The sequence below is a fragment of the Oryctolagus cuniculus genome, chromosome 10 (genome assembly GCF_051225735.1).
Source record: "Oryctolagus cuniculus isolate XC-2025 breed Fujian yellow rabbit chromosome 10, ASM5122573v1, whole genome shotgun sequence".
In the NCBI taxonomy this organism is placed as follows: Eukaryota; Metazoa; Chordata; class Mammalia; order Lagomorpha; family Leporidae; genus Oryctolagus; species Oryctolagus cuniculus.
Genome location: NC_142876.1, coordinates 36,042,931 through 36,115,019, shown reverse-complemented (window position 1 = coordinate 36,115,019; position 72,089 = coordinate 36,042,931).

The following is a 72,089-nucleotide window of genomic DNA, read 5'->3' as shown; positions in this document are numbered from 1 at the left end:
CCGGGACTAGAACCCGGCGTGCTGGCGCCGCAAGGCGGAGGATTAGCCTAGTGAGCCACGGTTGCCGGCCATGGAATTTCAATTCAAGATTCCTGAGATCATGCCACACAAGAATGACATGAAATCCTTGGTTAAATTCTTATTCTTAAACATGTTTCCTTGCGTTATAGAAAATCCAACTTGTCTCTTGGCCCATTAGTCACTGTCCCAAAGTATTAAATCTGAGAAACAGTTTTTCTAAAGATAAAAGGAAACTGTTTTTTTATGTTCTCCATCTTGAGTCACCTTATCCATGCTAGGAGCAGGTGTCTGTATTGAGATGAGCTGCACCAAATGCTTAAACCTCTGTTTTTATGCTGCTTGGCTTCCTTACTTCTCAGTTCATGTCCATGACCCATATCCATAGCTGTGTGTACTATATTTTTTCTACAATGATTTTTTTTTCACAGCAAGCTTGATTCTGGCAGTCAGCTGCATTACCTCGGACTGGCTACACACCAAGCCCTTGGAACTTTTTTCTGCACCCAGGAAGATCACTCTGGGGATCACAATGCTGACTCAACAAATTGACCTTGTCACCAAGAAAATAGAGAAAACAGCATCAAGTTCATAACTTTGAGGATTGAATGGGATAATCCAGTATAAGTAGCTTTTTATAGTGTCTAATATATATTATTTTTTGAGTTTTGTGTGTTGATTTTATTTTATTTTTTAACTTTTATTTAATAAATATAAATGTCCAAAGTACAGCTTTTGGAGTTTCCCACCCCCCCATAACTTCCCTTCCACCCACAACCCTCCCATCTCCTGCTCCCTCTCCCCTTCCATTCACATCGATTCATTTCAATTATCTTTATATACAGAAGATCAATTTAGTATATACTAAGTAGAGATTTCAACAGTTTGCACCCACACAGAAACACAAACTGTAAAGTACTGTTTGAGTACTAGCATTAATTCACATTGCACAAGACATTAAGGACAGAGATCCTACACGGGGAGTAAGTGCACAGTGACTCCCGTTGTTGACTTAACAATTGACACTTTCGTTTATGCTGTCAGTAATCACCCTAGGCTCTTGGCATGAGCTGCCAAGGCTATGGAAGCCTTTTGAGTTCTCAACTTCAATCTTATTTAGACAAGGTCACAGTCAAAGAGGAAGTTCTCTCCTCCCTTCAGAGAAAGCACCTCCTTCTTCAATGGCCTGTTCTTTCCACTGGGATCTCATTTGCAGAGATCTTTCATTTAGTTCTTTTTTTTTTCCAGAGTGCCATGGTTTTCCATGCCTGAGAAACTCTCAGGTGCTTTTTACCCAGATCCAAATGCCTTAAGGACTGATTCTGAGGCCAGAGTGCTGTTTAGGACATCTGCCATTCTATGAGTCTACTATATATCCCGCTTCCCATGTTGGATCATTCTCTCCTTTTTAATTCTATCAGTTAGTATTAGCAGACACTAGTCTTGTTTATGTGATCCATTTGACTCTTAATCCTATTATTATGATCAATTGTGAACTGAAACTGATCACTTTGACTAGTGACATGGCATTGGTACATGCCACCTTGATGGGATTGAATTGGAATCCCCTGGCACATTTCTAACTCTACCATTTGGGGCAAGTCCGATTGAGCATGTCCCAAATTGCACATCTCCTCCCTCTCTTATTCCCACTCATATTTAACAGAGATAACTATTCAGTTACAATTAAACACTTAAGAATAATTGTGTGTTAAAGAATTCAACCAATAGTATTAAGTAGAACAAAAAAAGAATACTAAAAGGGATAAAGTATTAAGTTGTTCATCAACAGTCAGGACCAGGGCTGATCAAGCCACTGTTTCTCATAGTGTCCCTTTCACTTTAACAGGTTTCCTTTTTGGTGCTCAGTTAGTTGTCACTGATCAGGGAGAACCTATGATATTTGTCCCTTTGGGACTGGCTTAATTCACTCAGCATGATGTTTTCCAGATTCCTCCATTTTGTTGCAAATGACCGGATTTCATTGTTTTTACTGCTGTATAGTATTCTATAGAGTACATGTCCCATAATTTCTTTATCCAGTGTACTATTGATTGGCATTTGGGTTGATTCCAGATCTTAGCTATTGTGAATTGAGCTGCAATAAACATTAAGGTGCAGACAGCTTTTTTATTTGCCAATTTAATTTCCTTTGTGTAAATTCCAAGGAGTAGAATGGCTGGGTTGTATGGTACGGTTATATTCAGGTTACTGAGGAATCTCCAAACTGACTTCCATAGTGGCTTAACCAGTTTGCATTCTCACCAATAGTGGGTTAGTGTCCCTTCTTCCCCACATATTCTCCAGCATCTGTTGTTGGTAGATTTCTGTATGTGAGCCATTCTAACCGGGATGAGGTGAAACCTCATTGTGGTTTTGATTTGCATTTCCCTGATTGTTAGTGATCCTGAACATTTTTTCATGTGTCTGTTGGCCCTTTGGATTTCCTCTTTTGAAAAATGTCTGTTGAGGCACTTGGCCCATCTCTCAAGTGGGTTGTTTGTTTTGTTTTTGTGGAGTGTCTTGATCTCTTTGTAGATTCTGGTTATTAATCCTTTTTCTGTTACATTGCTTGCAAATATTTTTTCCCATTCTGTTGGTTGCCTCTTCAGTTTCCTGACTGTTTTTTGCAGTACAGAAACTTCTCAATTTGATGCAATCCCAAATGTTAATTTTCCTTTGACTGCCTGTGCCTCCAGGGTCTTTTCCAAGAAGTCTTTGCCTGTGCCTATATCTTGCAGGGTTTCTCCAATGATCTCTAAGAATTTGATGGTGTCAGGACATAGATTTAGAACTTTAATCCATCTTGAATGGATTTTTGTGTAAAGTGTAAGGTAGGGAGGGGTCTTGCTTCATGCTTCTGCATGTGGAAATCCAGTTTTCCCAGCACCATTTATTGAATTGACTGTCCTTACTCCAGGGATTGGTTTTAGATCTTTGATCAAATATAAGTTGGCTGTAGATGTTTGGATAGATTTTTCGTGTTTTCTTCTGTTCCATTGGTCTTTCCATCTGTTTCTGTGCCTGTATCATGCTGTTTTGATTACAACTGCCCTGTAGTATGTCCTGAAATCTGGTATTGTGATGCCTCCAGCTTTGTTTTTGTTGTACAAGATTGCTTTAGCTATTCGAGGTCTCTTGTGCCTCCATATGAATTTCAACATCATTTTTTCCAGATCTGAGAAGAATGTCTTTGGTGTTTTGATTGGTATCACATTGGATCTATAAATTACTTTTGGGAGAATGGATATTTTGATGATATTGATTTTTCCAATCCATGCACATGGAAGATTTTTCATTTCTTGGTATCCTCTTCTATTCCTTTCTTTAAGAGTTTGTAATTCTCATTGTAGAGATCTTTAACATCCTTAGTTAAGTTTATTCCAAGGTATTTGATTGTTTTTGTAGCTATTATGAATGGGATTGATCTAAGAAGTTCTTTCTCAGCCATGGCATTGCCTGTGTATACAAAGGCTGTTGATTTTTGTGCATTGATATTATATCCTGCTACTTTGCCAAACTCTTTTATGAGTTTCAATAGTCTCTTAGTAGAGTTCTTTGGATCCCCTAAATAAAGAATCATATCCTCTGCAAAGAGGGATAGTTTGAGTTCTTCCTTCCCAATTTGTATCCCTTTAATTTCTTTTTCTTGCCTAATAGCCCTGGCTAAAACTTCCAGAATTATATTAAATATCAGTGGTGAGAGTGGGCATCCCTGTCTGGTACCAGATCTCAGTGGGAAAGTTTCCAACTTCTCCCCATTCAATAGGATGCTGGCCATGGGTTTCTCATAAATTGCTTTGATTGTGTTGAGGAATGTTTCTTCTATACCCAATTTGCTTGGAGTTTTCACCACGAAAGGGTGTTGTATTTTACTGAATGCTTTCTCGGCGTCTATTGAGATAATCATATGGTTTTTCTTCTGCAGTCTGTTAATGTGGTGTATCACATTTATTGATTTGTGAACATTGAACCATCCCTGCATTCCAGGGATAAATCCCACTTGGTCTGGGTGGATGATCTTTCAGATGTATTGTTGCATTCTATTAGCCAGAATTTTATTGAGGATTTTTGTGTCTATGTTCATCAGGGATATTGGTCTGTAATTTCCTTTCAATGCTGCATCTTTCTCTGGCTTAGGGATTAAGGTGATGCTTGCTCCATAGAAATAATTTGGGAGGATCTTCTGTCCTGTTGATCTGTCTATTTCTGAGAGTGGAGTATGGAAGTTCCCCAGTACTATTGTATTGGAGTCTAAGTCTCCCTTTAAGTCCCTTAACATATCTTTTAAATAAACCGGTGCCCTGTAATTAGGTGCATATACATTTATAATAGTTATATCTTCCTGTTGAATTGATGCCTTAATCATTATATAGTGCCCCCTTTGTCTCTCTTAACAGCTTTTGTGTTAAGGTTTACTTTGTTTGATATAAAGATGGCTTCGCCAACTCTTTTTTTCATTTCTGTTGGCATGAAAAATCTCTTTCCAACCTTTCACTTTCAGTCTGCATGCATCCTTGTTGAAAAAATGTGTTTCTTGTAAGCAGCAAATAGATGGGTCTTGTTCCTTAATCCATTCAGCCAGTCTGTGTCTTTTAACTGGAGAGTTGAGGCCATTAACATTCAATGTGACTATTGGTAGGTAGTAACTTTGCCCTGCCATTTTCCTAAAGATATTTCTAATATATGCTTTGAACTTCCTGTGATCTTTTACTGGGAGGTTTTCTTCCTTTACCTTCTTTCATATTGATGGCCGTGTTTCTGTGTGTAGCACATCATTAAACATTTTTTGCAGGGCTGGAAGAGTGGTGACAAATTCTTTCAATTTCTGTTTGATATGAAAGGGTCTTTATTTCACCCTTAGTCACAAATGAGAGCTCTGCAGGATATAATATTCTGGGCTGGCAGTTTTTCTCTCTTGGTACCTGGGCTATATCTCACCATTCCCTCCTAGCCTGTAGGGTGTCTGATGAGAAGTCCACTGTGAGTCTAATTGGAGATCTTCTGAGAGTAATCTGACGTTTCTTTCTTGCACATTTTAGGATCTTTTCTTTATGTTTCACTGTGGTGAGTTTGATTACAATGTGTCGTGGTGAGGATCTCTTTTTGTCATGCTTATTAGGAGTTCTATGAGCTTCCTGTACTTGTATGTCTCTGTACTTCTCCAAACCCGGGAAGTTTTCTGCTAGTATCTCACTAAAAAGGCTTTCTAATTCTTTCTCACTCCATGCCTTCAGAAACTCCTAGAACCCAAATGTTGGTTTTTTAATAGTATCCTGTAGATTCCCGACAATGTTTTTCAGATTTCTAATTTCCTCTTCTTTTCTTTGATTTGACTGTATACTTTCCTGTGCTCTGTCTTCTAAGTCCGATATTCTCTCTTCTTCACCCATTCTGTTTTTAAGGCTCTCAAATGCACTTGTCATTTGATCTATTGATTTATTCATTTCATTTTGATTTCTCTTCAATATCACAATTTCATATTCTACTAGTTTCTTCATTTCATTTTGATTCCTCCTTAATATTTCATTTTCATGAGAGAGATTTTCTGTCCTGTCCAGTAAGGATTTCTGTAGTTCAAGAATTTGTTTTTGAGAACTTCTAAATGTTCTTATCATAAATTTTTTGAAATCCACATCTTGCCTTTCTTCTGTCTCATCATCTTCATAATCTTGAATTGGAGTGTTTTGTCCATTTGGGGGTGTCATAATGTCTTCCTTCTTGTTTCCTTGGTTTCTATATTTGTTGCTTGGCATTGTGGAGAGATTCTTTGGTTTATTCTTTTTTTTTCCCTCGCTATAGTGGCTTTTCTCGTTATACTACAGCTCTAGATTTAGTGGACTGTCTGCTTTTGATGGATCCTTAGAGGCTTGTGATGGGTGTGGCCAGAGAGCTATGTTCAGTTCTTCAGGGTTAAGGGTGTGCCAAAGGTAACACACCCAGGTTAGGCGTGGTAAATCTTCTCTATCTCTTTTTTTAATTCAGAAGGGAAGTAATTCCACACAGCTGAGCAGCATTGAAGACCGTCAGTGTCTAAGCTCTGGCCCCTGTGGGTATAATATTCATCTGCTCTGTCCCAAGGACCACAAAAAGGATCTGTGCAGTTCTCAGTGTAATCTCAGATTCCCCTGCAATCTCCCACCGGGTTGCCAAAGTTACCAAGATTGTGGCATCTCCTGAGAGTCTCAGGTACTCCATGAGTTCTCTCACACACCCTCAGTTTTTTTTTTTTTTTCCAGTCTCAGTTCATAAGCTCCACACATTCACTAGGTCTTAACCTGCTGTTATTTCTCCCCACCAGAGCCAGGTTTTTCTGCTTGATTGAGGGCGGGCACAGCCCTGAAGTGGTACAGCTTTTACGTATGTCTAAAATGGTGCCTGCTCTTTGTCTTGCTCACTTTTGTAAAGTGAGTGGAGAGAGAGAATCGTATCTGTACTGGTCCCTTTTATTTATTTATTTATTTTCTCTCCTCTAGTTAGCCTGGTGAACTTTCCCCCATGGGGCTTCAAGCCTCGTTCCCTCTAGGCTCTTCCTGCTGCTTCCCTGCCACTGTCTTGGGCTACTGAGGTTTCGCCTCACCTCCCTTTCCAGTGCTGGTGCATAGACTTGGTGGCTGGGGCCCCGAGCAGTGGGTGCCCATGCCCTCCATGTAGGTCCACCATGTCCCATTAATTCCAGAAGAGTTTCCTCTGCAGTTTTTTCCCTAGCTCTTCCCTAAAACTACAGTGTCTCCACTTTTATTAAACTATCTTTTCCTGGACTATCAATGTGCTCCCTCCCTATTCCACCTTCTTGGCGGACCTGTATCTAATATATATATTCCATTAACAATAGTAGTTAGTGTAATCCATGCTTCTTCACCTTTATTTCTTTCTGTTCACAGATTCCTTTGCACCCAGTAAGAAGGGAAGAACTATTCTTTTAGAGCATTATAAACATTTCCAGAACCCTTGACTCAATATCTACTTATTGTAAAAGTCAAAGGATAAATAAAGATTTCACCATCAATAGGTGCTTACTAATTGGTATTATGTGACTTAGATGCTAGGAGGCAATCTCACCACATTTAGAAAGATTTCATTTAGCTAGACGGAATGCTCTTCAAGATAGAGGCCAAATGTTGATGGGGAACATATATGCCAAGTATTTGGCCAATCCCAAATGTTTGTCAAAGGGAACAATTCTAATCTTTATAAGGGCATTTTTGCGAATGAGATTAACTCACTCTGAATCAACAGCTCATTGTTTAAATCTTGAGTGACATCATTGCCAGTCAACTCAGCTAAATTTCACTGGCTACTCTAAGATATGAATGAAGCCATTACAGTGAAAACTAGTTCATGCATTCACTATGTATACCATTTGAGAAAGAACTAGGTAGTACAGTTTCAATTTTAATTTTGCTTGACTACTCCATTTTGTCAGATCTTAACCTGAAAAATTCCCTCCAATGTTATATATGTCATCTGATTTATCTATCTCTTGAGAATTAAAGGAATCTAATAATCTCAATACATGAAGTTGTTGAGGGCATCATACATTAGTGTAAATGAAGAGTATGGACAGATCCGAGGCTAATCAAAAGCAATGATGATTGATAAGCTTTCAAACATTAGTAGATTAGATATTTGCAATAGAGAAGTACTTAGAATCTATCAAATCTTACCACTTAACTGACTCCTGTGATATATAGTGCTTTCATAGATACTTATTCATTCACACAGTCTTTGGTGAGAACTCACTATTTAAAAGTTAGAAGTGCTACAGCAATAAATAAGGAAAGCAAAATTCAACCATAACGTAAAGATAAAAGTACAAAGCATAATGAAAGCAGATAATCAACACTTGAAGAAGTTTGGAGAGTCAAGGAAGATATCTAGAAGGTTTCCTACTAAATCTTGGTAGAAATTATGTAATATAGCAAGTGTTACAGGAGAAAGCAAAAGGTACTTCAAGAAGATGAACCAGTTTGTGTGGAAGCCCTGAGGCAAGACAAGTGTGCATTTACCAAGCATTTTAAGGTCAATATAAGTAAGTACACAGGGTGAGCAGAGGAAGCTTCACGAAAGGCTAACGAGACAACAGCAGAGCCTCCAGACCTTATTCATTTATGGACTACAGGTGCATGTCAAAAAGTTCATGGAAAGGCCGGCGCCGCGGCTCACTGGGCTAATCCTCCGCCTAGCGGCGCCGGCACACCAGGTTCTAGTCCCGGTTGGGGCGCCGGATTCTGTCCCGGTTGCCCCTCTTCCAGGCCAGCTCTCTGCTGTGGCCCGGGAGTGCAGTGGAGGATGGCCCAGGTGCTTGGGCCCTGCACCCCATGGGAGACCAGGAAAAGCACCTGGCTCCTGGCTCCTGCCATCGGATCAGCGCGGTGCGCCGGCCGCAGCGCGCCGGCCGCGGCGGCCATTGGAGGGTGAACCAACGGCAAAGGAAGACCTTTCTCTCTGTCTCTCTCTCTCACTGGCCACTCTGCCTGTCAAAAAATAAAAAAAAAAAAAAAAAAAAAAAAAAAGTTCATGGAAAATGGAATTAAAACGTAAGTTTAAAGGATGGTTGTATTGCCTAGCAGTTAAAACACCAGTCAACATGCCTATGTCCCATTATTGAGTCCCTGATTTCAATACTTGGTTCTGTTCCTGACTGTAGGTTCATGTTAACACAGATCCTGGGAGGCAGTGGCGATGGTTCAGGTATTTTGGTTTCTGCCACCCATGTGAACATCTGAATTGAATTCCTGGCTCCAGGCTTTGGCTCCAGTGAGGGGCCATGCCAGGCGTTTAAAGAATAAACAGAAGATGAATTGTTCCTCCCTCTCCTCTCCTCTCCTCTCCTCTCCACTCCTACCCTCTCCTGTCCCCTCCCCTCCCCTCCCCTCCCTCCTCTCCTCTCTTCCCTCCCCTCCCCTCCTCTCCTCTTCTCCTCTCCTCTCCTCTCCTCTCCTCTCCTCTCTTGTCTCTCTGCCTCTCGAATAAATTCTAAAAAATAGTTTAATTTTGGTGCTAAGAATTTTGGAAGCCATGCATCTGAAAAGCATGTGATGATTGATAAACTTCAGACATTAGTAGGTGAGATATTTGAAATAGAGAATTACTTGGCATCTATAAAATCTTAGCATTTAATTGACTCTTCTAATAGGCCAGAAAGAAAACAGAAACAGAAGTAAATAAAAAGGCAAAAGCTACCCCAGATTAAAAACACATGCTTCTCTCTGCAAAGGAGACTAAATGCCCTACATTTTTAGCAAGTGGCTGCACGTAGGATCTTTTTTTGAAAGCACAGGAGTGCAAATAAGTTATAGAAAACAAGAATGACTATTGAAACTTTTTTATATTACAGCAGAAATGAGAACTGATGTATTGATCTTTATAAAATGTTTATAAAATTTTATAGGTAATTTTAAAAAGTAGAAACAAGAGTAGGTGACTGGTCTACCCAGCTAAAACATTGATGGGGATCCTACATCCCATGTCAGTGTGCCTGGGGTAGAGTCATGGCTCTGGGGTCTGATTCTACCATCCTGCTGATACACACCCTGGGAGGAGCATACGATGGCTCGTGAAGTTCATCATTGTTACCTATGTAGGAGACCTTGATTGAGTTCTTGTGCCTGGTTTTGGCCAAGCCCAGTATTAGATGTTGTGGGCATTTGGGCAATGAACCCACAGATGGGAGCTCTTTGTTTTTCTTTCTCCGTATTTCCTCTCTTCCTTTTTACCTCTCAAACAAATAGAATAAAATATTATATAGAAAAAGTGAATCACATGGTCAGCAGCTTAAAATATAGAAACGATCTAAATGATTCTCAACAAAGAAATATATAAACAAACTGATTTTTTTTTTATTTTGACAGGCAGAGTTAGACATTGAGAGAGAGAGACAGAGAGAAAGTTCTTCCTTCCGTTGGTTCACTCCCCAAATGGCCGCCGCGGCCAGCACACTGCACCAATCAGAAGCTAGGGGCCAGGCGCCTCCTCCTGGTCTCCCATACGGGTTCAGGGGTCCAAGCACCTGGGCCATCCTCCACTGCCTTCCCAGGCCACAATAGAGAGTTGGACTGGAAGAGGAGTAACCAGGACTAGAACCCGGCGCCCACATGGGATGCCAGCGCCATAGGCAGAGGATTAACCAAGTGAGTCACGGCACCGGCCCAAACAAACTGATTCTTTCATACAATGGAATATTATTCAGCAATACAAAAGACTAAATTACTGATAGATGCTACAACAATAAAGGTATTCAAAGGCATGATACTAAGTGAAGAATCCAGATACTAAAGGTTACATATTTTCTCAAACAATTTATATAAGCTTCAGAAGGAAGAATAGAGATAGTGTTTCCCATAGATTGAGAGGGTAGAGAATATAAAAATCTAATATAGTACTCTTCATGAAGTTTATGAAATTTTTGTTTGGTTAAGTGTACTTTTTAATGAACAAATATAAAACTTAATCAAATGCTTTCTTCTCTGGCTCTACTGAGAAATAAGTATAGTGACAGGGTCCTATTTTTCATTTCCTTTTAGTTGTTAATACAATGAATTACATTGCGATTACTTTAATAAGTTTTCCTATTTAAACAATAATTTTATTCCTAGGATAAACAATGCATGAACATGTTGCTGAAATTGCTTTGCATACCCTTTTTAAGGAATTTATCAGTATGTCCATCATCACAATTGGACTGTAATTATAGTTTCTTATACAAATACTTGCCCCTGTTTTAAAAATTAAGGTTACCCTAACTTTGAAAAACAAATTGGTAAATTTAATCACATATCTGAGTCTGAGAAATTCTAAGGACAATCAGACCCATTTGACAAAATGGGTTTGGCAAAATTTTAACTCAATTTTTCTATGGATGATTTCCTTTCAGAAGAGAAGAAATTTATTAAAATGTACATATTTTAATGATTATTGAGTTTTTATGTAGAATTGTTTAATTAATTATCTCAAACGTAGTGGTTTAAAAGTATGCAAGTTTATTAGCTTAAAGTTCTGTATGTTAGACATCAGGCACCAGTCTCACTGGGATAAAATCATTTTGACAGCAGGACTGCAATCCCTCTGGAGGCTTTAGGGGAGAATTTGCTTCCTTGTTGTGTTCACCTACTAGAAGATACCCATATTCTTTAACTTATGTCTCTTTCCTCCATCTTTAAAGGCAGATGTGGCTAGTCAAGTCTTTCTTATATCACACTATTATTTTCCTAATACTTGCCTCTTTCACTTTCAAAGACCCTTGTGATTACATTGTGTCGATCTGAATAATCTTGATTTATCTCCCCATTTTAAGGCTAGTTTATGTTAACAATTTGCAATCTTAATTCACTTTTACCATTTGTTGAACGTATTCAGAAGTTCTGCAGATTAAGATGTGAACATCTTTTGGGAGACTGTTATTCTTCCTATCACAAATGCATATGAGTGAAGCTTTTTTTTTTCAGCTGAGAATAACCAAAACCCTAAGGGAAAGGGCTTAAATAAGAAAGTTTCATGTGCTTCATGCTGTGAGTAGTCTAGGAAGTAGTATTACAGGAAAGTAGGGCAATCCAAGAGTGACTATCAAAGTTTCCAGCTCCTTGTACTTTTCCAACACACAACCTTTGATGCAAAAGTAACTCCTCCTCATATATGCATTTAAGGCAGGAAAAAGGAAGGGGGAAAGAAAAGAACCAGTGACTATGTAAAAAAGCAAAAAAGCAGGGCTGGCTCTGGCATAGCAGATAAAGCCACTACCTGAGACACCAGCATCCCATATAGTCTCTGATTCAAATCCCTGCTACTCCTCTTCTAATCCAGCTCTGTTATGGCCTGGGAAAGCAGTAGAAGATGGCCCAAGTGCTTGAGCCCCTGCACCCACATGGGAGAACCAGAAGAAGCTCCTGACTTATGGCTTCAGATCAGCCCAGTTCTGCTGTCGTGGCCATTTGGGGAATGAATCACTGGATGGAAGACCTTTCTCTCTGCCTCTTTCTCTCTCTTCCTATAATTCTACCTCTCAAATAAATAAATAAATAAATACTTTTAAAAATGCAAAAAACCTTTTCCAGAAACCTTCAATAGACACGGCATTGTCCAGAATTGTGTTTTTCATTGTAATGGGGACTGGAAAAGCAAGATTAAAAAAAAATTACACATATTACTTCGCTTTTAAAATCAATTACCTGTTAGTAAGATGCAAGGAGAGTGTAATGAATACTACCCAGGTAACTGCAGTGTCAGCTGCTGCACAACTATCATTACACTTAATGACGATATTTTAGAAGCATTCCAAATAAGGTCAACAATAAGGTAGAGGGACCAGCACTGTGACATTGCAGGTAAAGTTGCCTCCTGTGATGCTAGAAACCCGTATGGGCACCATTTCATGTCCTGGCTGCTCCACTTCCAATTCAGCACCCTGTTACTGGCCTGGGAAACATGAGTGCTTGGGCCCCACAAACCATGTGGGAGATTGGGTAAAGCTCCTGACCCCTGGCTTCAAAGTGGTCCAGGCCTTGGCTGTCATGGCCATCTGGAAAGTGAGCCAGTGTATAGGAGACCTCTCTCTCTCTTTCTCCCCCTCTCCCTCTTCCTCTCCCTCTCTTTCTCACAGGTGTGCATGCTCTCCCTCTCTCTCTGTAAATCTGCTTTTTAAATAAATAAATAAATCTTTATTTAAAAAAAAACAATAAGGTAGACACATCTAATATAATAATTCCTCCTCATTCTGTGGAAATTTTTAATCCATGCAATAAAATGTACAAAAAAAAATAGAAAGCAAGAGAAAACTGTAGAATATAAGCATATTGGCAATAGGGGATCATAAATTTAGTTTTGCAAATGTCTTGAGGCTTCTATGAAATATATAATAAAAAGTTGAATATTTAAGTATAAAGCTTAGAGAAAAACTGTGCATATGAATGAAAATTTGAGCCACTGGTAAACAAATGAGAAAACTATAACTGAACATAATTTCTGGGGATAGAATAAAGAGTTAGGTTAAAAGATTAGGAGGATGAGTGAGCAATGGGTGCAAGGGTTCAGACATCACTTAGAATGCCACATCCCATACCAGAGAGTCTGGGTTCAAATCTCGCCTCCATTTCCTGCTAATGTACAGACTGGGAGGTAGCAGTTAATGGATTAATGGATCATGTTTTTGGGTCCTTATCATCCACAAGGGAGGAGCAGATTGAATTCAACTATGGTTGTTACAATCATTTGGCTAGTGAACAAGCAGATCTCTCTCTCTCTTTATCTTACTAATCCGTTAATATTTTTGTTTTTAAATGCCAGGAAAGAAGACACTTAAAGTCAAACAGTGAAGAATCATATTTAAAGACAAACTTGAGAATAAATGTCCAATGAAATAGGAGTAAATACAGAAAACCATAATGTTGATGTTACCAACAGAAAGAGGGTAGGAATGTTTTATTTTGCTGAGAAGTCAAGGAAAAGGAGGAAAAAGTTTTCAGGACATGGTAGATGTTTAGTAAACAGTACATGTAAAAGCGTAGTGAGAATTTTGCTGTAAGCCTGATCAAAGTCAGTTCAAGTGTTCAGAGGATCATAATAGTCAAGGTATAGAAATAAACTAAATGTTCATATACAGATGAATAGGTAAAGAAGAAAAATATATATATATATACACATAAGGGAATTTTAGCTTTATAAAAGAAATTATGCACATGATGAATCAACCACAGAGACAAATACTGTGTGATTACACTTACATAAGGTATCTAAAACAGTGAAATACATAGGGTAAAAGAATGAAATAGTGGCTAGAGGGGCTAACAGGTATGAGAAAATCAGGAGTTACTAATCAATGGCCACCAGGTTTATTTTTTTATTATTATTTTTTTTTTTTGACAGGCAGAGTGGACAATGAGAGAGAGAGAGAGACAGAGAGAAAGGTCTTCCTTTTGCCGTTGGTTCACCCTCCAATGGCCGCCGCGGCTGGCGCGCTGCGGCCAGCACACCGCGCTGATCCGATGGCAGGAGCCAGGTGCTTCTCCTGGTCTCCCATGGGGTGTAGGGCCCAAGGACTTGGGCCATCCTCCACTGCACTCCCTGGCTACAGCAGAGAGCTTGCCTGGAAGAGTGGCAACCGGGACAGAATCCGGCGCCCCGACCGGGAATAGAACCCGGTGTGCCGGTGCCGCGGCCACCAGGTTTAATCAAGAAATGCAAAAAAAAAAAAAAAAAATCACAATGAGGTTTCATCTTACCTGAGTTAGAATGGCTGCTATCCAAAAATAAAAAAATAAAAAAATTAAAAAAAAACATGCTGGCTAGAATGTGGGGGGAAATTACATAATACATAATACATTGGAAATTTCTGCTTATATAATCTGAAAATAGGTCTACCATATGACCCAGACAGTCCACTCCTAGGAATTTACCCAGTGGAAATGAAATAAACTATGTTATCTGTATCCACGTTTATAGCAGCTCAATTCACAGTAGTTAACATATAGATGTATATCAGCTGATGACTGGATAAAGCAATCACAGTATGTATGCACAATGGACTATAATTCAGCCATAAAAAGGAATGAAATCATGTCTTTTGCAACAAAACAGATATAACATGAAACCATCATGCTTAGTGAAATAAACCAGTCCCAAAAAGACAAATATCATATATTTTCCCTGATTTGTGGTAACTAATATGCAAAGCACAAAAAATTAAAAAATGTATGAGCAAAATTGACATTTTATCTTTATGTAAGTGACTATGATGCCTTGAACGTGGATTCCATTCAGAGCCTCTGCTGTCTAGTGGGCTCATCAGCAGTGCAGAAGGATTATTTTGGTTTGGTTTGGGTTGGGGTCTGGATGTCACCTTTCTTTCTCCTCGTTCCCTTCTTCTCACATTAAGGAAGTGGGCCTGTCATTCAATGTTTCCAGCTCTGTAATAGGAGACTAGAAGGGCCACATATGAGATGTCAAAAGGCTCATGGAAAATGGAATTAAAAGATGTTTACTTTGGTGCAAAATGTGTTTAAATCCATGCACATGAGGAGTCTTCAAAAAGTTCATAGAAAAGAGAACTCTTGGATTTCGAATTACAAAAAATAAACATCTTTAAATTGTTGGGTTTTTTTTAAGATTTATTTTATTTACTTCAAAGGCAGAGTGACAGACAGAGAAAAAGATCTTCCATCCACTGGTTCACTCCCCAAAGAGCTACAACAACCAGGGCTGGGCCAGGTGGAAGCCAGGAGCCTGGAACTCTATGTGGGTATCCCTGTGGGTGGCAGGGGCCCAGGTACTTGGGTCATCTGCTGCTGCTTTCCTAGGAGTGGCTTAACCTATGATGTGACAATGCTGGTTCCTTTGTTGGTGTCTTGATGCCATACCTGCAGCCCTTTTATGTTCATTTGCTGATGCTTGTAGATGATTACAGAGAACAGTGAAGGACAAGTTCTTGTAGCTTAGTGCAGAGAGCCCAAGGCCACACTGACTGGAAGAGCTTGTGGATGTGGTGACATCATCAAGTCTGGCTCTGTCTAACTCGCAATCCTCCAGTGGCGCAACAGGAAGAATGAAGTCGGGCAGAGTCTGTTTGCTGTAATCTCCACCAGATTTTTAGTATCACTCTAATTAGTAGTTAGTTTGTTATAAAGAATATTATTTTCCTAAGTATGTATGAAGTGATTGGCAGTATAAGATATATAACTCCTCATTTTTAACAAGTTATAGATGGAAAAGTGGATATAGATGGAAAGATGGAAAGACAAAGGGGTTCTCATGATGGCTTCAATTTTCCCTATAAAGGGAAGAATAAGATTGTCTGCTGATAGTTTGCAGCAGCAATTAGGCAGAGGCTTAAGATGAATGAAAATGTAATAGGTTTGATATTGTGAAAGTTGGAGAGAAGTTGACTAATTAAACATAGTACAATTATTACCTAGTACTAATATTGGGATTCAGCTGGGATTGATAATCAAAAATTTGAGTGGAATCAGACTTTCATGTGAAACTTTTTTCCAGCAAAATATTTTCCCTAGCAATAGTTTCATAAAGGTTTGAGTTTGTCCCTGATAAAAGTAATTTAAAAAAGAGAGACAAAGTATTCAGCATTTCTGTAAACTTAATTGTAATGAAGGGTCACACAATCAAAGCTGGATAAAAAGGAAAGTCAAAGTAAGTTAAAAGCCTATAGATAGCAAAACAAACAGGGGTCAAAGGAATAGGTCTGAATGTTCATGGGAAGACTATACAAACAAATAAGCTGGAAAGATAGGAAATTGAACTCAGAGAGCAATGATTTTGAACTAGTGATTTTAGAAGTGAAATAATTTCAAGATTAAAATAAGGAGGTGGAAGCAATCTTTAGGAAAGAATTTAAGATAAAATAGAAATAGGTTGATCATAGAATAAGTATTTTCAAGGAGAAAATAATGGATTAGTATTGAAGTCAAGGCAAGGCAGGGCAGAGCCATTTGTTGAATTACAATGTAAAATAAGAGGAAAGAGGGATCTATCCTTTAGGTGTTGAACAACAGCCAGATTAAAAACTGAGTGATGGGGGCCAGCGCTGTGGTGCAGCAAGTTAGTGCCCTGGCCTGAAGCACCGGCATCCCATATGGGTGCCATTTCTAGTCCCAGCTGCTCCACTTCCGATCCAGCTCTCTCCTATAGCCTGGGAAAGCAGTAGAAGATGGCCCAAGACCTTGGGCCCCTGCACCCATGTGGGAGACCTGGAATAAGCTCCTGGCTCCTGCCTTTGGACAGCAGCTCCAGCCGTTGCGGCCAACTGGGGATTGAACCAATGGATGGAAGACCTCTCTCTCTCTCTCTCTCTCTCTCTCTCTGCCTCTCTTCTCTCTTTGTAACTCTGACTTTCAAATAAATAAATAAATCTTTAAAAAATAAAATAAAATAAAAAACTGAGTGATGGCAGAAAACAGGGGCCTCTGCTAGCTAGTCAGGAATTGGAGCATTATATGGGATACTTTTCTATATTCACAGAATATTCTACAAACATCAAATGGTGTTCTCTCTGGAATGACTCTGTCCACCAATGAGAAGTGTCATTTTCTATTATTTGATTTTCTGAGCAGCCAGAGAACACAAATCATGCTAAATGATAGCTTGATCACATAATGTGAGGTTCAAAGTCTGGCTTTGACCACCCCATACATAACATTGTGTGCAATTGTCTTCCATCAACCTTGACTCCTCCCCAGCTCACCACACGTATGTATGCTCAACTTGGCTACTAGAACTCAGTTTTCCAGACCCTCCCCATGTTGCTTCCCAGAAAAAAGACCCCCTGTTCTCCTAGTTTTATCTTCCCTTGGCTCAAACTCACCAAATGGTGATAAACTACCTAGGTTTACATTCTCTGAGTCTTTTTGGCGATTGATTGGCTAATCAGTCAAAAGAGTTTATGCAGAGGTAGAAATAGCTGAAATAGCATGGTACTTTACAATGTCCTGGCAATGGTTCTTAACTCAGGTTATCAAGACTCTAGTCTAAAAGAGCGAGTAATGGTATACATTTGAAGCACTAAGCAAGAGACACTGCAGAGCCTTTTCCAGGATGGAAAGAATTTTACATTTCTTAAGTTCAGTATTTCACTCACTTGGCACCTGACAGCCTGTTATACCTCAGATATTCTTGAAGATGCTGTTAGTTCAGTGTTCCACATCTCAAACAATTTATAGTCTGCAAAGAAGACCCACACGTAAACAAAAAAACTGAGGGTAATAGACACTAGAAAATAATTCCCTGAGTGCACATGGAGACATTAAGGAGAAGATGGCTAATCCCTATTTTCTTATTTCCTCTGGGAACTTGTTCCATTACTGACTTTCTTTCCTCTATTTCTTTTATGTTTCTTCTCTGCTGGTCTTTTCCACTCATCCAATAATTCAAGTCTCTTTCCCTGGAAAAAAAATAAAGTAGAATAAACTCAAGAGCCTATTATTAACTTTAGATACTCATTCATTTCTCTACTTTTCTTTCAACCTTCTCATCCAAAATATGTTAAATTGGATCACATATTGAAATAATCTAAGAACTTTAAAAATACTGGTGTTGGTCTTACCACCCCGGAGAGATTCTGATTTAACTAATTTTAAAAAATGAGATAAAGATTGTTAAAAATCCCTCTCTCCTGCCCTGATTGTTTCTGTTACAGCAAAAGAAAAAAGTCACTATTCTAAAGGTTGGTAAAAATGGAACATTCCAACATATATACAGTGAGGACACACAAAGCACCTGGGGAACCATAACTGTTTTTATGTCATTAATCAACAAACACTAATGTGCTTTTTGCACATTGATGCCACAATCTAGTTAACAGAAAACTGCTGATTCTAGTTAACAAAAAATAGGCAGATTTGCCTGCCTGAGAAAGCAATATTCCATTTTATTTTTCATCTCCCAAGTGTTCACAGCTAAAAGCAGGATTCTTGGCACTCAGTTTCTCTATCTGTAAAATGGGAAAAATCACTTTATCTGAAGTCACTGAATTGATAAGAAGACTAATTAATTCATCTTTGTCAAATGCTTTGCAGAAGGCGGAAAAATCTATAAGCTCTAAGGATTATTGTCTCCCTGAGGCATCCATAATTTGTGGAGACATTTATAGCCTGTGTGGTCAGTGAAGCCTGTAGTTTGGAGCCTTGCCCTTGCTTCTAAGCCTTAGAGCACAGATTGTTAAAACTCATCAGCCTCCATAAAGCGACTGGTAAAATGACTATAAACTAGTTGCTGTCCAAAATGTCTGCGACCTTTGCTCTTTAAGCTCTGGGTGGATGTTCCATCCTACATGTTCCCAAAATGCCACCTTTCATGATCCTTTCTGGGAGAGTGCGGGGTGGAAGTGAGGGATAAATGTGAAGGGGAGCTCCTCCCACAGAACTGTTAAGTGTGTTAACTGGATGATGTTTCTTGAGAACGAGGCTGCATCTTTGCCCATTTTTCTCAAGGACTCCTCGCGGCTGCTTTCATAACTCCTTTCAGTAATATTTAATGTTTTCTCACCTTCCGATTGTGTTCAAAGGTCTTCATAAGGACACTGAAATAAAAAGGATGGTTTTTGGCATCTGCACAGAGTGAAGCAAGATTATGTTACAAATGAGAAAAATGGAGCAGGGGTCTGATTCCTTTCTTTTGGCAAAAAGCTGCTATAGAAACTAATGTAGATGAGGGGGCACTGAGCCATATATAAGTGAGTAATTATCTACTGTTACAGGCCTTATTATCTCTCCAAATGTTTGCTAAAATTCTGTTGGGCAACCATCTGGACCCAGAGATTTACCCGTGAATAGAGACTGGATTGTTGTTTTAACTTGAGATGGGAAAATTTCTTTCTTTAATTCTTTTCTGTCATCTTCTGTTAAATAATTTAGCTGAATGTCTCTTAGATAGCTCTCTGTGAGTCCTCAGAGTAAGTGCATTCCGTGTGATACACTCATATAAAATATTCTTTGAAAGTTCTTTTTTCCTCGCATTTCCCCCACCAGAGGATCCAAGGACAGTTTGCCATCTGTTGTAAGAATTTCATTAATGCACCTATTTTCTCTTCCTTTTTGCAAGAGTGGTCAGCCCAAATAATTTGTAGCCCTTTCCTGTTACGGCAGGATTTGCTGCCCAGAAATCTCACCCCACCACTGATAAGTCCCTGCTCGCTCATTAGGACTTTCTCTCAGGTGGCTTTGTTAGCTAGAAACAACAAAGCCTGTGTCCCAAAGCCTGGCTGGGTATCAATAATTTAACAACATGTCATAGACAACAGTGAACCATGCTGCTAGGGTTGAAATATTCCTAGGGCTCACCATCTATTATGCTTTGCTTTCTCAGTGCGTAGTGTGTAGAGTACAGGTGGGCCCAGCATTTTCCCAATTCAGAAACTTACAAGACAAGATAATGACGCAAGGGAAGGATGATTTGCATTACAAACGGTTTTCTTGCTTTACCAGAGGGTTCTCTGGATATTCTTTAAATTATGATCTCCTGTTCCACATTTAAAAGTTTATAGGTTTAATTCATCTGTGTCTTTCCAGAAAACACTCCCAAAAAAGAGTCATCGCCTTCAGACTTGACTGGCCAAAAGTCTGTGCACAAATCATTTAAAATATGATATCTAAAACCCAGAATTTTAGCTTTAAATTTTCTTTGAGTCCAGATTTTATGTCAGTATGGTGCATGTAAATGAAGTTACTCATCTGCTGTATGTGATCTGATTAGAGACCCCACATCCTCAATTTCTCACTTTGCACTCGATCTGGTTCCTTTCCATGGTACTAGAAAAAGTGCCCAGGCAACAAAATAATCAGCCAGCCATGTAGAATGTTCTGGTCTAATGGTTACATTTGCAGTGTGGAGAAAGGATTTACTGTGTAACTCCATAACAGACAACATGTCAACCCACACACAGTTTCACCTATCATAAAACCCTCTGCACACGTCATAGGTCCTCTCTTCTCTAACTCTCTAGTACATGTCCTAGTATTCCATCCCTGGTCTCCATCCTCCTGGAGTCTGTCCCCACTGCCACCAGCTAAATAATGCAAAGAATTCCACTCTATTCAACCCAGCCTCTGCCTCCTTACGGTCATCTATCACTGCACAATTAGAAAAGAAACCTCTAGCTACAAGAACCCTCTATCATACCACCTCTGACCTCTTCTATTTATAAAATAAGTAGATTGTTTTATCTCAATTTAATGGTCTCACTTTCACTAGAAAAGTTTAGTCCCTTTGGGACTGGTATGATGTAAAACATCGAATGAGACAAAGTCAAATTTGCAACATAACACACGGTCACTCACCATAAATTCTCTGATATGATTGGACAGGGGACAATTATAATAGGGCCCCAAAAGTCAGAGAATAATGGGAAAATAACGACAGAAGACTTATTTCTTCCATTGTTCTGAGTTGTTTATACATTTGGTTTAAATCAGATCAAAGTGATGGGAGCATCAGCTCCCCTTCTCAGGGTAGACCAGCGTGGGTCTGAGCAAAGGGGTTTTTATCCATAGGGGTTGTGGTTCTACCAAGGAATGGTGCTAAGAAAAGTTTCAGAACTAATTAAGGAATGTGGGGGGTCAGGAGTCAGGTTCAAGAAAAGGAAAGTGCTTGTTTTCAGCTGTATCCTGCTTTTGTTATTAGATTTTACCATGAGCTCTCTGCTTGTGTCCCTATTTTTGTGGCTGAGTCTGCCCTGGGATCCACAATAGCAGTTTCTCTTGCTGTCCTTTCTTCTCTAGAATCCTACGGCCATAGAGATTCTACCTTCATCCTATAATTTCTCCTGCTAGAAAATAAACACTGGTCAATGGCATGTATCAATTATAGTAGGCATAGCTACAAAATGTATTGTGTAAAACAGGACATATTTGAGAGTAACAAAACATGCTTTTCAGTGTTTATGTCTAGAACACAGGTGAAGGGGCTGATGTTTCAGCCCAGCAAAGTAAGCTCCAGCTCAAGACACTTGAATCCTTTATGAGAGTGCCAGTTTGAGTCCTGGTTGCCCTGCTTCCAATCCAGCTCCTTGCTAAAGTGCCTGAGAAGGCAGAAGAAGGTGTTCCAAGTACTCTGGTTCCTGCTACCCATGGGTAAGTTTTGGATGGAGTTCTAGAATCCTAGCTCTTACCTGGCAGAACTTGACTCTTGATTTGGTAAATGAACCATTGGGTGGAAATTTTCCTTCTCCCTCTCTCTCCTTGTTGCTCTGCCTTTCAAATAAATAAATAAATAAATCTTTAAACAATCAACACAGGTGTAAATGGGGAATGTCTCAGGCAAACTGAGGTATACCCTGTGTGTGAGAATGTATGTGTTAACCATATCTTATGACACTTATCAATCTAATCTTATTCTAAATATCAGAACACTCTTGATACTACTAAAAATAATAACAGTGGCAACCATAACAGTTGCAATCACTCACAAGTTCACTTCCGTAGAGCAAGCCCTAAGTCTCACTTATAATAATATTTTCATTCTCTACAACATTCTTATGAGATTTGTACATCGTTATTATGGAAATGGATAACCTGAAACAAAGATATTTAAATACTTTTCCAAGGGGTCAGTGTTATGGCTGAAATGCAAGCATTCCCTTTTGAGCACTAATTCAAGTTTCAGCTACTTTGTTTCTGATCCAGCTTCCGGCTAATAGACCTGGGAAGGCAGTAGATGCCTCTGTTTCCTGCCACATATTCCTGCCATACTCTCATTCACATGGGAGACCTAGATGGAAATCCAGGCTCCTTGCTTCAGCTTGGCCTAGAGCTGGCTGTTGCAACCATTTGGGGAGTGAACGAGTGAAAGGAAAATCTCTCTCTCTCCTTCTTTCTTTCTCATGTTTCCCTCTCTCTCTGTCACTCTGCTTTTCAAATAAATAAATAAATAATCCTAACATACTTATTCAAGGTCACTCAGGTAGTAAGTGGCAGAGCTGAAATTTTAGCACACTCTACCATGGCCTTGGCCAATATGAGCTCCTTGTATCTTTTAAGTACCTTGTAATGCACTTGAAGAATGTTCAAAATTACCACAGGTGGAACATTCTCCTGATCAGAATGTTGTTTCACGCGTATAGCTTAATGCCATATGGGAATGCCATTATGAACATTACCCTGTTCCTTCCCATCCTTCCAACTGTGCTTATACCATTTTCTCTGTTTTGCCTCCCTATGTTCTCCATCTTAGTTCATATTCAATTTGACAAAGCAAAGCTTGATTCCACACCCTTTGTGAAACCATAGCTTGCTACTCAGTTGACATTATGCTCTCCCGCCTGCATCCTCCTAGTCTAATTATCTTCAGCAATATACATACATTGGCACTGCATTTTTCTTTCTCAACTTCCTAATTGTTTTCTGTTTATTATAATTCTGTCCCTAACCTGTATAGAAACCCAACAGAGACTTAGAGATTTCATAAATATAATTCAGAATTTGTGTGATTAATATGTCTGGAGCTTTTTTTTTAAAACAAACTCAGTTCAAGAGATTAAATAACTCATCCAAATTCATTTACAATTTCATATACAAAGTGGTCACCCTAAAAGTACTGTGTGAAATTTAGTTCTAGATTCTGCGCAAAAAGTGAGATATTCTTTTTTTAAAAGATAGATTTATTTATTTGAAGGCCAGAGTTACAGAGAGAGGAGAGAGATAGAGAAAGAAATATCTTTGATTTGCTTGTTCACTCCCCAGGTGGCAAAAACAACCAAGGCTAGGAGGCCAGACTAAAGACAGGATCTTGGAGCTTCACATAGGTCTTCCACGTGGGTGTAGGGGTCTAAGTACTTGGGCCATCTTCTGCTGCTTTCCCAGGCATAATAACAGGGAGCTGGATCTTAAGTGGAGCAACTGGAATTCGAACAGATGCCCACATGGGATGTGGTGTCGCAGGTGGTGGCCTAACCAGCAACACCACAATGCCAGCCCCAAGATAGTCTTAATAGCATTAAGAGACTGGAAAAGATTTTCATTTTAGTTTTTATGTATTTGAGTAGGAGACAGACAGACTACATAGAGAGCTCCATTGGCTGGTTCGCTCCCAAATGCCTACAATTGCCAGTGGTGGGCGGAGGCAAAGCCAGGAACTCAATCCAGGTCTCACATGTGGATGATAGGAACCCTGATGGTTGACTCATTGCTGCTGCTCCCGAGGATCCACATTGGCAGGAAATGAACCCAAGTATTCTGACGTGGGACAAGGGTCTCTTAACTACTAGAATAAATGCTTCCACTAAGATTTTTATTTTAAATTAATGGAAATATGCTGAAACAATAATCTAAAAATAAAATACATTAGCTTTTTAAATAAGCATTTTCAAGTGGTGTGAGTGGCTTTACCACATGGAGAGAAAAGTAACCTCCACATTATCATCCCACTTAGACCAGAAAACCTGAGAACAGAAGGGATGTTTTGGGGAGACTGAGGAGGATCTGGCAAAAAAAAAAAAAAAAAAAAAAAAAAAAAAAAAAAAAAAACCTGCCTGGGATGCATTGTCCCAACCAGGATTCCCTATAAAGTTGATCGTTGCTGTTATCATAAGCTCTGGTCTGGCTTTATTCCTTTTACTAATAAATTGGAGTGAGTTTCACTGACAGTACTAGTGTCATTTGCCAGCATGTGATCAATGGTGCTTTATGGGGAAATAACTGGACAAGTTGGGCACCTAACTTGCTCAGATGGACAGCAACTTCCTCCCACTCTGTCCCCAGGCCCAAGGTAGCATGTAAGACTTGGCTGCATGGAGGTGATAACTTTGGGTTTGGTGGAATGAACACTGGGCACAGTACTCTCCAAGTTTCGTTGGAGCCGTGGGGGAAGACATGGAAAGAAGCGAAAGGAAGCATTCTAGAATTCTACAAACGCAGGATATTATGATTTCTATTTTGCAAAAGATTATGCTGACAGGGAATATTGTGGGCTATTGGCAAAACATTTCTAAGAGTGTCTCTGCAGGGCCAGTCTGATGAAAAATTACAAAGTTAGCCAATGTGTTCTTTTTTTCTATTATTTGCCCCATTAACATTGGGTCATTTCTGATGCCTGAGTCCTTATGCCCCTCACTGTTTGTTCTCTAGCCCTCTATCACTTTTCATAATAAAATAATAATAAAAATATTTATAGATAAATATTACAGATTACTTCTTATGTACCAGGAACTATACCAAATACTCTTCACTGGTTACCACTTTTTATCTTCATAACAATATCTGGAAATTGGTTCTTATCTTTACATTGATTTCACAGAGTCTAGGAAACTGTGCTCAAGTTGCTGATAAATTTGCTTAGAGACACTGAGCTAGTTAAGAAGCAAAGTTGGGATATAAAACCAGGCAAGTTCACCTGAGTCCTGAGGTCCTGCAGCCATGAACAGCATATGCCTAATTTATTTATGCAGCTACTTTTCTGCCAAGAAGGATTTTATAAACTGGTTTATTTTGAAATTACTTTGAGATAACCTGACCCCCTTTTAAGGTTGTCTGCATAAAAAAAAATGTAAAGAGCTCAGGATAGAAACCTTACATGTTTGTCTAACCAAATATCACACCCATGGAAGGTAAGACTTTCCCTATGTATAAAAGCGGTCTTAGTCAATTTGTGAATTGTCCTAGAACAATTTTAACTTCCTCCAATCACAGCAGTAGAGGAGCGAGGGCTCTTTGGAGCTGTCCAAAAGATCAAGAGACCATTCATTCTCCACCTCCCAATTCAAATCTTAATTATATGAGCTGTACATGTATATGACACTTTTCCATACACCCAGCAGCCGCTTAATTTAGCAAACATTTATCTAGTATGAACTCATGTTTTTAGCCTTACAGTTCTCCAATTCTAGCCCAATAATACATATTTTCTTTGAATTTATTATAAATATATCCCACAGCCTAGAATTGAGTCATATTTGATTAATTCCCTTTTACTATTCTCTGGTTAGTGTGTTTCTGGTTTTCTGTCAAAAGCATATACTCTCATTGAATAAAAAAGAAGATTAGAACCAGCATTTCTGTTTATTTCCAGTACAAACAAATTATGAAAAATATTCTTAAATGGGATAATATATGGGTGCCACCTATTAGTGTCTAGCACTTAGAATGTGTTCAAACACACTCATACACATTATTTACTTCTCCTTCATTTTAACTTAAAAAGTGCTTTTGGGGCTGGCACCATGGCTCACTAGGCTAATCCTCTGCCTTGCGGTGCTGGCACACCGGGTTCTAGTCCCGGTCAGGGCGCCGGATTCTGTCCCAGTTGCCCTCCTTCCAGGCCAGCTCTCTGCTGTGGCCAGGGAGTGCAGTGGAGGATGGCCCAAGTGCTTGGGCCCTGCACCCCATGGGAGACCAATATAAGTACCTGGCTCCTGCCATCGGATCAGCGCGGTGCGCCGGCCGTGGCGCATTGGAGGGTGAACCAATGGCAAAAAAAAGGAAGACTTTTCTCTTTGTCTCTCTCTCTCACTGTCCACTCTGCCTGTCAAAAAATATAAAAAAAAAGTACTTTTGGGTAAACAAGCAAAAACATATACTTTAATAAAGTCAAAAGTATCTTTAAATGCATTTAAGAATTGTATTTGCCTTACAATCCTGTTGGTAACTGGGAACAGAACAGATGGTGAAGGGATTGATTTAAGATACATCTACCTTTCCTTGAAATAAGATGTCCCTTCATTTAAAGAGAGGAGATCCTAGGGGTCTAATTCCACCAGAAGGTTTGTCTAATTTTGCAAACTCAAGAAGTTTAAGGAATGTAGACCAAGGTAATCAAATATGCTCACTTTGGCCACCATCACCTTTGAGGTCAGTGGAGCTTATCTCATTGCAATTTCCTGCAGAATGTTTGCTCAGAAGACACCTGGCAAAGGAATGTCATTAAGTATTTACCCTGACAACTGCAGTAGCATTTTTAGCCTAACTGTGGTTTTTCAGAACACTAAAATTAATTTATTTAATTGAATAGAAAAAATATATTAAAAACTTTTATGAGTACAGTGTTTGAATTATTGTACTTATATTAGCTATTTTCCTTTTATTAATGAATTTTATTTTATATAAAACATACGTTCTTATTTATTCACAGATGTACTGCTGACAGGTCTGAGGTAGTCATCAGTAGATGATGACATTGTACTTCAGGGTAACATAACCTGTTCTCACCTTGTAATTCATAAACATCAGCCTCATGACCCAGAGTTTTTCCATTGCCACTGCAGTGAAGTCAGAAGTCTGCGGTTGGAGTCTTACATAGCACAAAGACCCAGGCTTTAAAATGGGAAATGCTTGTTTTTATATGAAAATTTCCCCAGTTAAAAGCCCTTTAATCATATAAATGAATACAGCAAATGAAAATGCTTTAGTACATTAGAGAAATAAGAAGTAAGCTATAAAACTTTGTGTTTTTCTGCTGATTTCTGGTGTATTTTTGACCACAGCTGATTTGTGTGCATTGTTTTTTAAATTCAGGAAAGGCTTAGTTGTATCTTCCTGGATAACTCATATTTATTTTTATTTATAATTTTACAGTAGAAATAGGGGTTCAAAAATAAAATGTTACTTGAAATTGGTATGTATTCATTTATAGAAATATGTAGCACACTAGATACCTTTCTATTCTTGAAAATGACATCAGATGAGTGAATCACAGGAGAAAATGAACAAATTATTGAGAATATATCACATGGATCCTGCTTTAATTTTTTTTTTTTACTAACAGCTCAAGAATTGAAATAATCATTCTTTTCATGCTAGTGTTATTACTCAAGGGTCAAGGTCACATTTAATTGTTTCCATTAAAATTTTCTTCTTAGATTTTGACTTAAACAATTATAACCCATACATATATACATATTCACATCTCCCTTTCCAAATTATAATCTTTCTCTAAAAAAAAAAAAAAGGGCAACCGGGACATAATCCGGCACCCCGACCAGGACTAGAACCCAGTGTGCCAGTGCCACAAGGCGGAGGATTAGCCTAGTGAGCCACAGTGCCAGCCATGAGTTGGTTACCTTAACAACATCTCTCACTCACATATCACCCTAGACTTTGACCTGTCCTTAATGTCATGCTCTGGAAGCCTGCTGCATGAATCCCCAATGCTTTTGAGGCACTGTTCCCAAGCCGTCAATCTATCAGCACTGTTCCTCAATCTGTAGCCCATAACTTTTTCATTATCAAAGATTCATTTTTTTTAGTTTGTTTTCTCCTGCCTTCTTCCCCAGTTTCGACTCTAGGGTCAGTCTTTTACTCACTCCTTTGCACATGCCTGCCTTTTCTTTGCTCTCCCTTCTCTACTTGGTGAAACTTATTTACTCACTTGAAATTGTGCACTAAATCCTTATGATGTGGACTGGGGAAAATAATAATGCTGATTGGCTTCAGTTTGTGTTTATAACCATCCATCTGCTGTGGACTCTCGAAATGTCCCTGCAGTCTTTCTATATGTACCTCGTTCTTTGACCCTGCAACTATCCTCTAGGACACCTTCAAAATTTCTTCTTTCTTCTCAAACTTTTAGCATATTTCATACTTCTCACTCTCTAGTTGAATTCACCTTTCATTTCATTGAGAAAACTGAAAATTCAGAAGAAAACATTTTCATTTCCCGTCACATTGTCACCAACATACTTGCATTCTCATTCTCATTTTACTATGCTTTTCTTGTTACAGTGAACTGTTTTTTTTTCTACTCATATTGAAACAGCATTTCTATACCAAACTGGATCTCATCATCTCTAAAATACTCAAAGGGATTTATTTCTGCAACTGCCCTTGTCACTTTTTACCACACCATCAATCACTGTACTGTTTGTTCTCAACTATTTATATACCTGTTATAAAGCCTGTCATTTTAACAATTTTCTCTGCCCCACATACCCCTCATACCTGTCTCTTCTCTTCTTTCTAGGAAAACTCTTGGAAAGAGTTGTTTATATCCATTTTTTCCATTCTCTGAACCCTGGTTCTATCTTGAAGCTGTTTCAATCAAGCTTTCATCCATCACTCCAAAGACATTGACCTGGTGAAGTCACCAAAAACCTCCACATTACTGAATCCATTACTCAATTCTCAGTTCCAATCTTCTTCTACTCTATAGCAGCACTTTGAAAAGTTCATCACTCCCTCATCCCTAAAATACTTTATTCAGTTGGCTTTTGGAACACCTTGCCCACCTCCCACATCACTTACTGTTTTCCCAGTCACCTTGGCCAACGAGTCCTCATATTCCCAACTTGAAATTAGACTTTCCTCCATTTCCCTTTCCTCTTCTTCCCTCTCCTCTTCTCTCAGTAATCACTCCCTATCTTGGAGTGAACTGCTAACACCTTCTGTAGTCACCTAGAAGTTTCTCAGCTTGATGTAATCCCATTTGTAAATATGGGCTTTGATCGCTTGTACCTCTGGAGTCTTTTCCAGGAAGAATTTGCCTATGCCAATATCTTTCAGAGTTTCCACAATTACTCTAATAATTTGATGGTATCAGGTCATTGATTTAAGTTTTTGGTCCATTATGAGTGCATTTTTGTGTAAGGTGTAAGGTAGGGGTCTAGTCTCATACTTCTGCATGTGGAAATCCAGTTTCTACAGCACCATTTGTTAGGGAATGTCCTTGCTCTAGGGATTGATTTTAGCTCCTTTGTTGAAGATAAGTTGGTTGTAGATGCATCGATTGATTGTTGGAGTTTCTGTTCTGTTACATTGATCTACCCACCTGTTTTTGTACCAGTACCAGGCTGTTTTGATTATAACTGTCCTCTAGTATGTCATGAAATCTGGTATTGTGATACCTCTGGCTTTGTTGTGCTCCAGTGTGAAGGGAGTGTTAGATGACACCCAGGTTGAGCATGGCAATTTTTTTTTTTTTTTCAACCAGAGGGGAGTTTTTTCTATTCTGTTGGCATAGACTCAGCTCATTTCCTCTCCTCAGTGGAAACCAGTGCCTGGGTGCTAGCTCCAGTGGGTATAATATTCATCCACACTTCCATAAGGACCACACAAAGGATCTGTGCAGTCCTCAGTATAAGCAGTTTCCCCAGCATTGTTCCTCACCAGGGAACCATGGAGCCCAGAGCATCTGGAGTCTCACATAGTGGCTGCCCAATGTCCCAGCCTCAGTGTTTCCAAAGCTCCACAGTATCAATGTATTCACAGTCTTGGAACACAAGCTTCCCACAATCAGGAGCACCCTGACCCCCATCAGCTCTCCCGGCCAGACTCAGGAGTCTCTGCTTGGCTGGGTGCTGGGCATGGGCACGAGCTGGCACAGCTGTTATGTATGTTCAAAATGGTGCCTGCTCTCTTGTTACAGGACGCCAATGCAGGGTGATCAGTGAGAAAGAACAGTGCCCCCCCCCTTCCTTTCTTCTCTAGTTAGGCTAGTACACTATCCCCCATCAGGCTTCAAGCTGGATTATCTCCAAGCTTTTCCTGCAGCTTTATCAGTAGTGGCTTGGGCTGCTGCAGTCTGGTTTCACCTCTCTCCAAAGCTGGTTCAGAGGCTCTCAGCTGCTGAGGTCCTGATTTGTGTGTGTCCACACCTTCCATGTAGGTCCACTGTGTCCCTTTAATTTGCATGGAGTTTCCTCTGCTATTTTCTCCCTAATTCTTCCCTGAGACTGTACTCTCTCCACTTTTTTTAAAACTATCTTCTAAACTATAGCGGTAAATTCCCTCCCTATCTCGCCATCTTAATCAAATCCTCTCCATTACCTTTTAAATACCTTTTAATTTTGTTTTCCTTATTCCCATTTTCCTAATTAATTTATTTGATTTTTAATCAGTTTTCATTCTGCTTTCCACATTGTCACAAGAGTCCTCTTTCTAAACTGCCTGGCCCAGATAATCTCTACTTACTGGCCTTTGTGTATCTCCATAGCCCACAGAGAAAAAATTTCAGCTTTTAACATGACACTTCAGGCCATTACATGTGTTGGTGCTAGTCTATCTTCATCTCCTACCACGCCTCCACAAACAGTTTACACCCTCATGATATTAACCCACTTATAGTGTCTTGGCCTTAGCATGAATGCCCTCTCCTCCCCTGCCACAGTGCCCAGCATTACTTCCACATTATCTCCTGTGTGAACTCTCCTCTGGAAATTCCAGGCAGAGCAAGAGTTTTATACAATAATCCATACATAGTGTATACAACATTTATGGCTGCTTTTTGCTTTTGTATAATTACATGGCTCCTCCACTAAATAGTCAACTCTCAAGGACAATGAAATACCTAGATCATCTCTGGTTCCCTGGCACTTGAAATAGGAAGATGAAGAAGAATTGAGTAAGGAAAAGAGATAAAAAGGAATGGTTTTCTGTGGATTCTTTATACAATATGTTATCTAATTTCATATTATCATGATAACATCATAAGTCATTAACAAAACAAACTCACAAAGCTGAATTACTTTACCATACATTCTTAGGATTCCACTCTTACCCAAAAAAACTTTCATTAAATAAATAAACCAATGAAGAAGTTGGCTTTTTTGTTTATTTTGATTTTGTCACTTTTATCTTATTTAACTTGCTTTTCCAACTTAGATGTGATAACTTTGCACTTTGGACAAAAGTGACTCCTGAGGAACCAGTGTCGTGGTATAACAGGTTAAGCCACAACCTGCAATGCTGGCATCCCATATACATATCAATTCGAGTCCCTCTGCTCCATTTCTGATCCAGCTTCCTGTTAATGTGCCTTGGAAAGCAGCAGAAGATGAAGCAAGTACTTGGGCCCCTGTATCCACTTGTGGGAAGACCTGGGTAAAACTCCTGTTTCCTGTCCCCTGGCTGTGGCTTGGCCCACCTCCAGCCATTGGAGCCATTTGAAGAGTGAACCAGTGAATGGAAGATCTCTAGTTCCCCCATCGCTCTGTAACTCTGAGTTTCAAAATAGATCAATAAATCTTTAAACATGACTCATAGGAAAATTTGTACATTACTTACTTTCTGGAATCTATATGGCAAGAAATCTTTCACTGGGGCTGACATAGTGGTGACACATGCATCACATTATGAATGCTGGCTTGAGTCCCAATTTGTCCACTTCTATTCCAGCTTCTTGCTAATGTGCTTAGGAGGGCAGAAGATGGCCCAAGTGCTTGAGCCCCTTCCTCCTATGTGGGAGACTCTAGATGGAGTTTCAGGATCCTGACTTCTGTCTGTTCAACCCTGGTCATTTTGGCCATTTGGGGAGTGAACCAGCTAATGAAAGATTTCTCTATCATCTCTATCTATCTCTATCTCTATCTCTATCTCTATCTCTATCTCCGTCTCCGTCTCCGTCTCCGTCTCCGTCTCCGTCTCCGTCTCCATCTCCATCTCTCTCTCTTGTGAATCTGCTTTTCAAATAAATAAACTTTTTAAAAAAATTTAATCCAATCTGTGGAAATTTCTGCTTCTGTTGATCGATTTCTCTTTCTACAAAGCAGAGGCACACTGATAATTTTTGAAGTGGATGATTGTGATGACTACATCTAGATGGAATAAAATAGTCTGTTTTGTAAACTCTTACATCCCTTAACTTATACCTTAGAGAATTTGCAGTGACTTTCTGGACTTGAGGTATCTAAAATCAGTTCCCAATGGGCTGAGTCTATTCACTTAAAAAGCATATACTGGGGCCAGGGCAGTGGCGTACCTGATAAATTCACTGCCTGCAGTACCAGCATCCATATGGACAACAGTTCAAGACCTAGCTGTTCCACTTCTGATTCAGCTCTCTGCTATGGCCTGGGAAAGCAGTAGAAGATGGCCCAAATCCGCTTCACCCATGTGGGAGACCTAGAAGAAGCTCTGGGCTCCTGGCATCTGATCAGTGCAGCTCCAACCATTGCAGACATCTGGGGAGAGAACCAGCAGAGGGAAGACCTCTCTCTCTCTCTCTCAGCCTTCTGTAACTCTGCCTTTCAAATAAATAAATAAAACTTTTTAAAAAAGCATATTCTACAATAGTTTATTCAAATTACGAGTATATTCCTTTTCTTTTTGACTACAGTTATAGTTTGTTGTATTGGTATAATCAGCTAGGTCATAAGATACATGAAAAATTAAACTATTTGGAAACTAGAGAAAATATCAGATATAATGATATTTAAAATTTATAAAAAATGAAGAGTCTATGTAAAATGTGTAAACATGACATATATAATTTATATATCATGCCAATATTTTGCTATACCATATAAATACTTTGATGAAAATTCATTTTATAAGGTATGTTTTGTTGAAATATGTCAGTTCTACTGCATATTTTGTCTTTATCTGTTAATCCAGTTATTCTTAATTGGGTCAACCCTTCATTTATCCAGCTGACTATTGTTTATTATCAGAGAATATGGATCACATGGATAACTATAACTAGGTGTCCTGATAGTATTCCTTCTCATCTGGAGTTCAACACAGCTCAACCCATGGAGAATTTGTGTCTTCAAATTTGATTCACTTACACAGAACCATTGCTCTTCATAAAGATGTGTTCATTCATTCATCCAACAAATATTGAGCACATACTATATATGTGCCAGGTGCCAGATGCTATAGGCAGTGAATCAAGCAAAATAGTTCCAAAGTTTCTCAACACTGGGAAATAGAAGCTTAAGAGACCATGGCCATCTTTCAGTCAGATTCAAAAATTCGAAAGAGGAAGGGCTCAGAAAGAGACTTTTATCCTAGTTTTGTTAACAATCAAACCATTACATTGTCTTTTTCAGAAAGGAATGAGTGACCAGATATGGAAAACAAAGCCTGATATATTTCTCTCAAATATTCTCTCCTGAGGAGCATGAAGTTCTTTCCACAACGTGGAAGAAAGAATATCATCAGATTAGTTAATTAGAAACATCCCCCTATTCATGAAATAAATGATAGAGTGAAGAGGAATATGCTAGAGTCAATGGCTTTTGTGAAAATCTTCTTAAAATCTTTTTTCAAATTATCTTAATTATGAATGCACAATAATTAAAACATGAAACAACGTATGTCTAGAAGTTGGTGTCACAATAAAGATAAATGAAAATAACATTTGTTCCAAATTTTCTTTGCACTATCACCTCTTTGATAGACTAGACACTTTTTCAAGGATTACTTGATAATACCAATATATTATTATATTAATAGTTTCCATCTTTACATTGCAATCATTATATGGGAGTACCAAACAGTGTCTACAGTAAAATTATTAGCTATGCATTTCTTCCTTCTCTGCTTTATGCTTTATTTTCTATTGAAATTTAGAATAATTCCCAGAAGTCCTACAGCACTACTTACAATGAATTCAGTTGCTCTTTTAATAGTATGGTTTTTATACAACTTGAATTATTAAATCATTAGTAATGTTTTTCTAAATTATTGTTACATCTTGCTCTTGCTCTCATATCTACAAGAATTTTAAGACAATGTTCATTATACAAAAACATTTTACATGTACTTTACAAAATAATAGACTTTAGTTATCTTGAATTATTTTAGGTATAGGACAATTGAGTGAAAAGCACAGAATTCTCAAATAGCATGCAACACTTCCCCTATACTTCCTGTTCTCTGATAATTTTTAAGATTTATTTATTTATTTGAAAGTCTGTTACAGAGAGAGAGTGATACAGAGAGACAAAGATAGAAAGAGTGATGGAGAGAGAGAGAGAAAGAGAGAGAGAGAGAGAGAGAGAGATCTTTCATCCTCCAAATTGCTGCAACAGCCAGGTCTGGGTCAGTCCAAAGCCAGGAGCATTTGGCTCCTTCCAGGTCTCCCACATAGGGGGCAGGAGTGAAGTAGTTGGGTCATCTTCTGTGGCTTCTCCCAGGCCCAATAGCAGGGAGCCAGATCAGAAGTGTAGCAGCCAGGACTAGAACTGGAAAGGATGTTGGTTGGCATCATAGGCAGCAGTTTAACATGATTTATCACAACCTGACACCTGTTCTCTTATTATTAACATTATGTATTATGAAGTACATTTATTGCAATGGATAAATACCAAAACATTACTGTTGATTGGTCCATAGTGTACAAAATGGTGCAGTCTGTATACATTCTATGAGTTTGACAAATGTCTAATACATGTATCACTATTGTAGGGTCATATCAGTTTAACTTCTCTAAATATTCCTTTGGTACATTTGTTCCACCACCCCCACTCACTTTTTCCAAATCCTTGCAAGCACTGATTTTTTTTAAGACTTATTTATCTGAAAGTCAGCAGAGGGGGATACACACACACACACACACACGCACAGAGCGAGAGAGAGAGAGAGGGTGAGAGAGACATTCTCTTTCTACTGGTTCACTCCCAAAATGGCCACAATGGCCAGGGCTGGACCAGGCCAAAGCCAGGAGTGAGGAACTTCATCAGGGTCTCCCATGTAGATGCAGGGACCCAAGCATTAGCAGGGAGCTGAACTGGGAGTGGAGGAGCAGGGATTCAAACCCATACCCATATGGGATGCCTGTGAGCAGATGGTGCTGGCCTCAACACTGATATTTTTAATGTCTCTGCCTTTTCCTGAATGTCACATAGTAGGAACCATAAAGTAGGTAATGTTTTCATATGGATTTCTTTTATTTAGAAATATGCATTTAAATTGTCATATGCTGTTTTGTGCTTTGATAGCTCATTTCTTGTTATCAATTACAAATATTTCCTATTATATATATGCCATTTTTGTTTATTCCTTTACTTATGGAAGGAAACTTTGGTTGCTTCCAATGTTTGAAAATTATGAATGAAGCTAATACAAATATTTTTATGTAGGATTTTGTGTGAACTTGTTTTCAACTTATTTGACTAATTGCATGCACTCTTGTGAATCTCAACAAAGAGGTTTTTAATTTTGGAAATTATTTCTCCCCATTATTACAATTATTGAATATAATTTGAATTCGTGCAATGCTTGGACATGGCATTACATCATTGTGTCTCATTAGATTTCTATAAACATTCTTTATGTAGAGTTTTTGCCTATGGGCTTTCTATTTACCCATGTCTTGCTGTTACCTCAAGTTCTGAATTTTTGCTTTTCTCTTTCTCTCTCTCTCCCTTCTGTTAAAAAATTCAGGGGAGAAATCAGAAAAGATTAAGTTTACTGGTTTGGAAGCTATTGCATGATCAGCTTCTCTTTCCTTTTAAGGAACCCTAAACAATTCTTAATATATGAGTTGGGCATGTGAATGAACAGCATTTACTAAGCCAGTTAAGAAAGAAGAAACTGGTGAGGATGCCTTTTTCTTGGACCATAGAGTAATTGAGCTTCCATTAGAGTGAAGGCAGGAAGCAGAGTTTTGAAGCACTAAAGCTAAATCACTGACAACACTTGTGGGGAGTGGGGGGCAGAAAATTGTGAGTTAATGAAAGCTTGATAGCCACACAGTTTTCTCTAATTTGGTCCACAAACTAACCTTTCTTTCTATTGAATGCATCAGTCTTTGAGTAACCGGTAAATGATTCTGCCCCAAGTATAGTTCTATAAGAAACATGGTGATGTACTGTACATCCATGGAGAGATGCATTTTCTTTATCTTTTTTCCTACATATTTTGCAATCTGTATTTTCACAACAAACTTCTAATACAGAGAATGAGGACACAATTTTACAGGTGAGGAAATTGAAGCACATCAGGGCTCAGTACTCTGCATAATGCCACATGGGTAGTCATATGAAAACAAGAAGACACAGGCCCCATTTTCTGGACTCTTATCCGTAGGTATGCCCTTCTCCAACATGCTGCCTTCACAACTTGGTCATTAGTCTGTGGCTGGGATTGTGATGGTGTCATGTCAGTGGGGCCAGAGAAACACATTTAATGACACAGCTGGGAAAACTTAAAAGCCTGCCCTCAGCTGGGTCATAAGTGGAGGTTAATACAATGGTGTCATTACAGCCTTTTGCCCACCTCCCAAAACTACAGCACAGTTCAAGAGAATAAAAAAGATTCCATCGGGGGTTGGCTCAGGTCTGAATGAGCAGCCAAGGTCAGTACAGAAATCTGGGATAGACAGAAAACTGTTGAGCCCGATGTAAAGTTCAAAACTGCTCAGCGAATCCCTCACGACCCTAAACCTACCTTTGCCTGCCAATTAAAACAGATCATCCTCAGTTAGAGTTTAAATCAAGGCAGCTTACTGCTTCTTGGGCTAAAGACCTGGTGATTGAATGCAACTTATTTCTAAATCAATCCTTTTCAAAGTAGCATGCTTGAAACATGGCTCTGTTACCTGTCCAAACTTTAAAAAACATACTCCCCCTGCAACTAAATATGACACTCCAAGGTCCCATTGTACACTTTTCACCCCCAGCATGTGCTATACCTTTAATTTCATAATATATGCAATTCTAAATTCAACATTTATTTTTAACACCTATATTTTAATGAAACATGAAATATAAAATGAAACTCCAGTCTGCCTTGTTTGAGCACGAAGAAAAATCCTAATTACCTGTTTCAAAAGTGTGAAGCGCTTTCTAATTTTCCACCAGCCAGTTTCCTTAGACAGCACTCAGTATTATAACTATTTATGCCAATTGTGCTATTTCATGCATAAAATTACCGCATTATTGTTGGAATAGATGCCAGAGAGATATCTAAGCAGGGTGCAATCACTTCACTTTCTATCAAATTGGGCTCCTGAAAGGTATCATAAATTTTATTAGAAGGCAAGGGGCTAATGGCAACCAATCAGTGGTAATGCTGATAAAATTGCTGTATTTTACATTATAAAAAAAACCGGATGATATTTTTGTCAAAAGGCCACCTTTTGTTTTATTAAGAATGCATCATGAAAACTATATTGTAATCACATCAGATAGTTAGGAAAGCTGCCTGCCCTCCCCAGGATGTGGGGGTGACAATGTTCTTGGGGTGCCCTGGGAGCAGTTGGTGAGGCGGCCTTTGCTCTTCGCCATCTGATTAATGGTGGTGTAAAATGAAGCAATGAGAAGTGTATCCCCCCACACTATGGGTACCATAATTCAATTGCATGCAGCTTTATTCTCTCAGGGTCCACTCTTTGGGAAACAAATATTAATGTTCCACTGTTCCCAGGCCCTTTATTGTGCTATAAAAAAATTGTTTTCGATTAACCTGCCAATTGAATCTGGAGAGCTGGGTGGTTTTTAAGACTCCCTTGCTTCTTCCTGAGGCACCACAGTAAAGAGTGGCAGATCATGATGATATCAGAAAAGGAAAAAGAATGTTTGGTACAGAGGTATGGCCTTCGGGACTGTATTCAGTTGTGCTTTTCCAAAAGAAACCACAGATCCCGTGAGTTGAAGGTGAAAGTGTGTGACCTTCTGCAAATCATTTAGATACCACATGGTGCCTGTGTCCTATCCCAAAAGCATGGTGTAATATCAGTTTCTAAAGGCATCATCCAGCTCTAAAAGTCCTATATTCCTACTACAAACACACCAAGAGAAATAACTTCCGCTCTTACCTTTGTCTCTGTTAGCTACTCTACCTGAACTAGTATTTGAGAGAAGTATTTCTTGTACCAGGATTGAGAAATATGGGCTGGATGATCTGGTCTTTTGTCATTGCTATCTTCTGTGGAAGAAACCTTAGGACAATATAGCTCTGCATGGTTGGCAACAAAAATAGGGTAATGATTTAATTAATGTTTCAGGCATTCAGACACATAGCATGAATAAGTTTGAGCTCCCTGGTTTTTAACAAGGTGCGATTTAACTCTCCATTAAAATATGATGTGTATTGTCTTGCATTGAACAAAACAGAAATTCTTTAAGCAGCTACTCACAATCACTTTGATATGCTGGCCTTTGGCATAGTGGTAAAGATGCTACTTGGGTTATTCACAGCCCAATATCAGATGTGTGGGATGGAGAAGCAATTCCACTTCTTATTCCAGCTTCCTGGTTATGTACACCTTTGGTGGCAGCAGGTGCTGGCTCAAGTAGTTGGGTTCCTACCACCACATGGAAGACTCAGACCAAGTTCCTGGATCCTGGCTTTAGCCTGGTCTAGTCTTGGATGTTGTAAGCATTTGTGAAGTTAACCAGCAGACAAGAAATGTTGCTCCCCCGCCCGCCGAGGAGCCACACCGGACGCTGTTGATCCCTCTTCGGTAGAGTTTTTATTACAGTAAGAAAAAAGGAGCGGACGAACTGACAAACTCTCTAACGAACTCCCCAACTAACTCTCCAACGAACTCTCTCCTGTGCCGTCTCTCTCCCCCTTTATGGTCCTCTTCCACCAATCCGTGCTCCTCTGTCCACGCGCTGAGCACGCCGTTCTCTTCCAATACGAGGTTGGATCAGCTCCTGCAGTTTCTAGCAGTCAAATTGATGAAGCAGCTGTGTAAAATTTGTTCACCTCCTCTCAGTGCCATGTTGTGGGAGACGGGCCCTGCCTCCCACAAAGAAATCTTTGTCATTTTGTCTGTCTCTGTCTTGCTTTGCTATTCTAATAAATAAATTTTTAAATGTCACTTTGCAACTCAGTGGTTATTGGTGAGCAGTTGCTGTAACATGAGGAAACCATCAGTTGATTTATATGATGGAGCATACTGTGCAAACTATTTGATTGAAGAATTTCTTCTTTGAAAGCAAGGACTGCACAGTAAGTACTAAGCACATGTGTGTATACAACTATGTCTCCATTTTCAATTTCTCTTTGACTGTTACTATAAATCCACTGTTAAAAATAAATTGCTTACAAAATAGATGAAAGTAGAAAACATCATACTTAGTGAAATAAGCAAGTCCCAAAAGGACAAATACCATATGTCCGCCCTGACCTGTGATAACTAACAGAACACCTAAAAGGTCATCGGTAGCAGTGAAATTGACACTTTGAGAAGCAATGACATTGAACAGCTCTTATCTCGACTGTTGAGAAACAGTTTTTTTTTTTCCCATACTAGTTGTTGAACCCTTTACTTAACATAGAATTAATCATATGTACAAAAAGTTAATTGAAAACAGATCTTAGTAAAAAAATAAGAATGGAAATAGGAGAGGGAGTAGGAGGAGGGGTGGGAGTGTAGGTGGGAGGGCAGATATGGTGGGAAGAATCACCATATTCCTAAAGTTGTAATTATGAAACATATGAAGTTTGTATTCCTTAAATAAATGGTTTCTGGGGAAAATAAAATAAGTTGCTTATTTGATTGTTTCCCTTGACAATGATTATAATATTTTTCCATAGAATCACTTACGGTTACCTTGTTCCGTGGTGTTATATTCCACCCGCTGGAGCTAATAATTATGCCCCTGTCACAAGTATTCCTGGAATCCTGGGCTGTGCTTTTTTTTTTTTTTCAGGCAGAGTGGACAGTGAGAGAGAGAGAGACAGAGAGAAAGGTCTTCCTTTGCCGTTGGTTCACCCTCCAATGGCCGTTGCAGCCGGCGCACTGCGCTGATCCGAAGCCAGGAGCCAGGTATTTATCCTGGTCTCCCATGGGGTGCAGGGCCCAAGCACTTGGGCCATCCTCCACTGCACTCCCGGGCCACAGCAGAGAGCTGGCCTGGAAGAGGGGCAACCGGGACAGAATCTGGCGCCCCGACCGGCACTAGAACCCGGTGTGCTGGCGCCACAAGGCGGAGGATTAGCCTAGTGAGCCGCGGCGCCAGCCTGGGCTGTGCTTTAACAAAATAAATACCTACTAACATAGTCAAAGTATATAAATGTTTACATAAATCACATGTTATTTACATACTTTGTATATAGTAACAAATTATCAAGGTTCTGTGATTATAATTTTTATTATTTTGTATGGTAGGCAGGTTTTCTTTTTTTTAATTTTTTTTTTGACATGCAGAGTTAGACAGTGAGAGAAAGAGAGACAGAAAGAAAGGTCTTCCTTCCGTTGGTTCACCCCCCAAATGCCTGCTATGGGCAGCGCGCTGAGACGATCTGAAGCCAGAAACCAGGTGCTTCCTCCTGATCTCCCATGCGGGTGCAGGGCCCAAGCACTTGGGCCATCCTCCACTGCCTTCCCAGGCCACAGCCGAGAGCTGGACTGGAAGAGGAGCAACTGGGACAGAACTGGTATCCCAACCAGGACTAGAACACGGTGTGCCGGCGCCGCAGGCAGAGGATTAGCCTAGTGAGCCACGGCGCCGGCAATAGGGAGGTTTTCTATATATGGCTGACCATGTTGTAGATCATACAAGGATACTACCAGGGTAGGGAGTCATGACTCATCAAGCTGTGTACTTGGTTTAAAAGGGCATCCATTAGAAGAAGTTGCACATTTTTATTCTCTGGAAAACATTGCCCACTCTCTCAGATGCACCCACAAAGAGTAACAGAGATAAGAGGAGAGAGAGAGAGAGAGAGAGAAGGAAGAAGAGGAGGAGGAGGAGAAGTAGGAAGAGAGAGAGAGAGAGAGAGAGAGAGAGAGAGAGAGAGACTGATTTTCCATCTGCTACTTCACTTCCCAAATGGTCACAATGGCTGGGGCTGAATCAGGCTCAAGCCAGGAACCCAGAGCTTCTACTGTGTCTCCATGTATGTGCAGGGGCCCAAGCACTTTGGCCATCTTCTGCTGGTATCCCAGGCACATGAGCAGGGAGCTGGACAGGAAGTGGAACAACCAGGATTCAAATTTGCACCCATGTGGAATGACAGCATCACAGGCAGAAGTTTAACCTGCTATGCTACAATGCTGTCCCCAGTACTAGCTATTATTTGGGTGTGTTCAAAAATCTTAGAGCATGTTCCAAAGTTGAACATTGTTACTGGTACTGTTTTTAATGCATTCATGCAAAATAACCAGATAATGAATGTGAAATATTTTAAGTATCTAATTAAGCTATCAAACAACATTATAACCTTTACTTCATAGCCAAATCACATCCTGCTTCTAAGCTTTGCCACTACCCCTCATACTATTCTTAAACTTCTTACCATCCCTTAAATCCATCATCCTTCATTCTAATCCTTGACCGCCTTCTATCACAACTCCACTCCCTGTAATTCATCATTTACTTTTCAGCCATATCAAAATGTACCTGCAGTTTTAAAATGCCAGTAATCAAAATAGCTCAGGTCCTCTAGTTTTTTTTTTAATATTTTATTTCAGAATAGTTTATGTTTATAAAACAAAAATGAGATAATAATACAAAGAGCTCCCATACATCCTTTACTCTATTTCTCATATTAAAATGTAATATTAGTATCTGTGCCACAATTATTGAACCGCACCAAGCTTCCACCATTTTAAGTTGTTTAAAATATAGTTGAGATGTTAAATAAAGCACAATGGAAATGTAAATAACAATAAAGGTATAACAAAATTTCCCTCTGCAAAATTGTCAGAAGCTGATACATGACTAACATCAAATAAGTGAATCTGATAATAACCAATGTAAGAGATCAAAAAAAGGAAGACATTGTGGACTGTGATTAGTGATATGAGATGGAATATTTAATGACAAAAGAAGAGCTCAGGTTTGCCATGAAATTAAATATATCAGTAACCCATCTCTTTCTTTCAGGATCCCAACATGGATCTTCTGGAAACATACAAATTGGTCAAGTCATCTCATTGATGACCTCTTACATCCATCTTATGGAGAACTCACTTATGGGTTAGGTGACACCATGGTCCAAGCTGTGGACAGAGCATGGAGCCAGATGAATAGATATGGCAATTTGAATGCAGAAAGTGAAAAGAAGCCAAAAGGGAATTTCTTTCTATTTTGTGGTGGTGATTGTTTTGATATTGCCAAATTTTAGATTTGGAGAATAAAAGTGAACATTTTTGCCTCTTTGAGGGAGAAGTTTAATGAAAGAGAACAAAATGGGTGACAGGTACATGTGATAACAGAAGTTGGGAGTTTTATTTACTTCCGTAAACAAAGAGAATTCAAGAAAATTTTAGCAAAAGAATCATGTAAAGGGAGTAGATTTACAGAAACAAAACTAGAGCCTTGGACAGATTATATGTAAGTGGATGATGACACACACATATTTATGTATCCTGCAGCTAGTTTTTCTGTAAAACTATTTTGTAGTGTTGTGAAACTTCAGTGATAACAATAACATAATATTTGAATCCTGAACAGGCTAAAAGTTTTACGATTTAATTCAAAAAATGTTTATCTGAAAACCTTGGTATTACATCCATGGCCAATAAATCTTAAAATCTTGATTGGCTTGTAGCCTTGCAATCTATTTGTACTCATTTCTTTTATTTACATAAAATCAGATATCCTGAGTTGTCTTTGATACCAGATTCAGAGTTGAGAGAATAGAAGCCTAGACCACAGCAGTATTCTTTGGAAAGAGTATATAATACAAGAGATCAGCAAAGCAATAAAAAGTTCTGAATGCCCCATCCCTACTATATGAAATTCAGTTAAAATGTAACACCGGGATTTTTTTAATAAAAAAGAATGGAAGTTTTCAGCTTCTGCCCTTGAAGAATCTAGTGCCAGATGGGTCCTTGTAATTCAGACCTTGGATTGGAGGAGGAGGGATGTGGGGATGGGTAGTGGGGGAAACTAATAAATCTGAAATTTGACACATGACAGATCTTTGCCTGTCTAACTGGCTAAGCAAAGATCTTACTAGATTCTTCTGCCATTTCAGATTTATCTATTCATGAGAATTTTATAATACTTAGGTGGCACCAAGAATGGCAGCTCTTTATTTGCTTTGCAAAACATTCTAAGCTATGCAGTCCAAGTGTGTGATCTAATCCTGTTTCCACCACGCTGTAAAGATGAAATTGTATAATCAACTACAAATTGGAGGGGAGATGATACAGAATTATTTTCAAAGTTTCAGAACATACTAACAATGATAAAACACCTGTTCATAAACCTAGAACTGTTTTCAGGTAAAATGTCTATTGTAATTGTACATCAGTCCATGAATTCCTGCAACCATCTAGTCCCCTTTCAATCTCTGTGTCTGCAACCACACCTCTCTGTAGCTCTTTCTATTCTTTTGTCTTTGTGTCTGCTATTTTTGTCTCATCCCTTTTCTGTGTCTTTCTTCCTGTTGATTTCTTTCTCTCCATTCATCCCCTTCTGTATCACTACCTCAATAGACACTTCTGTCTTTGCTCTCATAAATCTTTACATTTTCTTATCAAAAGGAAAATGAAAGATTTTGCTTCACTTGTTAGCTTGTATTTACTTCAGACATTTAAGCCAAATGTGAGAAAAAGTTGCAATGAAGTAACACAAATTAAAGCAGGGATGAGAAATAAATGTGTTCAAGTTAGTGGAATTATTTTTAAAAATCATTATCAGTGTAGGTAGTGGACAAGTAATTGGCTTTATGCAACTGGCACAGTTTTGATCAATGACTGAAACTGCTTCTTCTTAATAAAAAAAAAAAGATTGATTGATTTATTTACTTGGTAGAGTTACAGAGAGAGAGCTAGGGAGAGGGCTCTTCCATCTGCCGTTTCACTCCCCAGATGGCTGCAAAGGCCAGAGCTGGCACAGTCTGAAGCCAGGAGCTTCATCCATGTCTCCTATCTGGGAGGCAGGGGCCCAAATATGCAGGCCATCTTCCACTGTTTTTTTCCAGGCCATTAGCAGGGAAGGATCAGAAGCGGAGCAGTCGGGACCCTAAGCAGTGCCCCTATGGATGTCAGTGTAGCAGGCGGTGGCTTTACCCACTATACTACAACACTGGTCCCTGAAACTGCCTCTAAAAAAATATAGTTAGGGGCCCGTGCCATGGCATAGCAGGTAAAGCAGCCTTCTGTGGTGCCGACATCCCATATGAGCACTGGTTCAAGTCCCAGCTGCTCTACTTCTAATCCAGCTCTCTGCTATGGCCTGGGAAAGCAGTGGAAGATGGCCCAAATCCTTGGGCCCCTGCACCCATGTGGGAGACCCTGAAGAAGCTCCTGGCTCCTGGCTTCGGATTGGCACAGCTCCAGCTGCAGCAGCCAACTGGGTAGTGAACAAATGGATGCACTTTACTTGTGAAATAAGCCAGTTCCCAAAAGACAGATACAATATGTTTTCTCTGATCTCTGGTAACAAATAAGTTATTGAATTCAATTAGATAGTATTTTGTTGAGGAATTTTGTATCCATATTCATCAGAGATATGAGTTTATAGTTCTCTTTCTTCTCTTTTTCTACTTATGTTGACCTCATGGAAGGAGTTTGGGAGGTTTCCCTCTAATTTCAACCATTTTGAATAGTTTGAGAAAAATTAGAATTATTTCTTCTTTAAGAGTTGTTAAAATTCAGCAGTGAAGCCATGTGGTCCTTGGTTTTCTTTGTTGGGAGGTTCTTTACTGATTCAGTCTCCATCTTAGTTAATGGTTTGTTTAGGTTTCAATGTCTTTGTGCTTCAATTTTGGTAGATAGCATGTGTCCAGCAATCTTTCCTTTTCTTCTAGATTTTCCAATTTGTTGGCATATAGCACTTTGTAATAATTCCTGATGATTCTTTTTATTTCTGTGTAACCATTGTTATATCTCCTTTTTCATCTCTGATTTTATTTTTTAAAGATTTTATTTATTTCATCTCTGATTTTATTTTTTAAAGATTTTATTTATTTATTTGAGAGAGAGAGAGAGTTACAAACAGTGAGAGGGAGGTCTTCCTTCCATTGGTTCACTCCTCAAATGTCTGCAACAGCCAGAGCTATGCTGATCCAAAGCTAGGAGCCAGGTGCCTCCTCCTGGTTTCCCATGTGCGTGTAGGGGCCCAAGGACCCGGGTCATCTTCCACTGCTTTCCCAGGCTATAGCAGAGAGCTGGATGGGAAGAGGAGCAGCCGGGACTAGAACCGGTGCCCATACAGGATGTTGGTGCCACAGGCGGAGGATTAACTTACTGCACCACGGCGCCAGCTCCAATCTCATTTTATTGATTTGCGTCTTCTCTGCTTTTTTTTTTTTTTTGGTTAGTTGAGTCAGTGTGTATCAATTTTTATTTATTTATTTATTTATTTATTTTAAAAAGGTCTTCATTTCAGTGATCTTTTGTATCATTTTTTGATTTCAATTTTGTTTATTTCTTCTCTAAATTTAATTATCTCTTTCCTACTAAGTTTTGATATATTGTGTTGTCATCTCCATTCATTTCCAGGATTCATTTTTTATTTTATAGGAATGTAATTGAACACAATTTTAGCAAATAAAATCCAAGTCTCTTCCTCTTTATCAATTTATCTATCTATCTATCTATATATACACACACACACACGTACATATTAATATGTATGTCTATTTGCACTCTCTCCCCAAGTCGAACAATCCTTGAGATCTCTGAAACATGTATTTTCATATGAAAATTAAAACAAATTAACTGAACCTGAGGAGTGAGTGTGGGAACCTCAATTTATAGTCTGTCAGTCATAAACACAAATAAAAACCTATGGGGCAGGGGCTGGCTCTGTGGTACAGTAGGTTAATCCTCTGCCTGTGGTGCTGGCATCCCATATGAGCACTGGTTCTAGTCCTGGCTCCTCCTCTTCTGATCCAGCTCTCTCTTATGGCCTGGAAAAGCAGTGGAAGATGGCCTACATGCTTGGGCTCTTGCACCCTTGTGGGAGAATCAGAAGAAGTTCCTGACTCCTCACTTCAGTAGGCCAACTCAGGCTGTTGTAGCCATTTGGGAGTGAACCACCACATGAAAGACCTCTCTCTCTCTCTCTCCCTCCCTTTTTGTGTCTGTAACTATACTTCTCAAATAAATAAATAAATCTTAAAAAAAAAAAAAAAAAAAAAAAAAAAAAAAAAAAACTATGGGCCAGAATACTGGTATCCATAGGTTTTTACTTTTGGTCCTTACTTTTGTGCAGGGGTGGCCCAGTCTTGGAGACTAAGCCTCCAAATTTTGGGATCTGACACTATCTCCAAACAGTGTCAATACTGAATTGAATTAGGGGACACCCAACTTGTGTCCACTGCAGAATTTATTGATGACTTGATGTTAGAGGGAAATCCCTACCTTTTTGAGGTAACAGAATTCTGCTGTGTTGATTATTGTGTGAGAGCAGGGGAAAGGAGTATTATTTCTCCACCAATGTGTGTATTTGAGTGTGAGTGTGTGGGTGTGTGTGTGACACAATATTGTCATGAAAAGAAGAGCCTACTCAGGTACTTCAAGTTTGTTTTTGCATTCAAAAATCAACTCATGTAATTCATGATGTCAATAAATTAAAAAACAAAAATTTATGATCATATCAGTGATAACAAAACAAAGCATTGACAGGATGTGCTTGTGGTCAAAACTCTGAGCAAATTGTCAACAGAAAAGATAATCCTCAGTCTCATAAGGGCCTTCACTGATTGCCTACAACTAATACTGTACTTAATGGTGAAAGTCTGAAGTCTTCCTGATCTTCCAAAGTTCAGAAATTTGACAAGGGAGTTCCCCTTTCCACTTTAGTTCAACTTTATGATGAAGGCTCCAGCCAATTCAATATGGCAAGAATAAAGCAATACAAGGTACCATATTAAAAAAATAGAAATGTTGGCTTCACAGTAGTCCTCCACTTACTATATGAGATAGAGTGCGAGATTCCCTGTGGATGAAAGAAACCATGGTTAGTGCTGAGCACTGTATATAGTGTTTATCCCTAAATATAGTACATACCTACAGTAAAGTTTAATTTATAAACTTTGTAAATAAGAGCTTAAAATATTAACTAATAAAACAAAAAATTTACATAATTGTATACAATTATATAATTATAAGTTATATAATTATATAAAATTATACAATGTGCTGTAATTAGATTTGAATGTTTCTCTCTCTCTCTTTTTCTCTCCCTCCCTCCCTCTCTCTCTCTTTCTTAAAATATGAGAGACAAAAGGATGATTTATGTTCTAGGTAGGACAGAGTCGGACAGTACTGCCTCTAACCATGTTGCTAAGAAAAGGATACAATTTAAATCTTCTGAATTGTTTATTTCTGGAATTTTCAATTTAATATTTTTGGACTTCAGTTGATCCCAGGTAACTGAAACAACATATGAAGAGGGACTAATATATTCACAGACATTATCATCTACATAAGAAATCCAATATAATTTCCAAATAGCAACTAAATAAGTGAGTTTATGAAGGTTGTATGACTCAAGAACAATACGCAAAAGCCAATTTAATTTCTGTATACTGGCTACAAATCATCAAAATTGAAACAAAAAGTACTATTCAAAATAGCATGCAACTATAAAATACTTACAAATAAATCTAGCCAGACCTTTACATTGGAAATTACAAAATATTACCCACCAAATCAGCTTAAATCAATAAGGAGATACACCATGTTTACGGGTCAGATGAATCAATATTGTTATGACATAAATTCTCTTAAAATTGATCTATAGATTCAATGCAATTCCAATCAATATCCCAGTGGAGTTTTGTAGAAAATTGAAAGCTGATCTAAAATTCATATAGAAATGCAAAAGACTTAAAATACCCAAAAGAACATTTAAAAGAAGATTGAAGTGGGAAAACTAACATTATCTAATTTCAAGACAGGTTATAAAGCTACAGTAGCCAAGAAAGTTGAATATTGGCATCAAGATAGACAAATAGAGGCCAGCACTGTGGCCTAGTGGATAAAGCTGTCCCTCTGACATCCCATAAGGGTGCTGGTTTGAGTCTTGGCTGCTGTATTTCTGATCTAACTCCCTGCTAATGCACTTGGGAAAGAAGCAGAGGATGGTCCAAGTGCCTGGACCCCTGCACCTACCTGAGAGGACCACAAGAAGTTCCTGTCTCCTGGGTTTTGCAGCCATTTGGCAAGTGAACCAGCAGATGCAAGACTTTCTCTCTCTCTGTCTCTGTAACAGTTTCAAATAAGCAAATCTTTAAAATAAAAAGATAGGCAAATAGTTGACCTCACATGGTATAATCTAAAATTAAAATGTCATATGGATGTATATACACATATATGTATAAAAGTGGAGTTTTTTGAAAAAGATGCAATGGCAATATGCTGAAGAAATATCATCTTGTCAACAAACTGGACTGGGATAACTAGGTATGGAAAAAATAGATCTAGTCTCCAGGTATTTCAAAATATGTTATAAACAAATGTGAAACTCAAATGATAAAACTTTCTTGAAATAAATATAAGGAAAACTTTTTCATACTGGGTTAAGGGAAGATTCCTCAGACAAGACATCAAAAGCACAATCCAGAAAAGTTGAAAATTCAAATTCATTAAAACTAAATACGTCCACCTTTGAAGAGACTGGGAGAATATATTTTTAATCGTGTTTCTGATAAAAGCCAGTATTTTGAATACACAGAGCTCTAAAAAATTAATAAGACTAAAGAAAAATTACTAAATATGGGCAAAAGAGCTAAGAAAAGACTTTTGAAAGAAGATAAATTGAAGGCAAATAAATACATGAAAACACACTTTGCATAATAAAAGTTACTACATAAATAAAAATAAAAACACAATAAAATACCACTGAATACCCATTCAAATGGCTAAAATTAACATTACTAATTATTAGTGCTGTGAAGAAATAAAGGAACTGAAACTCTCATGTGCCACTGGTGGAAGTCTAAATTGATACAACTATCTTGGAAAATAGTATAGCATTCTAAAATAGTTAAAAATCCATTTATCCTATGATCTAACCATTCTGTCTCACATTATTTATGCCAGAAAAATGAAAGCATAGCTCTATTCAATTCATATCAGCTTTATTTTTAGGAGTCAAACATTAGAAACAACTTAAATATCACGAGGTGAATGGAGAAACAAATTGTGAAGATATATGATGAACTAACTATTCTGCAAAAGAAATGAATTAACTAATAATATACAACAGCTTATATAAATCTCAAAATAATTATGCTAAATTAAGGAATTCAATTGAAGAAGAATACATACTGCCAGCATATGAGTATTATTCCAATTATATAAAATTCTAGAAAATTCAAACCAATCTATAGTGAAAAAACTGCTCAGTGGTTCTAAGATGTGTGGGATGGGACAATTCCAAAAGAGTATGAAGAAATTTAGGGGTCATATATATATCCATTTCCTTGATTAAGTTTATCCCATGAGTGCAAACAAATGTGAAAACTTAAGCTGTATACTTCAAATATGTACAGTTTATTGTATGTCAATGGCATCTCAATAAAGCTGTCAATTTAAGAAAAATACACATAAAAAGATGTTATTCTCCCATTTTTTTCTTAATGATAATATTCTTTACAGGTGAAAGTTTTTCAAAATTCATTTGCATTTGTTTCTTCTGTTTTATTCTCTCTCTTTGTTTCAAGAATTTTTTCCAATGTCAAGTGGTCCCTGATCATTGGTTAATATTTAAAACTAGATGACTAAAATACTAGCTGAAAACCCATGATACATGGACACAGTTTGAAAAATAATGAGTTTCTTTTTGGGCTATCTTGACAGGGATCTTAACTGCTGAGTTTTGGTAGTAAATCTGTCTTTTCTTATGAAGACTCAAGTTTTTTTTCTGTTGGTCAACATATCTAGAAGGCAACACTCAAGTCTTATGCTCATACTTTTCAGAATAGTTCTCAAATTTTAAGAAAATCTAGAGAAAATACTGGACTTCATTGTTTGTGGCAGAATAATATGTTCCACAAATATTCTGCAAATATGGCCATGGGATGCAGTAAAGATAATAGTTCATAAAATGTTTAAGTAATTTAATGGTACTTACTTTCTTCTACCAGAAAAGAGTTACTAATGTATAAAGATATAGGAAGTGATACATAAAAATCTGTCATGTCAATGTTTTCAAACCAACCATCTTAGGAATACACTTTTATCACAAGGTCAGATGTTGCTAATAAAACAAATTCTGGAGCTTCTCTTTGATTTTCATTTGGACCAGAAGGACATCTTATTAATATTTTCAACGCCCTAAGAAAGAATTATCTTGAGAAACAGGCAAAGGCAAATTAGATTAACATGAAACATGATGCAGTTGAAAACACAATTCTGATCTCAATACAGATGTCCTTTGAAAGTAGTGCAATTTGAATAGTGCATCTGACGGAAATTCTAAAAGAGAACTTCCAAACGTGTTTTGAATGCTGACAGTCTCATTAGAGAAAAAAAAAATGTTTTTACACCCCAAATGACTAGTTTGAAAGACAGCTTTCAATGGAATGTATAAATTTAGGTGTGTTAGCATGGGTGGGAGTAATTAGGAAGCCCAATTTATTTATTTACAGACACACTTTAGATAAGTATACCATGTGAGGTCAAGAAAGTTGCCCCATAACTCACCTGCAAAACCCTATTAAAGCTGGACTGCCTCCAGAGGATGTGTGGCAGGTGACAGCAGAAGACAAGAGGGCTACTGCTTTGATAAATACCCTAAGGGTCTGCAAAATGGCAGTGCTGGGAGGCATGTGCCAAATCATGTTTGGCTTTGGCCCCATAACTTGTGAGTCTGTCAAGGACTCATCACGTCAATTGGTGGAAAATGGATTACTGTCATTCTTCAAGGCACGGCACATCATTCCCCATTGATTGGCATGCCAAATCCTTCACAAAGTAATGAGTCAGGGACGATTCAAATCATCATCCAACTGTCAGCTTGATTGCATAGCCCTCTATCAATGGGATTAAACTGGTGTGGCATCCAAAATGTAATGAAACACATTACTTTACTTGAAAAGTTGACAGGAAGACAGGGATGCTGGACCCAGGAGGCCTAGACATACAGGAAAAAAATAAATAATTGTGGGGGGACTGAATTGATAGATGATATAAATATATTTTTTCTGCCTCACAGGAGATGCTGTGACTAAAGGGAATTGCATTTCTCTTCAAAGAGAATTAGAACTGAAAGAGACCCTGTAGAAGTCATCAGGTCAATGCCTATTCTCTCATCAAAAAGGAAACTGAGTAAAGGAAAGGAAGGAAGTTACTGAGGTTAATTAATGGGCAGAGAAGGTTAGTACAATACAAAACATGTTTTTTGGAGGGAAAGAAACCTGGTTTTCCATCTTGGTTTCTCCATATACTAGCTACACCATCACAGACAAGTCCCTTAACCTCTGTGTCTTTGCTTTCCAAATGACTATAATTATGCTACATCTATCACATGTCAATATCCTCATGTATATATAGATCACATATATCATATATATTGTGTCATATGTAACATTTATATATTTATATAAATCTCAAAAATATAGGATGATTAAGGAAGCAAACCAATGTGTAACACGATTCTCACAGTGGCTGTGTTCCTTATAAAAACCCCTCAAATTAAGGTGCCATCTCAGTGCTTTCCAAGGAACATATGCTATGGTGCTGCTCAGTATTCATATAGTAAAAACAAATACAAAGTATCTATTCTAGGCTTTGTTTGTTTGTTTGCTTTGCCTTGGTGATCCCTAGCACGTTATCTGGGGAAAGGTCCCTCTCTATAACTTGTATATTATCTTAATTAATGCAGTTTAGAAGAATCATAAATCTTCAGAGGATCATAAACTCATTAGAAAGGGATGACTCCACAGCCATCAACTCAGATACTTCTCATGGTGTTGGTGTTTCTGGTTTATCAGCAGCAAGAACATTAATTGTTTAGAAGCAGCAGCAGCAATGGGGTTGTTCTGAACCATATATATACCACTGTTTCACCTTTGAGCATTCAAACAGTTGTGTGATTACCATCAAGTAATCAACTATGTGATATTAGAGTGTAATTTGGCAATGAATTGATCCACATCCATTAAGGTGTTTTAAGCTGTTTAAAAGTGCATTATTTTAGGTTTTAGAAAATATTTCATCTTGGGGAGTAAGGCATATTACTTCTCTACTTTTATTAGCTAAAGGAATTAGTGGACAACAAAAAAAATTAAAAATGAGATCCTACTTGGGGTATTTGGAAATGAAAAAAATGGTATAATTTCACCAACAAAAGAGGACCAGTAATGGAAATGGTTAATCTAAGTGAACTATTATTGAGACATCTATTCCATGGTTAGTAGTTCACTATACACCCTGCCAGATTCTTTAGATACAGATTCTGTGCAGAATTCTGGAAAGGCACTGAGAATTCAGATACACTCAAAGAAGAAAAGTGAATGTCAATCAAAAAGTTGAGAAAGTCTTACACTCTTTGTCTTTTTTAGTTCAAATGCTTATTAGTATATTAAAGGCTCGAACAAACCCTGTGGTGAAGAAAAATGTTCAACATTATTCTCTCCATCATTTCTATAGTTTCTTTGACAGGAGACATACTTCCTTGCATAATGGCCACCTCCCATCTAGAACAGAACCTGGCAAACAGAAGGGGTCTCAAGAAATAATTGTTGTAAGAGTATTGTAGAATGAGGTTTCCAGTATATTAATGTCTAAAGGTTGTACTATAGTAAAGTTGATTTGATGGATATATATTGTACTGTGGCAGGCACCAGGGAAAGTGTTTAAAACAATAAATGTGACATATGCATTGGCCTCAGAGGAGTGTAGAGTTTAGTGGAAGAGGCAGATATGTTCATAAATGATAAAATGGAGGTAGTATCACATAAATATTGAGAGCACTAGCCTTGGTCTAGGACAGAATTGGTTTCACGTTTGGACACTGTCTTACTCAAGTTGGATGGTCTAAGACAAGTTATTTAATCACTCCAAGGCTCCAGTATTCTACCCAGAAAAATTAAAATAATAGGACTATATATCACATGTGAACATTATTTGATGTAATGTATGCAAAGAAAAAGAACTGTCTCGAGTCAGTATTCCTAGCACTAACCATTGTTGAAACTCTGTTGTCACTCAAATATTTGTTGAGTGAATTAATGATTGCTTAATTAACTACAATTTATAATTTATACCTAGCATGGTTCCTTACATAGAATAGCTGCCTAAGAAAGAGTTGTTGAATGAATTTTTAAAATGTATTAGAGAAGGGGCCGGCGCCATGGTGTAGCAGGTAAAGCTGCGGCTTGCAGTGCTGGAATTCTGTATGGGCACTGGTTCCAATCCCAGATGCTCCACTTCTGATCCAGCTCTATAGTACGGCCTGGTAAAACAGTAGAAGGTGGCCCAAGTCCTTGGGCCCCTGAACCCTTATGTGGGAGACCCAGAAGAAGCTCCTGGCTCCTGACTTCGGATTGACACAGCTCCGGCCATTGCAGCCATTTAGGGAGTGAACCATCAGATAGAAGACCTCTCTCTCTCTCTCCCCCCTCTGCTTCTCTGTAACTCTTTCAAATAAATAAATAAATCTTTTTTAAAAATGTATCAGAGAAGCATTTACAAAGTTTAGCACACACAACATTCTCACCTCTGCATATATAATTCCCCTGCCTTGCCATTATATTTGTAGCCATAATGATGAGCATTTATGAATATCCATCTTTTACTATAACCCATAACTTCCCATGTGGCTTTATCATTTGTCAACTTGACCAGTCAGGACTTCATTTACCCTAGTCTCTTCTCTGTATATCTTCTGTTAGAACAAGCCAAAAAACTACTTTTTAATAACAGTATTTGCAGGATGAAAATAAAAGAGCATCTATGTTGTTTTTTCACTTATTTTCTTAATCTCCTTGGATGGGGACAGTAGAGAGTCCTGTAACTCCTCCATCTCCCTCTGGGTCCTTTTTCATTTTCTATGATTCCTGGCCAGTTTTGTTTTTTGTTATATGATGAAGAACATCAACTTGGCTTTCATCATCAAGACAATAAGCAGCAAAAGCTGACATGAGTCTCGGTCTCTCTTTGAGAGTTCCAGCACAGATTATGAGAAAATCTTTTTAAACAGTGAATTTTTCTTCTTTAGTAAAGAGAAGCTAAAGAAACTTCATTGAGTCTTAGGAATGTGATTAGTGCTCTCCTTCCGCATAAAACTTCTTGACTGGAGGGACAATGGGGTAGCATAAAGCCCAGCTAGAGACATGGTGGTTAGTCTTAGCTCTCAACATACCAGCCCCAGGGACAGGAGTGAATCAACAATTCTGTGACCTTATTGTGGGTGACCCTGTACCTGGCTGGGAGACTGCTCCTGGCAGGCAGCAGGAGCCCCAGGCACATTTTCCCTGGGTATGGCCCAGGCTCATCAGGAAGGCTATTGTAGCCTATGTGACCTTCAAGCTGATTGGAGAAGCACAGTGGTGCCAATATCAGCTCTATCCTATAGAATTAGTATTGCTCTGAATTAACTATGCCCCTTCTGCCCGCCTTCTAAAAGGTGTGCTTGATCGTTAATAAAACGGACATGTTCACCGAAACTTGCCTCCAGTGCTTCTTGTGTGGACCTTGCAAGACGAGCCCACACCTTACAGAACAATGTCCTTTTAACCTTGTTAGTGTCGTGATGAACGCCATTTTCAATCTCTACTGCTGTCTCTCCTGTTATCATAGTTATGGTTCCAGCCATCATGGTTCCTGTCTTCATAGACGAAATCTTGGCTGCCTCTGTAATGTTGGTCAGATCCGTGATCAAAGTGCCTCTGTTCATGGCTGTAATGTCTGTCTTTTTGCTGTGACAACAGGGTCTCCTGGCGCCATTGGGAGCTTGAAGACTGGCTAAAAGTATGATTATGGACTGAACCCTTTAGCCACTTTTGACTAAGCTGTATTATTGTTTGGAGTCACTCAAGAAATTGAATATCACTTGTATGTTTTTACATTAAAAGTTAACAATTAATAGTGCTAATATAAATTCTTTTTTTTTTTCGGGAAGAAAAACATGTCAATACACAGTCAGATAAAATGGTAAAGTGTTTGACTGAAAATATACTTCCTGGAGAAAATATCCATGAAGTGTTTAAGTACTGCCTCGTATCTCTTGGTCTTTAAAAATTTGAACATTTTTAGAACACCCAGGATGTGCATACAAGGACACATTGTGCTATGGAGATTGCATAAGTTGCTTTTTTTCTTGGACATGGGAAAGAATTTAAACACTTTGCTGATTTCAAATTTTTTAAATCTTGTTTGACAAAACTTTTATGTATCAAAATGCAGTTGCCCTTTCATTACAGAATTGTTTATAAAAATTCAATCCTTAAAAAATGTGTATCCTTTTTAATACTACAACATTTGTACTATGTTGCTTTTTAAAGTATTAAAAACAAAACAAAACCTCAAAAATAGTAATTCTGTGAGGGTCTGTTTTTGCTTTAGTCAATGAGTGATATCATATCAATTCTTCCCCTGCTTATCTTATGAAGATACTATAGAGGTGAACTGTTACATCTAAAGCCAACACACTTTGAAAAAATATATATATACACATAGATCTTTTGTACTCACAAAAGTGAAGTATAATTTTGGCATTGTTATTATTCTTTCAAATCAATCATTTGGTAATGACTCATTTAACACCAAGCACCATGCAGAAAGCACATTTCAGTTTCTCAGTTATTCCCTGTAGAATAGGCCTTATCACCCCTACAAAAATTATGAAAAAATAAGATAGAACTTATATAACTGTCCAGAGTTTACAGCTTTCCCAATCTAACTACATAGCCAGAGTGTCAATCATATCTTTCTTTTTTTCCAAATCCATTACAGTTTCATTAGTAATACACATTATTATTATTATTTTAGTAATATACTCTAGATTCTTGTACAGGTACTTTAAAAAAAAACGCTAACAACTTTGGAAACATCCAACATATGTTGGACATATCCATCAAAATAATTCTGCAGAATTGTCTGAAAATGCCTTAAAAGATGACATCAAAGGGGGTTCACTGGTCCCAGAATGCAGAGCTACAGATGTGCCTGCGTGCAGTCGTGGGAAGGGGACCCATGGGGGCATTCCGGCAGTCTTTCCTATGCAGCTTAGATGTTTCTAATTGCTAGTGTGGGGGGAAATGCCCTAAAACTGCAGGCGGCCTCAACAGGTGAGGACGAAGGCAACCAGGCAACCCCCGCGTGGAGGCGCTGATGAGGATTTGCCCTTGACATGGGCCCAGCTAAGCCCAAGATGTGCATGGCCTGATGGCTTGAGCAGCCACTTAACCGTCCCTTTGACTTCCCAGAGTCAGCAGGAGCCCCGCGCAGGCATGGCTAGGAGACAGATGAGAAAGAATCTCTACGTCGTCTTTCTTACTCAGAACAGCATTGCAGCCACCACCTCCGCTGAGGACTTGTACATCTGCTCCCTCGCCAGCACGGAGCACCTGCGGGTGAGCTGGTGCTGTCTGGCATCCTCGCTCCCCATCAGTTCCCACTACAGGTTAGATGCCCATGGCCTGGTCCTCCAGAGGGTAGCGCTCCACCTGCTCATAAGCTTTGGTGTACTTAGCCTGTGTACTCTGCGTCCTGCTAGTGGAGGCGGTTCATCCCATGAACACTCTGCAGAGTTCGGGGTCTGAGTCCTCCGCTCCCGAGGACACTCCAGAAGCAAAACCATCTGTTGTGGAAGAAGCTTTGTTTCTGTGCCCGAGCTTCCGCAGCGACAGCCTGGGATGAAAGAGAAACATGAAAAGGGAACTTCAGATAAAGTGAAGACACCGTTCCAAAGGTCTTCACACACACCAACCAACCACAGGGTTGTGTCCCTCTCCAAACATTTCTTAATAAAATATAGAACACATAAAAAATCAATCAAAATTTGTTAAAATATAAATTATCTGCATTCATGTACAATAGTTGTACTATATGAAGTTATTTATCATGTGTTTCATTAAATCATGTAATGTTACAATACTACAATAAAATATAATTGCGTGTCATCTGATAGTTCAATTCTAGGCAACGAAAACTGTTAAATCATTTCGTTTACATTAGAGATTTCTTCAAACTTAACAAAGGTTAGTGTGACTGACAAAGTACTTTAAAGAAGTCTCCCTGAGGTAACAACTGTCTATCAAAAACTTTAAGTTGATACTTAACAGCAGCTATTTAACTTCAAGTAATATTATTTTAATTAGAGAAAATTGAAAGTGAACAGTTAAGTATAATAAACAGTAAATGTGTGTTAAATCATTTGATGTCTTAAAAGGTGATTATGAGGTTATGACTTTAAGTTTTGAAAATTGTTATATCATAGAGATAATTTAATATGTTGCTATTGGCCAAACATGCTTCAAAAAATATTTAGAATCAAGATATAAAGAAGGCTTAGACTTTGATTGGAATTATGATGAAGAAACTATTTGTGTAATTAAAATTTACTCTTCTACGTAAATATGGATATGTGTAGTGTATGTGTGTTAAGAACATGTGTTTTGTGCATGGGTGTTTATGTGTTTACTCTTTTTTTTTTTTTTTTTTGACAGGCAGAGTGGACAGTGAGAGAGAGAGAGACAGAGAGAAAGGTCTTCCTTTGCCGTTGGTTCACCCTCCAATGGCCGCTGCGGCCAGTGCGCTGCGACCGGCGTACTGCGCTGATCCGATGGCAGGAGCCAGGTACTTATCTTGGTCTCCCATGGGGTGCAGGGCCCAAGGAGTTGTGTTTTAGAATCAATGGTAACTTATCACTGGAGGGAATTTGATACATGTATTTAAACTGTTATTATATCTTATATCTTGCAAATTAGAGCCAAGAGTACAGACAGGCAAAACAGTCTATATTTAAAGGAAATGAACAATATGATTAATTTGCAAGTAGGTCAATATGATAGAAGATCTACTCCAATTTAGGACATAAAGTCTAGAATTTCAGAAAATTTAAGTTAACTGATGGTGAATCCCATACTAGAAAAATAATTTTTACTTTGAGAGAAAGAGAAAAAGGAATCAAAAGCAGCAAGATGAAATCATTATTCATTTTTCAAAAGATATTTGAATGTGTAAATTTTATTTTCATAATAAAATAAGACCACACTCTGGAATAACAAATACATATAACACTGGGTTTTGCAACCATCAGAACAAAGAGTTGGTAGCCTATGAAAGCAAGTAAATATTGTGACTTAGAAGCATAGAAAAGGCCGGCACCATGGCTCAATAGGTTAATCTTCCACCTAGCAGCGCCAGCACACCGGGTTCTAGTCCCGGTCGGGGCGCTGGATTCTGTCCCGGTTGCCCCTCTTCCAGGCCAGCTCTCTGCTGTGGCCCGGGAAGGCAGTGGAGGATGGCCCAAGTGCTTGGGCACTGCACCCCATGGGAGACCAAGAGAAGCACCTGGCTCCTGCCTTCAGATCAGCGCGGTGCACCGGCCACAGCGCGCCAGCCGTGGCAGCCATTGTAGGGTGAACCAATGGCAAAAGGAAGACCTTTCTCTCTGTCTCTCTCACTATCCACTCTGCCTGTCAAAAAAAAAAAAAAAAAAAAAAAAAAAAAAAAAAAAAAAAGAAGCATAGAAAAACAAACTTTCATAGAAGATTAGTGTGCTTTAAAGGAAAAATAAAACATTAAGTATAGGGGCCGCTGCTGTGGCACAGCAAGTTGATGTTGTGGCCTGAAGCTCTGCATCCCATATGGGCGCCAGCTCAAGATCTGGCTGCTGCACTTCCAATTAGCTTTTTGCTATGGCCTGGGAAAGTAGTAGAAGATGGCCCAAGTCCTTGGGCCCTTGCACCGCGTGGGAGACCCGGAAGAAGCTCCTGGCTTCAGATCAGCGCAGCTCCAGCCATTGCGGCAATTGGAGAATGAACCATCAGATGGAAGACTCTCTCTCTTTCTCTGTCCTCCCCCCTTTCTGTGCCTCTCCTCTCTCTAACTCCGACTTTCAAATAAATAAATAAATAGAATGCCAGTCATATATTATGCTTATTTTTAGATAATTACTTTGTTAGAGACCATAACTGGAGAAATTTTGTAAACAGAAATGAAAAAAGATATGTTTATGGTAAAAAAAAATCTAGAATAGACTGAAGGAAATTTATTCAAAATTAAAAATTAGATATTTCATATAAGTGTCTAATAAACAAATGAGTTCTAGTGACATTATGTTCTTGACTAAACAGTTATTAAACCTTAGGGCAAGTAAGTTTATCTTCTAAATTGCTCAACATTTGTATATATGGTTATAGTAGGATAGAATTCACACAAGTTAAATTATGGTAATGTAAACATTGAAGTAACCAATAGCAAGCAGTCAAGTGAATGTCAAGGACAAATTCTCATCTGTGACTGAATTTTTTAAAATGTCAAATATGTTTGAGAGTATGCTGCGCACTTTTAACAAATGTAACACTTTATTCTCTTTTCTGTATAGCAATATACCCTCCTTTGTATATGGTAGAATTTTCTTTGATTATCTATAAACATTGTCTCTTTCCAACCCTGGATAAGAAACTATTTTGCAATTGAAAGGTTAGAGCCAACTGTGGGCAGAGTTCACCCTGGAATGAAACTAGCTGCTCATAGGATTCTGGGTACCAATTCAAAGTAAAATATGCATGGAAAAGTGATATTCACTTCCAAGTGGTGCTAAGTCTTGTGAGAGAAATGAGGTATCTGATCTCATTGTATCTTTTCAACCTATTTCTATTTATTTTCTCCTTTTTTTTTCCAAATTCCTATAGCTCTTGTATCTAGTACTTCTCGGTAAAATGTCTGATATTAAGAAAATATAAGTATAAGGGGCTGGTGCTGTGGCATATCAGGCTAAGCCTCTACCTGAGGCGCTGGCATCCTGTATGGCACCAATTCGTGTCCTTGCTGCTCCTCTTCCAATCCAGCTCTCCACTTGTGGCCTGAGAAAGCAGTGGAAGATGACACAAGTGCTTGGGCCCCTGCACTCACGTGAGAGAACCCAAAGAAGCTCCTGGCTCCCAGATTTGATTCAACCCAACTCTGGCTATTGAGGCCCCTTGGAGAGTGAACCATTGGATGGAAGACATTTCTCTCTGTCTCTCCCTCTCTGTAACTGTAACTCTACCTCTCAAATTGTGGGGAGCAACTGAGACTAGACTAAATTACTGGAACTAGGACTAATTCTAATGCATCTGATCTCCCACAATATGGCGCTGAGAGAGAGCAAATAACTTTCCACGCAGCTGCACCAATTCGACTGATAAACTGCAGGAGCTGATCCTGCTCCTGATTGGAGGAGAGCAGCATGCTCGGCGTGTGGGCAGCAGAGTTGGGATTGGTGGAAGAGGACTATAAAGGAGGAGAGAGACAACATGCACCGGGAACATCTGAGGAACATCTGAGCAGCCCCCGAGAGAGCCGGCCGGCGGTGTGCCGCTCCTCCGCGGAAGCAGGGAAAGCGGCGGGGGGTGCCACCCCTCCGCGGAGGCGGGGGGGGGGGGGGGTGTCCAGCAGCTAACCCAGGATGGCGTCATTCCTCCGTGAGTGAGGGAACGGCAGCTAACCCGGGAAGAGCCGGGCAGAAAGAACAGCGCAGGGTTTAGTGTCGTTCCTCCGCGAATGGGGGAGCGACACAAATAAATAAAATAAAAATATTTAAAGGAAATATATGCAGGGACTAGCACTTTGTGCGGCATTCAGGTCGCCACTTGAGATGCCAGCAACCTATATGGGAGTGCCAGTTTGAGTTCCAGCTACTCTATTTCCAATCCATCTTCCTGCTAATGCATGTGGGAAAATAGCACATTATGGCCCAAGTATTTGGGCCTACCCTCCATGTAGAAGATCAGGATCATGTTCCTGTTTCCTGGCTTCAACCTGGCCCAGACCTAGTTATTGCATTCATTTAGGTAGTGTACCAACAGATGGATGATCTCTCTATTTCTATCTATTTATCTGTCTGTCTATCCAATGATCATTTATTTCTTTCTGTGTGTTTCTCTGCTTTTCAAATAAATCACTCTTTTAAAACTGTATGAATATTTTAAATATTATTTGAAATTATCATGATAAAGCTCTCAGGTGGAATTAAATACATTTTCTAATTATAAAAAACTTTTTTGATGGAAAGATCTCATATATAACCAGCAGAAATTTGAGATTTCCCGGTGGAGAATGAAAACTTTTCATTATTTTTTAGGCACAGTTCCATCACAAAAATAGCAGGGAATGAGAAGGGAAGTCTGCTGCCATGGCACAAGAACGATGTGCAAAGAACATTATCAAATCCTAGGTACAAGTACTGCCAAGTTTGTTGTGTGTTCAGCACATTTTAATTTAATAAAATGATACTGGTATTCCAGCCAAAATGTGAAAACAATAGAAGATTTTCTTCTCAACTGCAACACCTCTACATGCAGATCTGCCTCTGTCTACAGAGGCCATCTTCTGCATGATGATCTCAAAGTCTAGTGACATCTAGTGACAGAAGAATGCGTGAACAGCTATCTTTCAGCCAGATATTATGGGCAGTCACTTTGATTACTATTTCAAGACACCCCCCCATAAAAGTAGAAAATAATATATTAGCTATATCTTATATGACAGATTATTTTAACATAGAAGAAAAGCAATTTATACCGTATAGTCAGGCCCTTCACCTGTGTGTAAAGCCAGGACAGTTTTCATGTGGACAAATAGTCAAAGTGCACAGCTCAAAGTCACTTTGTCCATGATGCTCAGAAAAATCCCCTTTTCCTTTGCCTGATGCATAAGGAACAACCTGCTACATTTTTCTTAACTAAAGGTCTCACACATTGGCAATTTTGTCAACCTAGATGTAAACACCACTGCCACGTCTGAATCATAATAAATTTTGTTTACTGTAGTTAGACATTGGGTTTGCTTACATTTTAGTTAAAATAGCTGAAGATTTATCCTTCTGTCAGAGTCACTGGAAAATTGAGAGTCTTGTGCAAGTTGTAAGCTTTCTGCTTAATCTTCTGGAAACTTTTCCAATTTTCCTTTAATAACACAAGGAGGCCAGTGGTGTTCCACTTATGGATGGAGGGGGGAGGAGTTCTTCATCCTTGGTCCCCCACCTTTATTCCGTTGACAGGCACCACAGAAATGAAATGCAGTAATATACATTAGCACTAACTTATACACCAGGCTGTCACCATCAGGTAAAATTGATCACAAATTACTGATTACTGAATCAAGAAAGTCATCAGTTATATTGTACTTGATTACCTTCTCATAAGAGGAATATATTACTGAATATGGTGAGATTACTCATGCATAAGAATTTGGAAGTGACACCCCAACAGCCTGTACTAAGGAGGGAAGGAAATTTGTGCTGAGGAAATATACTTCAAATTCTTTATAAAAATTGTTTAAAATTGGTCATTAAATTATAGTCAAGATTATAATGTGTACATGAATAATTCTCAACTATGTTCTAGACTGAATGACTGTTAATCATACATTCTTCCCTCTAGAAAGTGTCTTGATCATTTCCCCAGCTATACTTCTTGGGAGAAATAATTCTGATACTAGTCAAGTACGCAAAATTAGGACAACAATGTTGATGGAATTCTTGGTAGATCTAGTTAGGAAAAAAACATGCTTTTCTTTGTGGTTCATTTTCTGTTTGCTAAATACCCTTTGTGTTTTCTCTTGACCTCTCTTTCTTCTGTCCTATGCTATAACAGTTTTGAAAATTGTTAGAAACTTTCATTTAAAAAACTCCCTTTTGAAATTGGAAAACTAGATGGATCAGGATAGAAGTCATAGGACAGAATTTAAGCATAACAAGTGAAGGAGATACTGGCATTCTTACATTGTCATTCCAATTTTAGTATATGTGCTGCCGAAGCAAGCACATCATACATTGTCTAATCAACTGCCAGGAATATTTAGCTGAAAAATTCTCTTAGGATAACCAGCATGAATTTGTCCACATGTAGACAGTTTTATCATTGCCAACCGATAGTAGCTGTTGAAATTCTGAATCTGGTAATAGATATTGAGCATGTAAGAGAAATATAAAGATTTGACAGTACCTGACATGTTGCAGAAAAGTTAAAGTCCAGCATTTAAGGAATTTGTTTTTCAAACTGGGGTAAAGAGAGTCTTCCAGACAAGTGGCAGTATAGAGGGGAGCTTAAGAAGTCAAAGGAAATTCAGGTAACATCTTTTAGATTGCTTATTTTAAGCTAATTTTATATTATCTTAAATGTAAACCAATCTCTTATTTTTTTTTAAGTTCAGAGAACAATATGCCTTCATGCTCAGGGAGTTATTTGAAATATTTTGCTTTCGTGTTATATGCCTTTCAGCTCCATCCCCTTTATCAGATTACCAGTACAGTTGTTACTATGCAAATACAGTTTGTTCTGCTGGGAGAGTGGATTATACTAGTGGCACTAACCCTGTCCCTGAGAGTAGTCTGCCAGTGATATTTAGTTTTCTGTGCTCAGCTGGGATCACCAAGAGAAAAAAGCTGCACAGACAGAAAAGCATTAATAAACCTATTTTCATCCACCTGTGCTAACCTGGATGCTCCCACGGTTGTTGATCACTCTGTGCCCTGATGTTGTCAGCTCCTCCCTGCAAGGGCTAACTCTATCCTCAACATTCCTAATTGCTTCTCAAGGTTCTGTAATCAAGTGAATGGACATGCAAAATCACAAAGCTCCTTGACTGAATAGGCCTGCACATTCCAGATTCAAGTTCTTCTGCAGATTTTCATTGTTTTGAATATAGGTTCTGGCCCAAATTATCCTGTCATAATTCAGTTCCAGAATATGAATATTTGACCAGTAGTTTTTCCCAGTAAACTACAGATCTAGCACCATATCCCTACAAATAATATACTCCATTCTCAGGAATAAGTGTCCTATACAGTTCAGAATTCGAAAACTTAAATATTTGTGAGATATAAGAACACATTTTTCTTAACATAAGGAAGATGATTTATATATCATGTGATTTTTTTAAAAAGAAAAAATAATAACTGTAACATAGATGTTTGTTTTCTTAACAGTATAGTTAGGAAGGAGTTTCAACATAGTTTTGAATACTGGGTTATCTGCTTGAAATTCATTATAAATGTGTAAAAATATAATAATCCTAAACATGTAATCATCAAAACCGGTTGTTCATAACAATAGGATATTTAAAGCTATAGGACAGAAAATAAATGTCATGCAATGCATTTTTTCTTTCCCTGAGCTTTAGTCTTCAGTAAGATCTGACAAATATTGGCATTATATGTCACTAAGAAGTAAAAGATCATGCTCTGACCTTCAAGAATCCCCACAATATGTACATTATGTTGATGTGCCCTTTGTTTTTTTCTATTTTGGTTTGCTTTGGCAGTCTCTGCACTTTCAGGATGAGTGAGATTGTTTTACCAAGTTTCCAATGGCATCATTTTAGCCAAGGAATTAAGTAAAGGTGAAGACTACTTCTTCCACTATTTATTTATTCTACTCTGACATTGGAAGTCAAGAGACGTTGAGAAAGGTGTTAACCGCAAATGGCTCAAGATGCTCATTTAGGATCTTTTGAAACTCAAAGTGACCTTACCAAAGCAACTGTAAACTTTTCAAAAAGCAGTTTGGTTTTAAATTTAAGTCTCTGGAGAGAGGATTCATCCAAGAAGGCCAGAACTTTTCCTTCTTCCTTTTGAAACGGCCATCTCCTAACATGTCAAAAATAGATGCTATCCTGTGAGGTTCCAGTTACATTCTTCCTCTTTTCTTTAAACTCTTAAAGTTTTACCAACTACATTGTAGATTTATCACTTAATTGTATTTTCCTTGTTTTTGCCTCACTGGTTTTGCTTCTCTGGCTAGAGGTCAAGTAAATGAAGATGAATGACCACATCTCTTCCTTCTTTATTACATGACATGGCACATGGTATACCATTAATAAAGCAATTTTAAATGGGTTCATTACCTAATTGAAGATTGGATTTAAAAGAAGACAGTTAAAAATAAAATATGATTATTCTCCTCCTTTCCTTTATAAATTCAGAAATTTTCTGTTGAAAGTTAATCTTACATTTGTACTTTACACAAAACAATTTTATGTTTGCTATCACGACTGATCCTCATCACCACACTCACAGATAAGCAGATCTGATATTTGCATATAAGTGAGCATGCATTCATACTACAAGTGTACAGCAGAAGCTGGAACTCCAGGCTCATAATTACTAACTTGATGGTTAATAACCCCAGAATAATTTGCTATTCACTGAGGAAAGCTAAAGCTTTAGTGTCTGCCAGCTTATGACATCATTAAGATAATATTGTTTTTCTCCCTGTCTGTCCCTGTCTCTGTCTGTAACTTTACCTCTCAAATAAATAAATAAAATCTTAAAAAAAAAAAAAAGAGATAGGGGGCCAGTGCTGTGGCATAGGAGGTTAAGCATCCACCTGCAGTGCCAGCATTCCACATGAGTGTGGTTCAAATCCTGGCTGCTCCACTTCCTATCCAGCTCCCTGCTGATGGCTTGGGAAAGCAGAAAAAGATAGCCCAAGTCCTTGGGCCCCTGCACCCACACAGGAAATCCAGAAGCAGTTCCTGGATCCTGGCTTCGGATTGGCCCAGCTCCAGCTATTATGGCAATTTGTGGAATGAACCAGCAGAAGGAAGACCTCTCCTTCTTTCTCTCCCTCACTCTGTCTGTAACTATGCCTCTCAAATAATTTTTTTTCTAAAAAAACAATATTGTTAAATTCAACAGATAAGAAGACATTACATTCAGTTTGGAAGGCCACCAAAAATATTCCCTTCCCAGTTTTAAAGTAGAAAAATAAAAAGTTACCTAAGGATTAAAGCAGACTCATTGAAAGAAAACTCATGAAGTGGAAGCAAGAGAATTAGGTTCAGTTTTTCACACCTCCACTCTGAGCTCCCATAATATTAAATCTTAAAAATGGCTGGCGCTGCAGCTCACTAGGCTAATCCTCTGCCAGCGGTGCCAATACCCCGGGGTTCTAGTCCTGGTTGGGGTTCTGGGTTCTGTCCCCATTGCTCCTCTTCCAGTCCAGCTCTCTGCTGTGGCCCAAGAAGGCAGTGGAGGATGGCCCAAGTCCTTGGGCCCTGCACCCCATGGGAGACCAGGAGGAAGCACCTGGCTCTTGGCTTCGGATCGGCACAGCGCGCCGGCCGTAGTGGCCATTTGGGGGGTGAACCAATGGAAGGAAGACCTTCCTCTCTGTCTGTCTCTCACTGTCTAACTCTGCCTGTCAAAAAAAGAAAAAAAAGTCTTAAAAAGATGAAACAGTTGCTTTCAAACATCTAATACCTGTGATTGAGCCTATTCTTGCACTGATCATCAGGAGTATGTTCCTCACTTTCTCATTCAATTTACATGTCTATCCTATTAGTTGGACCTTGACATGTTACTAATACAGATGATTTCCAAGTTATTGATGATTTGACATACTTTTTTTCAATTTTTCAATAATTCAAAAGCAATATGCATTCAGTAGAAACTATACTTCAAATTTTGAAATTTGCTCTTTTCCCAGCCTAGCCATTTGCAGTAGGATACTTGATTACCATGCTGAACAGTGGCAGGAAGACACAGCTCCCAATCAGCCACATCATCATTAGAGCAAGCAAGTGGTACTCTATAGCACACAGTGTTGATAGGCTATGATGTTTGGTAGCTTAGGTGTATTACGTGCATTTTCAACTTAGGATATTCTCAAATTACAGTTTGTTTATCAGAATGCAATCTCATCGTGAGTCAAGGACTATATATTTGAACAGATATTTGAACTGAAACAGTATTTATTATTATCAATTCCTGGTATTGTTTACTTGGCATAAAATATAATTGTTTGGCATGTATTTGTGCATATTTAAAGAGTTGTAAAGGTGATTATATTGTTTGTTCAAGAAGTGAAAATATGTTTCATGAAAACCTGTGGCAAGTTCAGTCTAGTGCTGAGGAAAAACAGTCTCCATGCCTCATTGAAATTTGAGAGTATCTCTCAATCAGTTATTTATTGGGCACATATTCAGTGCCTGAAATTCTGTATTAAGCACGTAGAGAAATACAGAAAGGTAATAAGGAAATCCTGCCCCTTAGTTTCTTGACAACTTTGCTGAGGATTAAAACGTGTATGGATGAATTAACTCACAACTCAAAGTTGTACGTAATAAATGACAAATAGTTGGCACACTTACTGTCTAATGGTATGATGAAATATGTTTAACAACTGACTCTCCAGGAGGATGATAACCAGATTTGAAGTTAATGCTGGTTGCCATAGTGTAAATATTTCCACTTTGGCCAATTGCCATTTACTAATTTAGGATAACAATTCAGGGTAGGTGACAGATGCTCAAAATAGGCTTGGGCAAGGCAAATCTAACTGACTTCAACCAGCACTCCTCCAAGAATTTAGATCAAGCAAGAATCTGCAGGACTTCTGTGATCTATCACATTCTTAGAGTCATACCTTTCCTGCCTCTGATGGACAATAAGAGGAAGAGGTTCAGTTGATGTGAAAACAGTCTTCATTTCCTGATGAAAGATAGGATTTAATCAAAAGTCCGGAGACCCATTCAAAAAAAACATAGACAGTCGTGGGGAATGGAAATAATCTCGCTGAAATCAGATATTTATTGAGAATAATCTTAGAAAGAAGGGACTAACTCTTCAGAGGTTTGGATTGTGTTTTATAGATGTGACTAACAAATGTGTCTATGAAGAAAAATGAAACAGATAGTAACAAATATTAAATTAACATTTGTTCAAAAATCAATTTGATTATCATAGCAATGTTATTAGAAATTTTTGAAGTGGAAATTACTAAGAATTTTGTTATATAAACTTTCCCAAATCTCTGTAACACAACATTACTGTTGCAACAGAAAGTTTAAATTTCTTTTCAGTCAAATCACAATAAATTCTTTCAGTAGTTATACTCATTATCATATTGGAAACTTTAAATTCTTTTTTCATTTCTCACCAAATATATTTATTTTTTGCCCTAGGAAACTTTAATTTCAATCCATCTCACCACAAAATCTATTATATCACTATTCCAAAATATTTCCATTCTTGTCAGAATCCCTGCATGGAAGGCTTTATTTTGATAATTCATGTGGTTGGATATCAAACAGCTGCCAGGATATCTACTAACATCTGCTGTTTAGTTTTTTATCAGTTTGTCCCATCTGGCCGGCATTCAACAGGACCCAAATCAAGGCTGAACAAAATCACAGGACCTTCAGAAATAATTTCACATTATTTTTGGAAGCATTAAGTATTCTTTCTCAGTTGCTACACATATAAACTGTATTGTCCATTGTCCTGTAGCCACCCTGAAACTTTTCAGATTAAATTCTCAACACTCTTCCCTCTACCAAATGTTAAAATTTCTAAAGTGTTCATCTGTACTGACCTTTGTTTGTTTAAAAACATTAAATATGTTGATTCTTCCAACCCATGAGCATGGATGATTTTTTCCATTTTTTGGTATCCTCTTCTATTTCTTTCTTTAAGATTTTGTAATTATCATCTTAGAGATCTTTGACGTCCTTAGTTAAGTTTATTCCAAGGTATTTGATTGTTTTTGTAGCTATTGTGAATGGGATTGATCTTAGCAGTTCTTCCATGCTCATGGACTGGAAGAATCAATATCATCAAAATGTCCATTCTTCCAAAAGCAATTTATAATAAATTCAATGCGCTACCAATCAAGATACCAAAGACATTCTTCACAGATCTAGAAAAAATGATGCTGAAATTCATATGGAGGCACAAGAGACCTCGAATAGCTAAAGCAATCTTGTACAACAAAAACAAAGCTGGAGGCATCACAATACCAGATTTCAAGACATATTACAGGGCAGTTGTAATCAAAACAGCATGGTACTGGTACAGAAACAGATGGATAGACCAATGGAACAGAATTGAAACACCAGAAATCAACCCAAACATCTACAGCCAACTTATATTTGATCAAGGATCTAAAACCAATTCCTGGAGCAAGGACAGTTTATTCAATAAATGGTGCTGGGAAAACTGGATTTCCACGTGCAGAAGCATGAAGCAAGATCCCTACCTTACACCTTACACAAAAATCCACTCAACATGGATTAAAGACCTAAATCTATGACCGATACCATCAAATTATTGGAGAACATTGGAGAAACCCTGCAAGATATTGGGACCAGCAAAGACTTCCTGGAAAAGAAAGACCCGGGAGGCGCAGTCAGTCAAAGCCAAAATTAACTATTTGGATTGCATCAAATTGAGAAGTTTCTCTACTTCAAAAGAAACAGTCAGGAGAGTAAAGAGGCAACCGACAGAATGGGAAAAAATATTTGCAAACTATGCTACAGATAAAGGATTAATAACCAGAATCTACAATGAGATCAAGAAACTCCACAACAACAAAACAAACAATCCACTTGAGAGATGGGCCAAGTGCCTCAATAGACATTTTTCAAAAGAGGAAATCTAAATGGCCAACAGGCACATGAAAAAATGTTCAAGATCACTAGCGATCAGGGAAATGCAAATCAAAACCACAATGAGGTTTCACCTCACCCCGGTTAGAACGGCTCACATACAGAAATCTACCAACAACAGATGCTGGCGAGGATGTGGGGAAAAAGGGACACTAACCCACTGTTGGTGGGAATGCAAACTGGCTAAGCCTCTACGGAAGTCAGTTTGGAGATTCCTCAGTAACCTGAATATAACCCTACCATACAACCCAGCCATCCCACTTCTTGGAATTTACCCAAAGAAAATGAAATTGGCAAACAAAAAAGCTGTCTGCACCTTAATGTTTATTGCAGCTCAATTCACAATAGCTAAGACCTGGAACCAACCCAAATGCCAATCAACAGTAGACTGGATAAAGAAATTATGGGACATGTACTCTATAGAATACTATACAGCAGTCAAAAAACAATGAAACCCAGTCATTTGTAATAAAATGGAGGAATCTGGAAAACATCATGCTGAGTGAATTAAGCCAGTCCCAAAGGGACAAATATCATAGGTTCTCCTGATTAGTGACAACTAACCAACCACAAAAAAGGAAACCTGTTGAAGTGAAAGAGACACTATGAGAAACAGTGACTTGATCAGCCCTTGTCCTGACTGTTGATGTACAATTTAATAATTTATCTCTTTTAGTATTTTTTGTGTTCTACTTAATACTATTGGTTGAACTCTATAATTAACACACATTTATTCTTAGGTGTTGAAATTTAACTGAAAAGTGATCCCTGTTAAATATAAGAGTGGCAATAAGAGAGGGAGGAGATGTACAATTTGGGACATGCTAAATCAGAATTGCCCCAAATGGTGGAGTCAGAAATGTGCCAGGGGATTCCAATACAATCCCATCAAGATTGCGTGTACCAATGCCATCTCACTAGTCCAAGTGATCAATTTCTGTTCACAATTGATCACACTGATAGGTCTAAGAGTCAAAGGGATCACACAAACAAGACTAGTGTCTGCTAATACTAACTGATAGAATAAAAAGGGAGGGAATGATCCAACATGGGAAGTGGGATACACAGCAGACTCATAGAATGGCAGATGTCCTAAATAGCACTCTGGCCTCAGAATCAGCCTTTAAGGTACTCGGATCTGGCTGAAGAGCCCATGAGAATATTTTAGGCATGGAAAGCCAAGACACTCTGGAAAAAAAAAAAAAAAAAAAAGAAAACCTAAATGGAAGATCTCTGCAAGTGAGATCCCAGTAGAAGGAACAGGCCATCAAAGAAGGAGGTACCTTTCTCTGAAGGGAGGAGAGAACTTCCACTTTGACTATGACCCTGTCGGAATAAGATCGAAGTCGGTGAACTCAAAAGGCTTCCATAGCCTTGGCAACTCATGACAAGAGCCTAGGGAGATTTCTGACGCCATAAACAAGAGTGTCAAGTTGTTAAGTCAACAACAGGAGTCACTGTGTACTTACTCCTCATGTAGAGTAAGTCCTTAATGTCCTTAAGGTCATTAATGTGTTGTTCAATGTGAATTAATGCTATAACTAGTACTCAAACAGTATTTTACACTTTATGTTCTGTGTGGGTGCAAACTGATGAAATCTTTACTTAATATATACTAAATCGATCTTCTATATATAAAGATAATTGAAAATGAATGTTGATGTGAATGGAATGGGAGAGGGAATGGGAGATGGGAGGGGTGTGGGTGGGAGGGAAGTTATGGGGGAGAAAAATCCATTGTAATCCATAAACTGTACTTTGGAAAATTATATTTACTAAATAAAAGTTTAAAAAACATTAAATATGATAAAGAGTAATAAAGTATTAGTATTTATGGTAATTAAAATAATATAAAGCACTAATTTAATCAATACAGATAAATCCCAAAGAATTTCTCATTTTGGTAATTTCAGATTTCTTCCCAAGTTTTTTGCATTTATCTTTTTTTCTATGTTTCATAGAGAAGAGATTTGGTAATATCCTTCCCTCATGCCTCTCATTCTAATTTGTTATGGCACATCATTTGCTTATTCCAAAACTATCAACCAAATTGTTCGATTTAGTAAATTTAGTATATATCCAGTAACATTAAATTCCACTGTGCTTTTGACTGCTTTGTCTTTCAGTTTCTCCTATAAATCCTCTCCTGTGAGACTTTGTAGAACACACCCTATCCCTTTGCCTCCCTATGTTTAGTACATGCCATTCTACCCACTTATGGGGTATTAAAATGTACAGACTCATTTTAAAACTATAAAAGAGGGGCATAGATTGTAGCACATTGGTTAAGCAATATTTTAGGACACTCACATCCAATATTTAAGTATTCAGTTTCAAGTTCCACTTCTAGTTGTGATTCATCCACCTGCTATAATGCCCATCCTGGGAAGATAAAATGTTCATATATATAAACAAGAGGGTTTTTGTAGTGCGGAGCAGATAGGAAGACTAGGACTTGTGTTGAGGACCAACAACCAAAGAGCATAGCCACATTCTGCCTAGGTCCATAATGTTTTTGAATTCTA